The 62,710-nt window shown below is 40.7% G+C and overlaps 1 protein-coding gene and 2 long non-coding RNA genes across 3 annotated transcripts; all 3 read left to right on the forward strand.

The window, feature by feature from the left end:
• Positions 1-14,487: 14,487 nt before the first annotated feature.
• Positions 14,488-19,979, forward strand: LOC140341245 (phospholipase A2 inhibitor CNF-like). Its single transcript, XM_072426811.1, has 5 exons — positions 14,488-14,652; positions 15,231-15,353; positions 16,674-16,820; positions 18,814-18,960; positions 19,498-19,979. Exons 1-5 carry the CDS (start codon positions 14,601-14,603, stop codon positions 19,653-19,655), a joined length of 627 nt encoding a protein of 208 aa, XP_072282912.1. The 5' UTR covers positions 14,488-14,600; the 3' UTR covers positions 19,656-19,979.
• A 4,340-nt stretch (positions 19,980-24,319) lies between these two features.
• LOC140340429 (uncharacterized) lies at positions 24,320-46,953 on the forward strand. Its single transcript, XR_011922645.1, has 3 exons — positions 24,320-24,538; positions 45,632-45,804; positions 46,837-46,953. It is a non-coding gene; the product is annotated as an uncharacterized lncRNA (long non-coding RNA).
• Positions 46,954-51,830: 4,877 nt separating this feature from the next.
• LOC140341514 (uncharacterized) lies at positions 51,831-55,430 on the forward strand. Its single transcript, XR_011922895.1, has 3 exons — positions 51,831-52,021; positions 54,340-54,486; positions 55,023-55,430. It is a non-coding gene; the product is annotated as an uncharacterized lncRNA (long non-coding RNA).
• The last annotated feature ends 7,280 nt before the right edge of the window (positions 55,431-62,710 follow it).

Raw genomic sequence — 62,710 nt, forward strand, 5'->3', positions numbered from 1 at the left:
AGAGGGGGACCATCCAACAGAGGTGAGCATAGGCCCCAGATGCTCAAGGGCAGCCCGCTTCCCAACCAGCTCGTCCCAGACCCTCCTCCTCCAACCCCAGACCCCACACCGCCCAGCATCCCACTGCCCAGTCCCCCACCCAGGCCACCCGACCAAAATCCTCCCCCAGGCCCACTGGACATGGCCCTAAACCCCGACTTCTGGTCGTAGACGGCTCGTGGGCAGGAGGGCCCGTTAGGCTCATCAATGTGTATGCCTCCCCTGAAAAGAATGAGTGGCTGGAACTTTTCCAGACCCTGAGGACCCAATTCGCAACCACCAGGGCAGTAATAATGGGCGGTGATTTCAACTGCCCAATAGAGGAGAACGGGCGCAGCTCTGGCAAAGTTGGACGTTACCTCCCACCTTCTCAATGAGATGGTGGCGTAAGCTTCCTTGAAGGATGTCATAGGCTCAATCGGAAGCGGCGCCACAAACTACTCCTGGTGCCGCCCCGATGGATCCGTCCGCTCAAGAATAGACTTCATCTTTATATCGAGAGAGGTAACGTACAACAGGCACTCCATGGTTCCCTTCTTCTTCTCAGACCACAGGGCCATTCTCTTTCAGGGGGACCTCAGCAAGGGCTTTGGCCCAGGCCCGGGCTCCTGGAAGCTGAACTGCGCCCAGCTGGGGAAGGAGGAACTGATGGAGGAACTGAGGGGTGAGTATGTCAATTGGAGGGAGGACAAGGAGCATTTTGAGAAAGTGAGTGATTGGTGGGAGTTTGTGAAAGTCAAGCTTCTTTCAAGCGAGGGGATGCCAACAGGTGTGTGCTAGGAAGAGAGAATTTAGGAGACTGCAGCGTGAGCTGCAGTCCTTGCAGGACCTCTACCACTGTGGCTGGGACTTTAGGTGAGACCTGAAAGAGACCAAGAAGCGCTTGAAACAGCAGTTTGAGGAGGATGCCAGGCGCATCATCTTCCATTCCAAGGTGGAGCATCTCGAGGAAGGTAAGAAGTGCAACTATTTCTTTTTCAGGCAGCTCCACTCCGGCCACACCCCCCTCACCAAGCTGCGGGACTCGACCAAAACACTCCGGAAAGCTAAGCCAGAGGGGATGGAAGGGGTCAGCGACCCTCTACTCACCAAAAGAAACAGATGACGAAGCTGCGAACCAGTTCCTGTCAGGTATCACCAACACCCTCGATCGTGCAGGTGCAGCGTCCACGGACGCCTCCCTCACTTTAGAGGAGTTAAACTCTTTAAGTAAAATAACACCTTAGTTAGTTTTAAACTGTTTTCTTACTAGTTTAAGGTTATGTCTCAGAAAAGGAATGTAGGTTAGAATTCCAACTTTTTGTTCTAAAATTTAAAATTCGATTTAATTCCAATTAGACATGTAGGAGCATTTCTCAAGTTACAAAAAATAGGTATAGGGGGCAAAACATGTTTAAATAGCAATCAAAGAGTTAATAAGGTATCAGCATATGACTTATTAGTATCCTGATTCTGACAGATACACAAGGTTTATTTTTTCAGTCAAACTAAAGCATTTCTGTATTTGTAGCCATTGCCCTTTGGCAAAACCAGCCACCTGCCCACCTCCAACAGGGACAAGGACAACCATTACAGAGGAGGGTCACATCCCCACAACATGACCCTACACACACTGGTTGCCTCCTATTTGTGCAATGTAAAAAGCTCCCCCAACATGGAATGTGTTTAATCAGTCCAGCAAGAGGGCAACAAGGGGCAGCTGTCCCTTGTTGTCTTCTTGTTGGTTTGGCTGAATGCTTCACCCCAACTGACATTGTCCTCAGCTGCCCCTTAAACTGTACCTATCATCAATGTTTTTTTTTTATAATAAATACAATATAAAAGATAATCTAATTCATCTAATGAAAAAATCAGCTTTTATGTATTTTTTTAAGTGGAAGGGAAGGACTACTCCATTCTCATCTTTAGTGTTCGGCCAATAAAGCCTGAACAGCCTCAGGAGATACATAAGTCACATTTCCCAGAATGTTGCGGGCTCTCTTCGCCATGCACAGAAGGGGCTTTCCTGGATTGTAAAAAAATAAATTGCAGAACTCACTGCACATGCAGTTTTTCTTACATTTCCAGGAAGGCACATCTCCCATTCTCGAACTTGCACAGTGCGAGATTGGGGGACATAAAAAACAAGTCAACGTCAGAAAGATGAAGGAACACAGGATGGCGCAAGGCTGACTGGACTAGGATCACTGAGGGATTGATGATGATGATGTAGAGATGAATTGATGATGTAGAGATATATTGATGATGTAGAGATGAACTTACGGCTAAGGGGTGTATTTCACTTCAGGTTTGTTTACATGACTTTTTCCAAATGGTTGGACTGTATGTGCATATTACCACAGATTTTAGGTGCTACAACCCCAGGAATAACTCAACTCTGGAATATTCAGAAGAATAAAGTGATATATGACAGGAAACAGACATACCATCTTCAAATAAAATGTAACCATGTCCTGCTGGCCAAATTTATTTAAGTATACTTACATGAATGTGCTGCATTATTTGCTTGGGATTTTAGGAAAGCTCTCTGCAAAGAGGCTTTTAATACTGTAAGGAAATATGATTGAAAATACACTTACAAATTTAAATATAATTTGATCTGAATATAAATTGTGGTAATTTTTACCTGAAAATACATACTTTGCCTTGAATATAAATATAGTTGTCACTGTTAACAGCAGTAATCAATACCAATAAAATAACATAATTAAATATATCTATGTTGTGTTGTTTTTTAAAAGAAATATTTAAATGGGAAGAAAATGAAAAACACATTGATCAGTCTGTATATCAAACCCATAATTTTTTAAAGATTAAAGTAGTTTGTACTTTTGACTTGGTTATGAGAAGTCACTTGTTCATTATTGTTGGCCACCACTAGATGGCACTGTGTCCTCACGGAAAGTATGTAACAAACTCATGTCTTTGATGACATGAATTTGATACACACTTTATAAAAAAACATAGCAACACCTCAAGTATAGACAAAGATTCTTTTTCTATTGGCATTTTCACAAAAATATCTGCACAACACCCTGTACATTAAAGTACATATAACATATCTTACATTACATAATTTCAAACAGGGTCTAATCTGTAGTATTGATGTTCGAATTCGGGTTGTCCCTATATTCAACCTGAATATGGCTGTTCGAATTCGGATAGACCCGACACGAACAACACGGGATTCGACAGCAAAAATTCAGGAAAAATAAAGTTTAAAAAAAAAATAAAAATGAATCCTAAATTAATTTATGTGTGTTTTTATTTTAACTTGTTCATTTTTTATTTTTTAGAGGTTATCTGACAATGGCATTATGAATCATAATGTCATTGTGGGATTCCTGGACCGTGGGAACTTTGCGGTCACAGCTAATTGAAAGCACGTGCCTCCAATCAGCTTTAACCGCAGGCAATACGAGGGCAATAGAGGATGAATGGAGATACGTATTTCCATTTATTACCTCTACTGCTCAAGCATCATCAGGATTTCCCTTTCTTCAGCCAATCAGAGAGAGAGCAATCAGCGGAGCTTTACTATGCTGACAACTCCCGCAGCCCTAGAGGAGCTGTGACATGTATTACACATACAGAACTTTTCACAGCTCCTCTAGGGCTGCGGGAGCGATCAGGGGAGCAGAGCTGTCAGCATAGTAAAACTCCGCTGATTGCTCTGCTCCTTGAGAAAAGGGAAAGCCTTATGACAGCAAAGGCATCATCAGGATTTCCTTTTCTTCAGCCAATCAGGGAAGGAGGATTTCCAGGGTTCTGTTCATTGCAACCCTGGAAATCCTCCTGTCATTGGGATAACCTGTAAAAAAAAAAAAGTTAAATTACACGAACACACACATTAATAAAATATTTTAACATTAAAGCCTTGTCCTATGTTTTCCTTATATTTTAACCCTTTTAGAGAATAAGTAAGGGGATTTATGTACCCCTGTACTCATGCCCCAGAGTGGGGCGGTAGAGATCTGGGAGTCTCCTTATTAAAGGGGGCTTCCAGATTCCAAAGTCCTGCTAAAAATGTTTATAAAAGCCCTCATTGTTTTCAATGGAAGCTTTCATAAAAGCTTAAAAAAAAAAAGTTTATCCAGCATTTTAATTTTTTAAATGTTGCAAGCAACGTTTAAGATAACGCTCAAAAACGTGCCTGAAGGAAACGTCCTAGATTAGCCCATGGGAATGCATAGGGAGTTCAAACATGGGCTTTAAAAGCCTCAGGTTAAACGCTGGGGAAACAGTCCGTGTAGACTAAAGCTGCATACACACGTCCAATAATTATCATTAGAAACTACCGATGAACAACCGATGCACAACCGATTGGCCAAAAAAAGTGACCAAGGATGCCGACGAACGAGGATTGTCGTTGGAAATGAGCGACCGCCATAGTAGATCTGATTGGCCGACGATCTTTCACTATCTATTGTGTGTACAGTCGTTCAGTGATCGTGCATGTTTCTGCGGTACACTTTCTCCTTTACATGCCCCTCCCTGCATCGTTCAAACGATTGTATCTAGCGAGTGGACACTGTTGGTGGATTATATATGAACGATCATATTGTTACAGCATGTACAGAATTGTGCACAATATGATTGTTCAAGTATAATCGTGCATAATCGTTGATCGGTCATAATCGTTCATTTTCAAATAATAATTATTGGAAGTGTGTACCTAGCTTTAGCCTAATATTGATGTGACAGGTGCACTTTAATATTCATGTGAAGTACAGGGGTATGTAATAGTGTTATGTATCTTTTTATAATGTATCTTTTTATGTATCCTTTTACAATGTATCTTCTTACAATGTATCTTTTCATGTATCCTTTTATAATGTATCTTTTTTCATCTGTTTGGAGGCTGTAGAAGCTCTACACAGTGCTGAAAAAAACCCGACTTTTTCCTCCCATTGACTTTAAAGGTGTTCGACTTTGACATTCGACCACCAGAATAATTTTGCTACATTCGAGCGAATAGCTGCCGAATCGAATAGTGAGCTATTCGACCAACACTACTAATCCGTCTTCTGAGTTTGTATCTCCAATCTTTTAATAATCACTTAGTTAGGATGGTCGCTTTTCTTCCCATTATCCCTTCTTTCCCAACACAATTTCCTACTCTTTAATTACCCCAGATAACCAACACCACACCATAACTCTTTTGAGGCATGGCCCAAAAGGCTGATTTATTGCCATCTCCCTACCCTCTTTTACGTTATATTTTCAAATTATCACTACAATTTATATTCTACATAATACTCTCAACAATTTAAATCAAATTTAACAATGCTATATAATATAACAATATTATACCAAACAAAGTAGTCATAATATATGTTTATATACACCAAATAGAAGAATACAACTATATAACAACAATATATAACAAATATACCATAATTGTATGTAGTGTTACCAGCTGCTCCGTACTATCACCGGAACAAAACCTTACTTGCAATTACCATAGAACCATAGACCATCAACTTTTCACTAAGGAGACCCTATGCCATGATGACTCTTCCACCTTTTTAACCACACTCCTTATTTTGCCCCCCAGAACCTTAACCACTCGCCTTTTAGTACCTAGCTAACAGCCTCCACCTTTCCGTTTTACCATATCGCAACCCTGTTCTATTGTCCAGACATTTGGAAAATACGGTTGTCACAGATCCCTGCAGGATCAGGGGATCTGTAACCCTTTCAGTGTCACCCACCTTGCAGTCCCCTGCTGCAAGCACCATCGCTGCTTCTGGATCCAACCCTCTGCACACATACTGGTCCAGGTCATGTGATTCTCGTTAAGCTGTTCCCTTCCCTCAGACGAATAGGGTGTTCCGCAGACGCACTCCCTCTGCTGGTAGGCATGTGAACAATACCTGAGGCTATCCCATCACCAGCACTCCCCCTGCTGGTGGGATTGGTGTTTGTGGCTCACATAAACTACACTCATCACATGGCATCCCCAATTTAAGGAAGTGGCCTGGCCACAGGAAGTTGCCTGGACAAGGAGTTCCCTTTGGTTCTACTACCAGGTTTCTACAGCTCCAACCTCTGTGTACTGTTCCTGTGTACTGACTCTGGCTTGCTTCCTGACAAATCCCGTTTGCTGCCTGCCCTGATCTTTGGCTTGCATGACTACTCTTTGTCATCATTCATTCTGTTTCCAGGTGTTGTTTCTGCCTGTCAGCAATCACCTGCCTAGCAATTGCCCACATCTCTACCAACTGAGCTGGTGACATAGAGGGTCCACCGTCCTGCCCCGCAGTACTGAGACAACAGGAGACCATTGTCACATGTAGTACACAACCAGTACTTGTCAGAAATGCCTTCTATCATGCTTAGCTTGCTAAAAAGCTGGGTCCTTTCTCCTTCATATGTGGGCAGTCCAGGTTTGAAGAGATAGCCTGTTGATAGTCTTTGGCTATTTAGCTGGCTCAGACACAGCACTCGTTTTTGGGCAATGTGTCTCCAGGCTTCTGCCAAACCCCCAGCTTCACTGAACTGTTTCCTGCTCAGCTGTTGCCCCATTTCCTTTTTGTCCTTTCCAGCTCTTTGTTGTCCAGCCTTCTGTTGCTTTGCTTGTTCCCTTGTTCAGTTCCTGTTTTGCTGTTCCAGTGACCCCTGCCCCTTCCTGTCTCCTGCATTCTATTGCATCTTCAGTGACCCTATGTCATCATGCCTCCAGTCTCTTCCTGTGTCTCCCACGTCCTGCTGAGTTTTCAGTGACCCTTGTGTCAGCTGTGTCTCTGTTGCTTTTTAGTACTAGACACCTCCCCTGTTTGCTACCTGTCTCCACCCTAGCTATAATTGACCACTCTCTTGCTGACTGATATTGTACTATACACTGTTCTGCCAACCATGGTGTGCCCATGGACCATGACAGTCTGCAGCACAACACCCTTACCTCTAGAGACCCTGGAGAAGACAATGCTGTTACTTAGACTCCATTGGCCCTTGCAAGGGATTGGCCCTGGCCCTTCCAAGGGCTCACACCCCTACCTAGCAGTGCATAGCACCCCCCTTGTGATTCTGTATATTCTAGTGCGACACCTGCATTCATTCAGTGTTTTTGTAGGTCTCCTGGCAGCTTTCCTGACTAGTTTTGGTACCGTTCTCCTAATAGGGAAATTCTATTTTTTTAGTAGTAGTATAATTCAGCATTTCCACTCATCACCAGTCCTGTAGTGTCTTAAAGCAATCATGTCTTGTCTGGATAAACATGAGCATTGGTTCCAGTGGCAATACAAATGAACAAGAACAAACAAAAAGCAAACATCTTTTTTAAAACACCTGGTAAGTTTTTTTTTAAGTATTTATTTTATTTCATACTTGTCTATTGTTTGCCTCTGTTTGAGTGTCCCTCATATAGAAAGAATGGGAAATTCATAATTCTTAGCTTTTTACAAGAACATGAACTATTTGCTTCATAGGTGAAGTGCTATTTGCTATAGATAGTGAAGAGCTGAACAGTACAGCCAGGTTTATGGTTCAAGTGAGATTTGTTCACATGATTTTACCCAGACAGTTGGACTGTTTTTGCAAAATATTAGAGGTTTTAAGTGCATCACCCTGAAATTAAACCTTAACCAGGTGTGAAATATTCAGAAGAATGAAGTGATATATGGCAAGAAATGAAAATATCATAATAAAATTAAAACTAAACCATGTCCTGCTGGACTGTCACGCTTGGGTAGACAAAGCCTCTAGGGGGCGCTATGGCTTGCACAGAAGTGGTGTGAGCTCTGAGAAGGGCCAAGGTGCAAAGTCTAAGCAGCAACCAAGTCTTCTCCAGAGCCTCTAGTGGTGAGAATGTTGCACTGCTGGATACTGCCAGGTTGCAATCATTGGGCACACCAGGGTAAGCAGGATGATACACGATACTAAATCACTAAACATAAGAATTGTCAAGGAAGGCCGGAGTCGAGGCAGGCAGGTCAAAAGCAGGTATCTAGGAGACAGACACCAGTGACACGGTTGTAGGATTTACAGAATGGCAGTGGGGGCCAAATGCCTAAAAGTTGTATTTATAGTTGAACATACTGATATAATGTACAAATAAGTACTTAATGTGCTACACTTTTTATAAGCTCAAAGACGTCATTGAAATAAAGCAAACTAAAAATATCAGTACTATATATTTGAAGACTGAAAACACAATTCTAGAGAGGCCAGTAGCCGTAAGAAATTCGACACAGGGCCTACATTATGTGTGGGAGGCCTAGCCGAGGGGTGTTAAGGATTAATAAAATGTAGTAAGGATAGAAGGGCCTGTGCTAGTGTGGAGCGTGGGATAGGAGTTAAAAGGTAATTGATGGAAGTGAGAGAAAGAAGAAAAAAATTCTGTTAGAACATAGGTAGAGAGGGAATTTCAGGGCCTCTTAGTCCAGCTTAGGAGACAGAGTCTTCTTTGGGTGTAGCCTGGCTGCATGCCAGAGTAGCTGGGTGTGGGGGGGAGTGGATTTGGTTAATCTTTCCCCTCGGTTAGGTTAGCAGGGTTGCAACCTCAGAGGTACAGGCCATCAGTGTGCCTGGGGAGCCTGATCCTGCACATTTTTCAGGAGACTCAGGGGATACCTGGGGGACCCCTTAAGTCCCCTTCTTACTAGAAGCTGGGTTTAGGGGGTCTCAGGCAGGGAGCAGTCTAGGGACAAATCCCCTTTCCATTGCTGAGTTTTGGGGTAAGGACTGCAGCTGTCAGGGTGGGCAGCCCCTGATCCCGTGGGAGAGGGGCCTGCAGGCCTCGGGCCTCTCTTGAAGTATGGGTCCCTTTATATTGTTGGTCCCCTCTGGTCAGCTGTGTTGCACGCAGGGGAAGTGAACGACAGGGGGCGCAGCCCCCTATCTACTGTAGGCAGGCCTGGGTTGTGTAGGCCTTAACTGAAGCCATGGACTCGCGCGAAACTAGTGCCCAGCAGATGGCTTCCAAAGATTCGATTGTCCAGAGCTTGGTGGCGGCAATGGCCTTCACTGTGCCCCAGGCATGGTCCAGACCCAGGAGGGACTTTTTCTATTGTCTAATGGGACAGTGCTTGCAGGATCCCCAGGACCAAAAGTCACGTCACTGGTGACGCAGCCAGGTCACCAGTACATGGAGCTCCCCTTTAGTTAGGGGTGTTCCCTTCTAATATGCGGAGCTGGGCACCAGTAGCGCTGCAGGGTCCCAGGGACCAGTTGGTGGCCTGGGGGGAGGGGTGATGGTGTATGGGGATCAAGTTGGGGGAGGATAGAGGTTAGAACAACATGGGAAAAGGGGGGTTTGGTTGGCGTCAGGCAGGGTAACCTGGTGGGTGGGGGGTCCCTTTGAGTGTGAGGGGGTCCCTTTGAGTGTGGGGGGGCAGGTGTGGTGGGGAGTGCAGCATGGCTTGTAGGTTGTTAGGAGGTTGTGGGCTATTTTATAAGGTGTGCGGCGGGGGTCACATACAAAGGGGGTGGTGGAAGGAAAGGTTAGAAGTGGGGATCTTGAAGTCCAGAGGGAGAAAACTGGAGGGGAGCGGGGGGGTTAGGGGCATGCAATGCAGCTACTGTTAGGCCAAATAGATATGGAGGGGTTGTGTATAGGGACGTTTGCTAGATTACCTTTGGAGCTATTTAATTTTGATTGAGTTCAGAGACAGATTTGTCAGGGGGAGGGGGTGACAGTCAGCAGGCGGGTAGAGACCGACCATGTGAAGGATAGAGGTTGTTAACTTGAAGGAAGGTTTAGGTTCAGGTAGGAGGGCTCATGTGTGGTGGGGCACACTGTCCTGTAGTTTTTTCTTTTTTCAAGTAAGATGGTGGTGGGGGAGGTAAAAATTGGTGAAAAGGGGAATGGTGCTTGGAAGGCAAATTGGGGTTAAGACAAGGCCTTGGTGTCAGTATTGGGTGATGATATGCTATAATTATCCCTAGTGTCAGTACTCAGGACGGTACATACTGTTAATCCTTGGTGTCAGTATTGAGGACGGTAAATACTATTACTCCCTGGTGTCAGTGCTGTGGATGGTATACATTGTTTCTCCTAGGTGTCAGTGCGGCGGGATAAAATTTGCTATTATTCCCTTGTTTCAGTACTGTGGGATGGTATATTCAATTTATCACAGGTGTCAGTGATGGGGAATGGTATTTTTTTAGTTCCCCCTGGTGTGAGTGTTGGGGGATGGAATATACTATTTTGCCCTGGTGTCAGTACAGTGAGATGGTGTTTGATATTACTCCCTGGTTTCAGTGCTGTGGGATGGTATAGTGTAATAATCCTTGGTATCAGTACAGTGGGATGATATTTGCTATTACTCCTGGGTGTTGGTGGGGTACGGTCAGTCAGTTAGCATGGGCAGCTGGTGGTTACTGGGCATGGATGGCAGAATTTGCCTTTGGACTGGGAGGGAATGATTTTGTTTGTGGCGGGGGGATCCTCTTTGGTGGGGTCTCCCCCTCTATGGTGAACAGATGATTATGGCTCCTGAGGCAGTGCTGGGTCCTGTTGGGTGCGGATTTTGCCTTGTGAGACCTGCAGCCTAGTTGTTTGGGTGTAAAACAGAGATCGGCGGACGATGATCGATGGAGGACGACGCTGGATGAGCACAGGGGGACCAGGTAAGTATGGATGTACAAAATCTCGGGCTTAACCATCCTTGCAGTTTTTTTTTGCCCGAGCGAAGGTCGGGCTTAACTGCAAGGTGGTTAATAAAAGCGAGGAATATGGTTGTTGGTAAATAGGTTATATTCAATGTAATATGTTTGCGTTATATAATCCCTATTAAGTAATATTATTAAGAATTGAGTGTTATGATATGTTAAAGTATGCTTGCATATCAAAATTGTAAATGTATTTATTTATTTGGCATTTATTTTTAATTGGATATTTGTTAATTACTTGAATGGTTAATTTATTTATTAATGTTTAGAGTGCTGAATAAGATAAGGGGGTGCTGAAAATGAAGACAAAGAAATTAATTAATGAGGAAACAATCAGTAGCAAAACGTTTCAACAAACAATTAGTTGAACTAGTTGTTGTTGCTTTTGTGGTTCAGTTCCTGTTTATCATTTTTGAATATGCGGTCCTACAAAAAACAATTTGACCTTATACTTTAGTAACAAAAGCATGAATCTGAATAACTGCATGCAAAGAAAAATAGAAAAAACTGATGTTTGAATTGCTTTTTGAAAATGGCAAAGCATGTTTGCTGAGACATGATGGCTTTTGGGCACCAAGGTTTAGGTTCAGCTTCCATTGGCAATATGAAACCTAGAACAAAACTCCTGACATTATTTTTAGCTAGTCTGGGTTATTGCCTAAAGTTATTATTTGTTCCACCATTATTTGGTCTGCCTCAGGAGGAGCCTTACAATAGCCTTTATGACTGCCAATGACAGTTTATATATGTAGTTCTTTAAGGGAACAGAAAAACGTCAAAGAGGTGCACAAGAAATTTAAACAGGTAGGCCACCTTAAACTCATGTCCTGCAAACCACTAAATCACTAGTATCTTTGGTATATATTTTCTTACTTTGGAGGAGATCCTAATTATTTCAGACCAGTAATCATGTTCCAGCTGTTACAATTCAATCGTATGAGTGGGGATCATGTAATGGATCTAGTTGAGTTCACATTGCCGTGGTTTGTGACACAATTCCTGGACATGACCTGTAGTTTCTAGCTCCCTCTGAGTGGAGATCTGCTTGCAATGACTTAAAAAGGGAATGCAGTGAGCTGCATTATATAGTATTTATAGCACATACATATTACACAGCACATTTCGATTCACAGAATTTGGATTCTGAATGTCCTTTAACCCATTTAAGTCAGTTGGAAAATCTGGTGGTGGTTTGTAGTGTTGATGTTCGAATTCGGGTTGTCCCTATATTCGACCCGAATATGGCTGTTAGAATTTGGGTAGACCGGACCCGAAAAACACGGGATTCGACAGCAAAAATTTTTTTTTTCTTAAATTATTTACTTTGTATGTGTTTTTAATTTTAAACGTGTTCTTTTTTATTTTTTACAGGTTATCCGACAATGACATTATGAATCATAATGTCATTGTGGGATTCCTGGACCATGGGAACTTTGCGGTCACAGCTAATTGAAAGATGGTGCCTTCAATTAGCTGTAACCGCAGGCAATACGAGGGCAATAGAGGTTGAATCAGCTAATGCATCATCAGGGTTTCCCTTTCCTCAGCCAATCAGGGAGCAGAGCAATCAGCAGAACTTTACTATGCTGACAGCTCTGCTCCCTTGATCGCTCCACAATCAGTGGAGCAGAGCTGTCAGCATAGTAATGTTCTGCTGATTGCTCTGCTCCCTGAGGAAAGGGAAAGCCTGATGACAGCAAAGGCATCATCAGGATTTCCCTTTCTTCAGCCAATCAGGGGAGCAGAGCTGTCAGCATAGTAAAGTTCTGCTGATTGCTCTGCTCCCTTATTGCTCTGCTCCCTTATTATGAGCTGATTCAACCTCTATCACAGAGATCTAGGGATGAATGGGCACAAGTCTCCCCATTCATCTCTAGTGCTGAATGGCTGAGAAATGTAAAACCTCAGCCAGAGCACTAGGGGTGAATGGAGAGGCTGGAAATCCTCCTGTCATTGGGATAACCTGAAAAAAAAAGTTAAATTACACAAACACACGCATTAATAAAATAATTTTAAATTAAAGCCTTGTCCTATTTTTTACTTATATTTGAACCCTTTCAGGGAATAAGTAAGTGGATTTATGTACCCCTGTACTCATTCCCCAGGGTGGGGCGGTGGAGATCTGGGAGTCTCCTTATTAAAGGGGGCTTCCAGATTCCAAAGTCCTGCTAAAAATGTTTATAAAAGCCCCCATTGTTTTCAATGAAAGCTTTCATAAAAGCTTAAAAACGCTTGAAAAAGCCTCCATTGAGTTCAATGGAAGCGTTTTCCCGCGTTTATCCAGCGTTTTATTTTTTAAATGTTGCAAGCAGCGTTTAAGATAACGCTCAAAAATGTGCCTGATGGAAACGTCCTGGTGTAGATTAGCCCATGGGAATGCAGTCCGTGTAGACTAAAGCTGCATACACACATCCAATAATTATCGCTAGAAACGACCGATGAACAACCGATTGGCCAAAAAAAAGTGACCAAGGACGCCGACTAACGAGGATCGTCGTTGGAAATGAACGACCACCACGGTGGATCTGATTGGTCGACGATCTTTCACTATCTATCGAGTGTACAGCCGTTCAGTGATTGTGCATGTTTCTGCGGTACACTTTCTCCTTTACATGTCCCTCCCTGCATCGTTCAAACGATTGTATTTAGCGTGTGGACACTCTTGGTGGATTATATATAAATGATCATATTGTTACAGCATGTACAGAATTGTGCAGAATATGATTGTTCAAGTATAATCGTGCATAATCGTTGATCGGTCGCAATCGTTCATTTTCTAACAATAATTATTGGAAGTGTGTATCTAGCTTTAGCCTAATATTGATGTGACAGGTGTTCTTTAATATACATGTGAAGTCCAGAGGTATGTAATAGTGTCATGTATCTTTTTATAATGTATCTTTTTACATCTGTTTGGAGGCTGTAGAAGCCCTACACAGTGCTGAAAAAAAAAAACAAATTTTTCCTCCCTTTGACTTTAAAGGTGTTCGACTTTGAAATTCGACTACCTGAATAATTTTGCTACATTCGAGCGAAAAGCTGCCGAATTGAATAGTGAGCTATTCGACCAACACTAGTGGTTTGTTCTTGTCACAAGTGTAAACATTAGTTTGGAAAAAAGGGGGAAATCTTTACAAATGCAGTGGCAGTTCAGTTTTATTTTGATTTTACCCTTTCACTCCTGTGGTGTGAAACTGTGTAGTTGACTTCTCCCGGGCAAACAACAAATCTTGCTGTGGTCCCAGTAACTGTAATCCCCACTAAAGGTAACCAGATATGCACAGGGCTTCAAAAAAACAACCGTGTGACTTGTCACCTTCAGGAACTGCACTGCAATCTACCATTTACTTGGATGGGAGCGGATGGGACTGCAGTTGGGCCTGTGGTAGAACACTAGGGCTCACCATGGGTGACCCTAACACTACAGTCCCTCCCTGGCCTGCAGTAAGCCCTAAATCTCCTCTAAATACAATTGCCAGTCCTGGTCCCCAGAAATCCTAAACAATCTCTAACTGTCCCAACAACAGAAAACTAAGTTTTGATTAAAAATATCAGAGTTTTGTTCTGGGCTAATTTAGCTTTAACATAAATAAGAACAGCAGCAATAATTGGAAACCAGATTACTATCTTATAGCTGAAAGCGACATAAAAAATAAATATTGGATATTTGGACAGCTAGTTTACTTTAGAAGCAAATACTGAGTGTAATTGTGTACTTTCCAGGTATTATTTATGACGCAAGTGTGTGCAAATGACTGGGATACGTCTTTAAATATTACTTTTAAATATAGCACATTTATTTCACATTGTGCTATTTGCTAAATAGGAAAGAAATCTCAGCTCCCCGCAACCATTTACACCAGATAAATACCAAGGCTTGGGGATCGCAGACATCATTGTAGACACTTTGGAAGATCACTACCATTAAGGACATTCCGAAAAACAAAATGAAGACTTTTATCCTCATGCTCATTCTTTTCACCTTCAGTTTTTCATTAGGTAAGAAGATTATGTTTATTAATGTTGCAAATTTCCTAAAAGGACTCATTTATACCTTATCAGTGTCTTGTGGGTCATTACTGTGTGTTGGGTTAGGACAGCACATTCATTATAAATTGGTTTTCAATGCACCCAGTGTCTAGAAAACTGAATCTGAACTTTTTGTATCCATGGCACGCACCAAATTGCAGGATTTTTTTACTGTGTATTGTGGTTCTCTTTAACCTAGGTCTATTTCCTAAAGGAACCATTGTGGTATTGAATCACATGTGCATTCTGAATGTATATTCTTCCTAATAATGAATTTATTTGATAAAACAATTTCTAAAACAAATGCAACAGACAGAAAATGAGTAAGCAAATACAAAGTTAACATACCATTTACCAATAATTTTACTTTCATAAAGTAAAATGAAATGAAAATTCCAACATACTTTGCATTTTTATTTTGTGGGAGATGCTGCAAAAAGTATTGCCTGCATTAGAATGACTGGTCTAATCAGTGAAATATTCTGTACTATAGATACACAGACGTGAGTTTACATATCTAACTACTAATCATATTTTGTATGTTTTAGATGTGGCTTGTGGTGCCATATGTTATAAATGCGAGGGTCGAAATACTGATACATGTACCGGAGAAAAACATCAATGCCCAGAGGGCAGCGTTTGTATGACCGTCTCTCAACTTGATGTATACAGTAAGCATTTTATCTTCTATCGCTTCAATTAAGTGGAAACCTGTACAGGTAGTCCCTGGGTTACATACGACATAGGGACTGTAGGTTTGTTCTTAAGTTGAATTTGTATGTAAGTCAGAACAAGTATATTATTTTAATAAATGCAACTAGGACAGATGTTTGTTTCAACATATTATTAGGCAGCATGGTGTCGGTTACGGTATAAAATCCTTATGTGAGTTAATCACAAACAAAGCAAAAACAAAAAAACTTTTAAGGAGCCCAGACATTCATTAAATTCTGGAGCAACCTGTGCTTTAATATATAAAATAAAAATAAAAACAATTCCAGAGTTTGTTTTGTCATTAAAGGAGTTACAGGAGGGTTACAGAAAGAGCTCATCCCTCTAAAATCACCTATAACCTCCGCTGTGTTTAGCAAAAGATTTCTTCTGTAAGTCATGCAAACCGCCCCCCAGCGTCTGTTCTGCACACAGTGTGCAGGGAAGCCCTAATTCATATCTAGGAGGCATCCGTATGTCCGATGTACCTAACCCGGGGACTACCTGTAGTCCATTTAAGCTGAACTCCAGCTTATAATTATCTTATATAGTAATAAGATCCCCCCTTATCTTATTACTACCTTTCCCCTTTTAACCCTTTCCTAATGACTCTCCTTTCCTCTTTCTCGAGCCCCACCTTGTGTTCCTTCATGCCCCACATGTTAACTTTATTGTCTTTTATTTAAACATTTTCAATCTGTAGACCAATTGATAACTACTATCTGTGTTGCCGTTTGATGATTCACTAAAGCGGACATGAACTAAAATGTTTACCTTACACAAAAGGATAGAGAAAGGGTTTAAAACCCTTTCTTTAAAAAAAAAAAAAGGGGGCAAAGCCCCCTCCCTTTCTGTCTTAATCACTGAATGGGAGCGCAAAGCCTCCAGGGATACACATCATGCATCACAGCAGGCTTCTGGCTTCTCCTTCTGTGCATGTCCGATCTCTAGATGCTTGTTCTTCAATGGAGCATTCTTTGTTTTCCTATCTACCTCACCCAATCTTGTGACTTCGCAAAGAGAGATCAGGTACGTACGAAAAAGGTGTAAAAAAAAAGGAGATGAAGGATGATTCCAAGATGACGTGGGACCCGATCCAGAAAACCTTCAGGGGGATTGACAGATCTGCGAAGGTAAAGGTGAGGGAGTTTTTATTCCCGGTTAATATTTCTCCCCATGAAGAAATATTGAAATGTCAAAGTATTTAACTTCTGTTACAAGTGTGTTTTATTCATGTGCATGCTGAAAACGTTTTAATAAATGGAATTTTTTTTTTGTAGACGGAACCTACCATTCTGTTCAGAGACGTTGCTCTCTTAATTTGCCTTGCAATACTACACAGTATGGTTTTGCCAATGAAAACATTACTTTTGACATTGTAACAACATGCTGTGAAGGAGATCTCTGCAATGACGGGCCATTTCAAAGTGAGTATAGCTGAGTTTGTATCTCCAATCTGCCACAGCCACCACTTTTTGATATAGTCGAAAACATGAAGGCCTTAGGGAGATTTAGGGCACTATAGAACGTGTCACAAAATTTTAGTTGTAATTTTAAACATAAAATTGTATTGCTAAAATATCGAAGATATGTTTATGGTAACAAATGTACGTCCAATCTCACACAGTGTTCAAAGCGTTATGAAAAATAAGTTTCCTCTGGATTCAAACTAACATAAGCAGTTATAAATACTTACCTTACAATTTTACATATTACAAAATGTAAAATAAATATTTTTCCATAAACTTACATGATAACTTTCATATATTAAGACCAGATCAGCTGAAAACTACTATCACAATGTTTTGGCATTTTAGATCCAAGGGGGAGCCAACTTGGAAGTCTGGGTGTCCACAATGTGTGCATAGACGTTTTAAAAGGGTCATGTCATGGGGTCTAAAGGTCTTTCTGTACTGTAGAAATAATTATAAAATATCAGGTAGTTGAGGGGCTCCTCATATTTACGGAAACAGAAGAATCCTTCTTGAAGAGGTTGCAGGGGGAACTTTCACTGATGACTTGACTTAAGGCCGTCATCAATCAGGGCATAGGCAGATCCAACACTCTCATTTAGCTTTCCTGCAACCTCTTCAACTGGAACTTTGAGGTTTTCATTCCTTGAGGTTTTGGATGCAGCTGAATGTCCGAAGCACTCTGCATCCCTCACATTAGTATGGATATTCTCAAACATTTCAATCCATTTATAGACCCCTCTATGAGACCGAACTTTATCCTCATATAGAACATCACAGCCCCAATAAAGAAAAGAAAAGGGGTTGCAATTAGCTGTACTACGACCATTCACTGCCTTTGCCTGTCAAATGTGCAGATGTTTTTTTTTTTAACCCGCACTGCCGTGAGAGTCCTGAAGAAGATACCATGGTGTCAGCCACAGTGGGGGGCATAAAATCCTCAGGTAGTTGTATTTGACAATGGACCTATGTTGTTGATCAAAGAGAGTTGCTGATCTATTTCTGGCAAAACAAACCTCCATATATTTTGCTGTACTAATGAAAGAAGGCATATGGCTTGGGATGGTAAAGAATTAGGAGACACATAGACATGACCCTCTTTTGTGGCCATCCATCTGATGATTTGACTGATCTATTTGAAATTTAAGGTGAATATTTTTTTTAATAATATAAAATCTACTATTTACAAACCTTACAGCATCCTCTTAAAATGATTTGTAAATTGTTCTTCAAAGTCTCAGGCAATAAACATCTCCCCAGTTAACATTATTTTTTATTTATTCTGCTAAGCTTTCCCCATTTTCAAAGAAAATTTATTTAAGCATAATTCAACAATTCCACTCATCATCACTTCTGTAGTGATGTAACGCTATCATGTCTTTTCTAGATAAACATGAATATGGTATGGGGGTTGTGGTGGGTTCCCCTTAAGATTTAAAAGAAATAAAGTATGAAATAATAATGAATAAAGTATGTACATGAATTCGTTTCAAACCCTATTAGAGGTAAGCATTTATGAAACCAGGGAGAAGAGGTGTTTTTTGGCAAACAATATATCATTTAATTTGGTGTGCAAATTAGACAAAGCTAAAAAATTACATTAAATTTTTATAGTGGAAAATCAATCTAGATAACATCAGGTGGTGAGAGGGTAACTAGGTCTCAGATTTGCCAATAGAGCTGAAAGAGCTGCTCTGATCACATAGGCAGGTCAAGCGGACTATATAACCCATGAAGCGTGCTCTCCTTACCAAGACCTAACTAACTAATTTGCACACTGAATTAAATGATATATTGTGTGTCAAAAAACAATACAAAACCAAGAGGATCACGTATCACCTATTCTTCTTGAGTGAAGATTTGCTTCTGATGTCAGTTGTCCATGTCCTTCTTTATCATTACGTTCTGTTTTTTATATGTTACTCTTTTTATGTCCACAATTATAAAGTGCCAGAGATTCCAATTGTCAAGAAGGGATATGAGTGTCCAGCTTGTTCTTCCGTTGATATTAAACTATGCACTGCAAAAAGAAATACAACCTGCAGAAAAGAAAGTGACAAATGTGCTGAATTTGTTGGAGTGTTAAAAAGACCTGGTAAGTTTTTTATGTTTTGTTTTTAATCCTCGCTGTTTTTTTTTATTCTATAATGTCTCCATTATATAAAGGTTGGGAAGTCCATACATTCTAAAGTTTTACAAGAACAGGTTTTGAGGGATAATCTTCTATAGAAAAATAGTAAAGACTGACAGAAAAAGGGAAAGTGATCCATCAAGTCTACCCGTTTTTTTAATAAATGTTTTCCATTTTTGTTTTAACATAGGGCTATGTTTGTCCCAGGCATTTACAGTTGAGTCTGTTCCTAGCATAAACTACTGTAATCTTTAAGTAAATATTACCTTAGTTAGTTGTAAACTAATTTTCCATCATAGTCATGTCCCTGTAAAGGAATGTAAGTAAAAATTCCTGAGTTTTGAATTTGTTAAAATGCCAACTGTCTTACTTGCGTCCACTCAGAATACAAACAGTGAGTAGATTTACACAAGTAGAGAGTGTTAAATTTAATCAGTTTTGTCATTAAGTGTTTATGTTTTACTGGATTGTCCCTTTAATAATTAATATTTTCTTTTGTAGATGGTGTAGAGTTGAACTTTACAGCCCAGGGGTGCGTTTCTCATCATGTTTGTACACATGACTTCAGCCAATTGATTGGGTGGTATGTGCAAAGTACCAAAGATTTTAGCTGCTACGACCCCAAGAAAAACCCAAGTTTGGAATATTCAGAAGAATGACGTGATATATGGCAGGAAAAGGACATACCATCTCAAAATAAAATTTAACCATGTCCTGCAGGCAAAAATAATTTTAGCATACTTGCATGAATGTGCTGCATTATTTAAAAAAAAAAAACTTCTCTGCAAAGAGGCTTTTAATACTCTAAGACTCATAACTGAAAATTCACTTACATATTTAAATACAAATTGATCTGAATATAAAATGTGCTACTATTTCACCTGAAAATACATGCTTTGTCTTGAATATAATCCTAGGCCACAAAATGTATCTCTCACTGCTAATTTTCAAAACAGTAATCAATACCAATAAAAGTAACATGGATAAATATATTTATTATGTGTTTTTTTAAAGAATTATTTAAATGTTAAGAAAATGACATTTTATTTTAAGTAGTTTGTACTGGAGTTGAATTGAGTTATGATGAATCACCTGTGCATTATTGTTGGCCACCACTAGATGGCACTGCATCCTCATGGAAGGTATGTAACAAACTCATGTCTCATGTCTTTATTGACAAGAATTTTAAACACACTGTATAAGAAGGCACAGCACCATCTTATAGTGTGACCCAGGTATAGACGTACATTCTTTTTCTATTGGCATTTTAACAAAAAATATCTGCATAACACTATGCTACAAACATTACTTACAGCTACCATCCCTATGTTCCTCTAGTCCCTTGTGAGAATCACATAAGTAATTATATTCATAATTGAGTGTTTTTGTAGATTGTCTCAACTCAGGTTTCTGGTGGACTACAGGTTTAAATGCCTATTTTGACATTTTTTGGTCAAATCAAGACAGATTCCATATGCAAACTACTGTATGATGCAGTCATTTAGAGTATTGTGAGGTTCCTCCAGAATACAAAATAACTTTAGGCAGAAAAAGCCACGATAAACAAACCTAAACAGTGAAGTATTCAAAATGGCATCACCAAAGTTCACTCTAAACCTCTCAACACCAGCAATCCTCTTTATTAATAACCAGAGACAGGTCTGAAGAAACACCCAAATCTTCCTCCAATTTACCATCAACAAAGTGGAATGGATATTAGAGGCTGTTCCTATTTAATCACATATATCATATTCTTTAGGATAAAAACATAATTTATTCAATTATTGAAAAAGAGGAATACACTTTTTATATTATATATATGATATATATTCGGTCTCAATAAAGATTTGACAGATCATGTAAATTTTAAATAAGTCTCAAAGAGTATATAAATCTGTTCCGCTAAAAATATTCTCTTTTTGGTTACTGTCACACTTTCCTACTTCTTGCTAAAGCGACAGCACCTCTTTCCTGCACATGGTAGGTAGTTATAACCTCAACTGCACCTGCCATTTCAGAATTAATAAGTGTCGCCCCTCCCACTGGCCAATAAAGATATTGCCTTTTTATCTCCCTTGGCTATTTAGCTGTCTCAGACACAGTGCTCAGTGCTTGTGCAACATGTCTCCACTAGTGCCAAGTCCCCTAGTTCTGCTGAGCATTTCCTATACACCTGTCTTTTAATTGAGTTCTTTCCCAGTCCAGCTCCTGCGTTCACCCTTTGTCTCCCAGTCTATTGTTTCCATGCCTGTTCCCTTGTGCTCTTCCAGTGTTCCCCTGTGTCTCCGGTGACCCCTGTGTCTTGGCTTACCCATGTATCAACTGTGCCTTGTGTTTCTTCCTGTGTCTCCTGTTTTCCTCCGTGTCTGCAGTGACATCTGTGTCACTGGTGTATATTTCCTGAATTTCTGATTCTTAACCCATGGCTTTGTTCCTGGCCTCTCTTGCATGCTGCCTGCCTCAACCCTGACCTTCCCTGAATATTCTCCTGTCCAGTGATTTGGTACCATACACAGTTCTGCCCACTCTGATGTTTCCTGGGACTGCAACCTGACAGCAGCCTGCAGAGCAACATTCGCACCACTAGAGGCTCTGTAGAAGACCAGGACATTGTGTTTAGCTAGGGCAGCCAAGGACAGCTGGCTATCACAGTACTTATTCCCAGAAATTCAGAAAGGATTAATTAAGCAATAAAAAAAAATCATACAACACTGCAGAATAAAACATCTTTATTTTTTTTCACAATACATACCTTTTCAGAGCCCAGGGATGTCTAAAGAGAATCTTACGACAATCCATTTAGCGTCAGTGGTTCCTAGTTAAGTGCAGCTAAGGACAGCTGTCAACTTGCAGTGCACACTAAAGGTGTTGGCATGTACTCTACCCAGGTGGTCTTTTGCTTTGGATACTTTCTTCATTGTACATCGGCCAGCAGGGAGCAGCTGTTGTTCTTCCCAGTATTTTTGTGTGTACGTTGTACGTTGTGTGTATGTTGCCGGGCGGCCCGGCAAAATAACTGTATTGAATGCAATACATTGGATTTATATGTGTTAAAGCAGTACATTGTTTTCAAGAACATTTATTTTACAATATATATAATAGTATGAGTATATTATGTATTGTTTTTTAAATTAAAAAAATTAAACATTTTTACATATACATTTTTTAATTTATTAAATTTATTGTTTTTACATGATTTTGTGTTTCAAACTTTATTATACTTATACAATTATACTGTAAAATTAATTTCCAAGAAAAACAATGTACCACTTTTAGACATATAATACTGGAAAGAAATGAACTGCTAGGGAGGTTAAAGAGTTCCTAAACTAAAATGTTTTCCTTACAAAGAATAGAGAAAAATAAAGAAGTACCTTCTTTTTCTTAGGGAGGGGGTTTAAAACCCTTTCTTTTAACCCTGTGGCTCAGGGTAGCTAAAAAAATAAGACTTGCCTGGTCCCAGCCAACATCCTCCAGAGTCCAGCCCATCTGATCCCATCCTCTGGCTGTGTCCTCTTCTTCTGATCAGTCCCACGGCAATTAAACTGGCGTTCCTCTGCATTTTCAGTAACGTCGGAGAATGTGTACATTGGTGAATGTGAGGGGGCGTGGCAGAAATTTCTAAATATTATAAAAAATTTATAAAATATATAAAATAAGTATATTGAAACCAATACAAAGTAATCATTATATTATATATGCTACTGTACTATACTGCTACTGTTTTTTATTTAAAGTTTATTGTTAAATTTCATTTAACAATTAACCCCAATATTTCTTTATGGCCCAGGTGGTCATAAAAAAATATTGAAATTTCAAAGTACTTACCTTCTGTTACAGTTTTTTTTTTCATTTTTGGAATGCTTTTTATTAAATGGAATTTTTTTTGTAGACAAAACCTATCATTCTGTTCAGAAGCGTTGCTCTCTTAACGTGCCTTGCAATACTACACAATATAGTTTTGCCAGTTAAAACATTAATTTTAACATTGTAACAACATGCTGTGAAGGAGATCTCTGCAAAGTCGGAGAATTTCAAAGTGAGTATAGCTGAGTTTGTATTTCCAGTATGTCACATCCACCACTTTTTGATATACTTCAAGGAACTAGAAAGCTTTAAGGAATTTTAAGGCATAAATTATAGAATGTCGCACAGAAATATATTTATTGAATCGCTACAAAATCAAAGATATATTTATAGTACAAATGTACGTCCGATCTCACACAGTATTTGAAACATTTCACAAAATAAGCTTCCTCGGAACTAATGAAACTAGTGTCATGTTTAGAAACAAACATGAACAGTTATAAATACATACCCCACAACTTTACATATTACAAAATGTATATATATATATATTTCTATACACACATTATATCTTCCATATCTTAAAACCAGATCAGCAGAAGACTACTACCACAATTTCATGTCATTATATATCCAAGGGGGAGCCAAGTTGACAGTGCTGAAGTCCAAAATACCTACATAAACTTTTTAGAAGGGTCATGTCATGGGGTCCAAAGATCTTTCTGTACTGTAGAAATAATTAAAAAAAATATCAGGTAGTGGAGGTGTTACTTATATTTACAAAAACAGACATGGAGTGGGTGGGGGGATGGTCAGACCCAGAGCCCACCAAAGACTTCTTTGAAAAAAAAAGAGTGGGCATGTGTGCTCAACCCAAAAACAAGGGGGGGGGGGGGGGGCGGTCAACTAATATTTTAACTAGAACTCACTGCTTTTGAAAAGGTGTGCAGTCTGGTTGAGCAGATATTCTGTTTTAGGAAAAGTAGTATATATGAATATTAGCAAAAAACATAAATGTAGTATTAGAGCAACGGGGGGGGGGGGGGATGGCATTCCCACTCGTGCCCACCCAACTACACCCCAAACTAGAACCACTCACTGCAACCACTCACTAAAATCAAAGGTGAATCTTTTTTTTAATTATATAAAATTTACCATTTACAACTCTCATGCAATAAACCTTCTCCCAGTTAACATAATTTTTTATTTATTCTGCTAAGTTTTCCAAATTTTCAAAGAAAACTCAACAAAGCATAATTCAGCAATTCCACTAATCATCGCTTCTGTGTGAGATTGAGAAACAGCACTCACTGTTCAATGTCTGTGTGTAATTTAATATAGGGCTGTCATTCTGCATTTCAGCCACAAGATGCCGCTGTTTCTTAACACAGCTAAACAGGTTGCCAGTATTTGTATACTGATAGAAGGTGTGGTTGTACTGAGAAAGAAGAAGACAGGCAACAGGAAGCAGGAGAGCAGACATCTTGCAAGGACTGTGAAAAAGAATCCGCTCGCATCCAAGTGTCAGCGTTCTAGAGTCTCAGGAGCTGTGGCTGAGGGAGGCTGACCACCGTCTAAGGCAGATCCTGTCCAGAGGAAAAGGATTGTTTTCCAGAAAGGCTGAAAGGAGCTGAGGAACGGAGCGCTGTCTGTCTTGCAGGACCTCATGTTTGCTGAAGAGACTTGTTGTTGTTGTTCAGTTTAAAGACATCATTAGATCCAGAACAAGACCCGGGTCAGTAAAATTGTGCATGCACCGTATTATAGTATTGGCCTGAAATACCAGAGACTGAGATTAGACCTGCAGTAGCTAGTAAGGGTCTATGTGTGTGGCAGGTCATAAGAACCAATTTTGAAAGAAGGCGCTGTGCTGTATCGACAGACTCTCAGACTCTGGGCTGAGTGTATGTAATGTAATTTTCTTTGGCTTAATATTTGGAATTTTGTTAATTGTTATATTAATCAGTAAAGTACGTTCTATTTTACATAAGCTGCTGCCTTCCCTGTTTGTGACTTCGCTGTATCCTAGAAAGCCCCCGGTACACGGCTTACATCTGTAGTGATTTAAAGCAATCCTGTCTTTTCTGGACAAACATGAATATGGTATGGGAGTTGTGGTGGGTTCCACTTACGACCTAAAATAAATAAAGTATGTTAATTAGTGGCAATACCTAAATTATGAGAGGTACAGGATTTTGTTTGAAAACTTGTTAGAGGTAAGAATATTATGAAACCAGAGAAAAGAGGTGTTTTTATACAAACAATATAGTTAATTTGGTGTGTGCAAATTATCTGGACAAAGCTCAGTAATTACATTAGAGGTGTCGCAGTATAAAATCAATCCATATAACATCAGGTGGTGGGAGAGTACCAGGATTTCAGTTTTTGACACATTTAGATAATTGGCTTCTTCAGGAAATATAAGACTGAGGAATGGTGTGCCCACAGGAATGGCAGGCATTTTTATTATTGCCAACTGCCAGACCGTCCACCTCTGCCTCAGGCCCAGCAAGACCAACCTCAGCTGCATCTGCAGGAGCAGAGGCCAGCAGAGGATGCCTGAACGCCCACAGGGTTCCAACCCTGGAACCCTGAATGAAGCAGACGGTCATCATCCAGAGTTCCAGACATGACTGCGGAGGTCTTTGGGAAGATGATGATCGACCAAGGGTTCACCATGGCCGAGACCCTCTCCATCCAAGCCTTCGTGTGGTGTATTTTCTACATCACCTCGGTCTCGTTACAGGTATGTAGAAGATACTGGGAGAAAGTGAAGGCATCAGAACCCGGATCCCCTTTCGGCAACTTTGTTGCCAATTCCCCCATACAACGGAAGGAAAGGCGGGTCACGGTGTCAATGCGAAGTCCTCACATACCAGGCCAAGACATCGCCACATACCTCAAGAGATTTTGCACCATGCTGAGGGACCCGACCCGAATTCTGAACGCCACTGGCTTCTGGACTGGTAAGTGGACCCTCACCTGCAAACTCAGGAGAGTCGCCACCACGTGGGACCTCCTGCACTTGCCACAGTGCATGGCCCATCTCGGCCCATGTCCCGGAATCCTCCACTATGAGGACATGCCATGGACCTGCAGAAGGTGCGGAGCAGCAGATCACATAAGGAAGGATTGCCCCGCAGTGTTTTGCAGACTCTGCCGTGCCACAGGGCACCAGTCCAAGGATTGCCCGAGGACTAAGATCTGTAACCTCTGCGGGGGGAGAGACCACCTCTACCGGGAATGCCCCAAGAGGACACGTTCCTATACGGGGGTGCTCAGAGGCACAGGACACGGAGGCAAAAACACTGGACGTGACAACAGAGGGGGACCATCCACCAGAGGTGAACATAGGTCCCCAGGGGCAGCCCGCTTCCCCACCAGATCCTCCCAGACCCTCCTCCTTTAACCCCAGACTCCACACCGCCCAGGCCCCCACCTAGGCCAAAATCCTCCACCGGGCCCACTGGACCTGGCCCTAAACCCCAACCCACCCCCAGGACCTGCCCCACCCACAGCCCAGGTCACCACCCCACCCACAGCCCAGGTCTCCACCCCACCCACAGCCCAGGTCTCCATCCCACCCACAGCCCAGGTCTCCATCCCACCCACAACCCAGGCCACCACCCCACCCACAACCCAAGCCCAACCACCCTCCCCACCAACCCAGCTCCCCCCCCCAGCTCCCACCCCCCAACCCCAGGACGCAACCCCCCAGGCCAACCAGGAGCCCCAGGCTCCCCCCCAACCCATGGACTCACGGTCCGCCCCCACCGGCACAGACACTCAAGCTCCTTCACCACCCTTTCCAGAATCCACTCCCCAACCCTGGCCCACAGAGCCACCCCCACCACCCAAAACCCCAGCCCCCCTACCACCAATCCACCCCCTCCCCCCAACCTATTTTTAGAAGAGGCCTTCCCCTCTGCCCCCCCACTGAGATGGACACCTCTGGTGCCCTCACGAGGGGGAAGGGGAAACACCCCCAGAGCCCTGCTGTGGACCCTGAAGAGGCAGGCAAAGGGTGAGACACCTCCCTCCCTGTTCAGTTTACCGAGGACCTTGCTGACGTCGTCCAGTATCTGGACAGCATACCCCACAATCCCCAGTCTCTTCCAACCCCCCCACAGAGGAGGAAAACGTGATCTGGGAGATGATCGAGGAAGAGGGAACTGTCCCCTTCTTGGTGTAAATTGTTTAGTCTCTGACTGAAGTGTCACTTTTCTCCAAACTATCATGGCTATAATGTCAATCTTTTTCATCAATGTGAGGAGCATAAGAGACCCCATCAGAAGGCAGACTGTACTCAGCTTCGTGGACATCCAACTGGGTGACATTGTCATGTTACAGGAATGTGCTCTTCCCCCCCAAGAGATACAGTCATCTTTGCTCCCAGTGGACCCAGGGTCCCTCTTACTGGTCTGGTGGTGGCGATTGCAAGTCAGCAGGCATAGCCATTCTGATCAGGGGTGGGCGTTTTACGCTTGACGCTGTCCACGATCTTGTCTGTGGCTGACTTCTGGTCATAGACGGCTCGTGGGCAGGAGAGCCCATTAGGCTCATCAGTGTGTACACCTCCCCTGAAAAGAATGAGCAACTGGAACTTTTCCAGACCCTGACGACTCAATTTGCAACCCCCGGGGCAGTAAAAATGGGCGGTGATTTCAACTGCCCAATAGAGGAGGACGGGCACAGCTCCGACATCATGGCAAAGTTGGTCGTTACCTCCCGCCTTCTCAAAGAGATGGTGGTGGAAGCTTCCTTGAAGGACATCGTAGGCTCCATCAGAAGTGGCGCAACAAACTACTCCTGGTGCTGCCCCGATGGATCTGTCGGCTCAAGGATAGACTTTATCTTTACATCGAGGTAACGTACAACAGGCACTCCATGATTCCCTTCTTCTTCTCAGGACACAGGGCCATTCTCTTTCAGGGGGACCTCGGCAAGGGCTTCGGCCCGGGTCCAGGCTCCTGGAAGCTGAACTGCACCCTGCTGGAAAAGGAAGAACTGATGGAGGAACTGAGGGGTGAGTATATCAACTGGAGGGAGGACAAGTGTAAGGAACTTACCCGTCCTGCGAGCCCGCGGTGTCCCTGGGGTTCCCAGCCACAGAGGGAGACGCCGCTGTAGCAGGCAGCATGGCCGAGGCTGCTGCTCTGTTTGCAGCTTGTCTGTCTCTGCAGGCGGAGGGATCCGTCCTGGCCAAACTACTGTTCAGCCAGGCAGCAGCCCTTGCATCCCTTTAGATGTGGTTAATGATATTCCTGCTCTCAGCACTCCTTTGCAAGTGCAAAGTAGTGCACGTCCTAGGGGTGCTGTGGGAAGAGGTGCGCATGTTACTATGCGTCCCTCTTGTACCCCCCGAGGGCTGCCTCACCCCGGGGCGGGAGCTAGTTAATTTGAATTCCCTGCGGCCAATTAGCCGCAGGGGATTTACTTGGTCTCCTATCAGACTGTGCCAGGTGGTGCAAGGTCATTGGTCATCCTGGCCATTTAAGGAGAGCCTGTCCTGTACACCATTGTCCGATATAGCCTCTGTTAACACAGTGTGCTTGGGTGTGTCTTTATGTGGTTTAAAGTTTATCTGTTTGTCATTACCTTAGTGACCTGGTCTGAAACTCACCTTGCTTGAACTCTGCCAGCCCTGACCTCGGATTGTTACTGACCATTCTGCTTGCTGCCTCCCCTGACCTCGGATTGTTCTTGACCTGCATTTGCCTTATACTCCTGTACTTCGCTTTATTGGACTTAACCCTTGCTGTGCTGTATGATTTTGAATAAAGCCTGATTTAAGGGTATCTGGAATTGGTCGTGGTTTGTGTGCCCAGGTGCATTACAACAAGGAGCATTTCGAGAAAGTTAGTGATTGGTGGGAGTTCGTTAAAGTCAAGCTCCGCAGCTTCTTTCAAGTGAGTGGACGCCAACAGGTGTGTGCTAGGAAGAGAGAACTCAAGAGACTGCAGTATGAGCTCGATCCCTCGATCCTGCCGGTGCAGCATCCACAGACGCCCCCCTCACTTTGAAGGAGCTGTTCTCTGCCGTCAAATCTTTTAGGCGTGGTAGGACCCCGGGCTGCGACAGTCTCCCAGCGGCGCTCTATGTAGCACTGTGGGATCTCGTAGGCCCGGACCTGCTCGAGCTGTACGAGGAGTTGGTGGTGGAGGGCAGAATACCGCCATCGCCGAGGGAGGGCATGATCACGATCTTGTAAAAGCGGAAGGGCGAGAAATGCAACCTCAAAAACTGGTGTCCCATCTCTCTTTTCAATGTGGACTACAAGATCCTTGCCAAGGTACTGGCCAACCGACTAAAGCAAGTTATCGGACAGATCATCCACCCGGACCAGACATGCAGAATCCCAGGGCAAAGGATTGCGGACAGCCTCGCCCTGGTTAGAGACACGGTCCACTACATCCAGGACCCCAACATCCACGCCGCCCTGGTCAGTCTGGACCAGGAGAAGTCCTTCGACCATGTCTCACACGGGCTCATGCTTAGAGCCCTTCGTAACTATGGCCTCGGTGAAATGTTCTGTTCATATGTTAACCTGATATGCCTTGACATCCACAGTACAGTGCTGGTGAACGGCTGGAAGACTGACCCCTTCCCGGTCCTCTCTGGGATCAGACAAGGCTGCCCTCTATTGTCACTATTCCTTTTTGTCTGTTGTATATTTGCCGAATGCATCAGACGGAACCCAGAGATCAGAGGGATCACCGCACCAGGACCAGACAGAAGGGAAGCGAAGTGCTCGGTCTACATGGACGACATGACGGTGTTCTTTGAGGACAAGTGTTCCATCGACGTGCACGTCCAGATCTGCAAAGACTTTGGCTGAGGTTCGGGGGCTAAAGTCAACTGCGGGAAGTCAGAAGCCATACTCTTCGGGAATTGGTACCTGCCTTCCCCTGCTCCCATCCCCTTCAACATCCAACCGGACTTCATCAAGATCCTCGGCTTCTGGTTCGGGAAGAAAGGAGCAGCCCTGAAGTTTTGGGAAGAGAGGCTGTCAAAGATGAAACAGAAATTCGGCCTCTGGAGCCTCAGAGATCTCACCATTGAAGGGAAGACACGATGCAATACAGTGAGAAGGACACTAGTGGATCGGTCTTTGACCTCTGCAGGGAACGCCATGTCAAGATTCTTCCTCCTCCCACTCTGGAGGAGCATAGGATGGGACAGCTCCGTGCCGTACAACTGGGACACCCCTTGGTTCTACTTGGACACCTTCAAATTCATCAAGGAGAACGAGCTGCAGGGTGTCAGGCCCGACCTGTGGAACCCGAAGACCTTCTACAAACAAATCCGTGGAAAGGACTCAATGAAACCTGTTCTGGGTAGGAATGCAGCCACCTGCGAAAAAATCTGGATCAATATTAGGTCCAAAAGACTTACCAACAGGCACAGGGACTTGGCCTGGATGGCGTTCCAAGGAGGACTACCCTTGAGAACTTCATGCAAACCTACAGGAACTTATGTAGGTACAGAAACTGCCCATTCTGCGTCATCGAAGAGGAGACAGCTTTGCACGTCTTCTGGCAGTGTCCCTACGCCCATGCCGTGTTGAAGACCATGGAACAGGAACCGAGCCAATTTGTCACGAGAAAGGCCATCACATACTGCGCTATGCTATATGTTCTGTTACACGGCAAATTCACGGGAGAAGAAGTCGAAGGAGCTTGGAGGGTTTTGAACTGTGTTAAGGAAGCTATCTGGTGTGCTAGGAAGCGCCTTATCATCCGGAGGGAGAGGATGTCCATCGAGGACTGCCGCAGACTGGCCCCTAGTCTGCTCAGAGACTAAAATCTGATGGACTTTCCAGGAGAGGAAGAGGACATCTGAAGAAGGCCCCCCTCCCCTCCACCCCCCAAGTTTTCTTTGTAAAAATTGTTTATGAACTCCAATAAAGCTTCAGGCCTGTGAGTTTCTCCCTATCCACATCCCCACCCAAAGCACAGCCGTACTCAGATGTGTGAAATGTGTGATTTTAGTTTTGTGAGAGCTCAAATAAAGCTTTGGGCCTTGGATGAGCTCTTAGGGATGGTTTTAGATGAAGTATTTTGTGTAGAGTAACAAAGGTGTAGAGTAACAATCTGTCAGGGTTGTTAGTGGTATAATGCCGCAGTGTGGAGGGATGAATGTTTTTTTTTGCGAGGGTGTTGTGGAGGATCGTAATGTAGTGTTATGCGCTGCGTTGCAGTTCCATGCATGTCTGAACCCTGATTGTATTGTTTTCGAATTGTGTGATTAATAAAATACTTTATTCAATCAAAATTTTTTATAGCACCATCATATTATGCAGCACTGTACAAGGTCCATAGTCATTTTACTAGCTATCCCTCAAAGGGGCTCACAATCTAATGTCCCTACTAGTATTGATGTTCGAATTTGGGTTGTCCCTATATTGGACCCGAATATGGCTGTTTGAATTCGGATAGACCCGACCCGAAAAACACAGGATTCGACAGCAAAAATTTGGGAAAATAAAAGTTAAAAAAAAAATTAATCTTAAATTCATTTATTTGTATGTGTTTTTATTTTAACTTGTTCTTTTTTTATTTTTTTACAAGTTATCCTACAATGAGATTATGAATCATAATGTCATTGTGGGATTCGCGGACTGTGGGAACTTTGCGGTTACAGCTAATTGAAAGCACCTGCCTTCAATTAGCTGTAACCGCAAGCAATACCAGGGCAATAGAGGTTGAATGGAGATACGTATCTCCATTCATTACCTCTACTGCTCTGTGGTTGGCTGAGAAATAGGAAACCCTGATGACAGCTCAAGCATCATCAGGATTTCCCTTTCCTCAGCCAATCAGGGAGCAGAGCAATCAGCGGAGCTTTACTATGCTGACAGTTCTGCTCCCCTGATCGATCCCGCAGCCCTAGAGGAGCTGTGACATGTATTACACATACAGAACATGTCGCAGCTCCTCTAGGGCTGCAGGAGCGATCAGGGGAGCAGAGCTGTCAGCATAATAAAGCTCCGCTGATTGCTCTGCTCCCTGAGGAAAGGGAAAGCCTGATGACAGCAAATGCATCATCAGGATTTCCCTTTCCTCAGCCAATCAGGGGAGCAGAGCTGTCAGCATAGTAAAGTTCTGCTGATTGCTCTGCTCCCTTATTGGCTGAGGAAAGGGAAATCCTGATGATGCTTGAGCTGTCATCAGGATTTCCTACTTCTCAGCCAATCACAGAGCACTGGAGATGAATGGGCACAAGTCTCCCCATTCACCTCTAGTGCTGAATGGCTGAGAAATGTAAAACCTCAGCCAGAGCACTAGGGGTGAATGGAGAGGCTTGTCCTCATTTAACCCCTAGTGCCCTGAAATCCCTCACTGTCAGGAGGATTTCCAGGTTCATTGCAACCCTGGAAATCCTCCTGTCATTGGGATAACCTGAAAAAAAAAGTTAAACTACACAAACACACACATTAATAAAATAATTTTAAATTAAAGCCTTCTCCTATTTTTTACTTATATTTGAACCCTTTCAGGGAATAAGTAAGTGGATTTATGTACCCCTGTACTCATTCCCCAGGGTGGGGCGGTGGAGATCTGGGAGTCTCCTTATTAAAGGGGGTTCCAGATTCCAAAGTCCTGCTAAAAATATTTATATAAGCCCCCATTGTTTTCAATGAAAGCTTTCATAAAAGCTTAAAAACGCTTGAAAAAGCCTCCATTGAGTTCAATGGAAGCGTTTTCCCGCGTTTATCCAGCGTTTTATTTTTTAAATGTTGCAAGCAGCGTTTGAGATAATGCTCAAAAACGTGCCTGAAGGAAACGTCCTGGTGTAGATTAGCCCATGGGAATGCAGTCCGTGTAGACTAAAGCTGCATACACACGTCCAATAATTATCGCTAGAAACGACCGACAAACGACCGATGAACAACCGATTGGCCAAAAAAAAGTGACCAAGGACGCCGACGAACAAGGATTGATGTTTGAAATGAACGACCGCCATGGTGGATCTGATTGGTCGACGATCTTTCACTATCTATCGTGTACGGTCATTCAGTGATTGTGCATGTTTCTGCGGTACACTTTCTCCTTTACATGTCCCTCCCTGCATCGTTCAAGGGATTGTATCTAGCATGTGGACACTGTTGGTGGATTATATATGAATGATTATATTGTTACAGCATGTACAGAATTGTGCACAATATGATTGTTCAAGTATAATCGTGCATAATCGTTGATCGGTCGTAATCGTTCATTTTCTAACAATAATTATTGGAAGTGTGTACCTAGCTTTAGCCTAATATTGATGTGACAGGTGCAATCTTCATGTGAAGTACACACATGAAAAAAAATTTTTCCTCCCATTGACTTTAATGGTGTTTGACTTTGGCATTCGACCTCCCGAATTTTTTTATAGCTGCCGAACACTAGTCCCTACCATTGTCATATGTCAATAATACTGTCTACGGTCATTTTTTGAGAGGTTGCCCAATAACCTAACTGCATGTCTTTGGAATTATTCATTTGCTAGCAGGGGATTTTTGCTTTAGTTGAAGGGATGAAGTTTATGTAGCTGGCTCCACTTATGAGAACACAAGGTGAGGTAGAGTGGAAGTTGTCTGCCTTAGTTGGGTGAAGGGGTATATGAATATTCCCAAAGCTTTAAGGCTGCAAACCTGTAGTCGTTTTGGGGTTTAAGTCTTGGTAAGGACCTTAAATAGCTGCTCACTGAAGCTCCAGCCCCTGAAGCTGGGTCTCCTTACCAAGACCTCACCCCCCAAAATGGACAACTAATTTGCACACTGAATTAAATTATATATTATTTGCCAAAAAAGAACAAAGCACGTCTTCTGGAGTAAAGATTTGCTTAGGATGTCTGTTGTCCACATCCTTCTTTATCATGATGCTCTATTTAGGATATATGATGTGTTACTGAGTAATTGAGTCCACAATTATATAGTGCCAGAAATTCCAACTGACAAGAAGGGGTACGAGTATCCAGCTTGTTCTTCGGTTGATACTAAACTATGTACTTTAAAAACATATACAACCTGCAGAAAAGAAAGTGACAAATGTGTTAAATTTGTTGGATGTTGAAAAAAAACCTTTTTTTGTTTTGTTTTTTTGTTTTGTTTTAATCCTCACAGTATTTTTTTCTGCTTGAGTGTCTCCACTATAGAATAGATGAGATATCCATTAATTCTAACTTTTTACAAAAACAGAGAACATAGAAAAATAGAAAAGAGTGATGACAGAAATAGTCTGTCTTTTTTATTATTATTTATTTGTAGCATTTTTGGCTGACTATAGAGCTATTTTTGTCCCAGTTGAGTCTGTTCCCAGCATCATCTATGATGTTTTCCTACTAATTAAAGGTAATCCCAGTAATTACTAAGGAATGTAGCTTAGAATTCCAACTTTTTGTTCTAAAATTTAAAATTAGATTTCATTCCAAATAGACATGTAGGAGCTTTTCTAAAGTAACAAAAAAATAGGTATGGGGCAAAATGTGTTTAAACTGCAATCAAAGAGTTAATAGGGTATCAGCATATCACTTATTAGTATCCCGATTCTGACAGATACACAAGGTTTATTTTTTCAGTCCAACTAAAGCATATCTGTAATTATAGCCCCTTGCCCTTTGGCAAAACCAGCAACCTGCCCACCTCCAACAGGGACAAGGACAACCATTACAGAGGAGGGTCACATCCCCACAACATGACCCTACAAACTGGTTGCTCCCTATTGGTGCAATGTAAAAAGCTCCTCCAACATGGATTATGTTAGTCAGTCCAGCAAGAGGGCAACCAGGGGCAGCTGTTCCTGGTTGTCTTCTTACTGGTTTGGCTGAACGCTTCATCCCAACTGACATTGTCCTCAGCTTCCCCTTAAACTGTACCTATCATCAATGTTGTTTTGTTTTTTTATAATAAATACAAAATAAAAGATCATCTAACTCATCATCTAATGAAAAAATCAGCTTTTATGTATTTTATTAAGTGTAAGGGAAGGACTACTCCATTCTCATCTTTAGTGTTGGGGCAATAAAGACTGAACAGCCTCATGAGATACATAAGTCACATTTCCCAGAAGGTTGCGGGCTGTCCCTTCTGCACATGCCTGCTCATCACCATGCACAGAAGGTGCTTTCCTGGAATATAAAAAAATAAATTGCCGATCTCACTGCACATGCAGTTTTTCTTACATTTCCAGGAAGCCACATCTCCCATTCTCGCACATGCATAGTGCAAGATCGGGTGACATAAAAAAAAAGTCAACGTCAGAAAGATGAAGGAACACAGGATGATGCAAGGCTGACTGGACTAGGATCGCTGAGGGATTGACAGATTTCAACCTATATTCAGTTATGTCATATTTTTATTTTCCTGCAACTGTGCAGTGAGGACCAATCTGCTGTAGGCTCACCAAGAAACTTGATTCTGGAAACATTGAATACATTACTGTGCTCTTTTAAGGCCATTGGGATCTGGCTAATGGTCACCAAAATAGTTATAGAAGCTCCATGTAGGTAGTGATCATTTAAAAGCAGTGTATAATCTCATAAACCAATGAGAAGGAGGTAGATTTCAAACTCACTGCCCCCACCTCCCCCAAATATATGTAGCCCCATCGAATCTATAAAATACAGAGGTTCATTTGTAACAGTACTCATTTGTTAACACCACTTTACCATGCTAACAACTAGGTGGTGGTGCCCAGTGTTCTTTCTGTTTATGAGAAAACAGAGAGATATGTAATTAGGGGCCAAGCATTCATATCACTTTGGAAGGTCACAAAACAAAACCCTCCACCTCCAACAATTTTTTTTAAATATTTTACTACAGTTTCCCCAAAGAGCACATTTGTAGAGATGTGACCATACCAATAGGTTTTTAAATAAAACCCACATGCGTCCTCCCAATATCATGTAATTAGTTGTTCATGTTTTACTGAATTGTCCCTTTATTATTGGAAATTTTCTTTAATAGATGATGTAGATGTGATGTAGATGACTTCTCTCAAATAGTTGGACTGTATGTGCATAATACCACAGATTTCAGGTGCTACGACCCCAGGAATAACTCAAATCTGGACTATTCAGAAGAATGAAGTAATATATGGCAGGAAATGGACATACCATCTTCAAATAAAATTTAACCATGTCCTGCTGGCCAAACTTATTTAAGTATACTTACATGAATGTGCTGCGTTATTTGCATGGGATTGTAGGAAAGCTCTTTGCAAAGAGGATTTTAATAGTGTAAGGAAATATGATTGAAAATACACTTACATGTTTAAATATAATTTGTTCTGAAAATAAATTGTGGCAATTTTTACCTGAAAATACATACTTTGCCTTGAATATAAATATAGTTGTCACTATTAACAGCAGTAATCAATACCAATAAAATAACATAAATAAATATGTCTATGTTGTATTGTTTCTTTTTAAGAAATATTTAAATAGGAAGAAAAAAAAAACACATTGATCACTCTGTATATCAAACCCCTAGTTTTTTTAAAGAATAATGTAGTTTGTACTTTTGAGTTGGTTATGAGAAGTTACGTGCATTATTGTTGGCCACCACTAGATGTCACTGTGTTATCATGGAAAGTATGTAACAAACTCATATCTTTGGTGACATGAATTTGATACACACTTTATAAAAAGGCACAGCAACATCCCAGGTATAGATAGAGATTCTTTTTCTATTGGTATTTTTACAAAAATATCTGCACAACACACTGTACATTAAAATACAAATAACATATCTTACATTACATATCTTCCAAACAGGGTCTCACCTGTCTTCTGAGTTTGTATCTCCAATCTTTTAATATTCAGGTAGCTAGGATGGTCGCTTTTCTTCCCATTATCCCTTCTTTCCCAACACCATTCCCTACCCTGCACCTTCCCCAAATAACCAACACCACACCATAACCTTTTTTTGGGGAATGGCCCAAAAGGCTACTTTATTGCCATCTCCCTACCCTCTTTTACTTTATATTTTCAAATTATCCCGACAATTTACATTTTCCTAAATACTCTCAACAATTTTTAATCAAATTTAACAATGGTATATGACATAACAATATTATAAAAACAGAAATAGTCATAATATATGTTTATATAAACTAAATATAACATATATTATTTTATGTTACACTTTATTACAATATATAACAAATATACCATAATTGTAATTTATACTGGTTGTAGGTCTTCAAGGGCAACGATTCACCTACCAATGTATTTTTTTTTTTTTTTTTTTGAAGGGGGTGGATGTGGTCTGCACCACTCATATGTTATTGTTACCAGCTGCTCTGTACTACCACTGGCATAGGAACAAAACTTTACTTGCAGTTCTCTTTTACCACTACCAGAACCATAGACCATCCATTCATTAAGGAGACGCTATGCCATGATGACTCTTCCACCATTTTAACCACACTCCTAATTTTGCCCCCAAAAACCTTAACTGCTTGCCTGTTAGTGCCTCGCTAACAGCCTCCACCCTTACGTTTTTCCATATTGCAACCCTATTCTATTGTCCAGACATTTGGAAAATACGGGTATCACAGATCCCTGCAGGATCAGGGGATCTGTGATCCCTTCAGTGTCACCCACCTTGCAGTCCCCTCTTGCAAGCACCATCTCTGCTTCTGGATCCAACCCTCTGCATACTTCCTGGTCCAGGTCATGTGATTCTCGTTAAGCTGTTCCCTTGCCTCAGAGGAATAGGGTGTTCCGCAGATGCACTCCCTCTGCTGGCAGGCATGTGAACAATACCTGAGGCTATCCCATCACCAGCACTCCCCCTGCTGGTGGGGTTAGTGTTTTTGGCTTACATAAACTATACTCATCACATGGCATCCCCTTTTTAAGGAAGTTGCCTGGCCACAGGAAGTTGCCCGGAGAAGGAGTTTCCTGTGGTTCTACTACCAGGTTTCTACAGCTCCAGTCTCTGTGTACTGTTCCTGTGTACTGACTCTGGCTTGTTTCCTGATGACTCTTGTTTGCTGTCTGTCCTGACCATTAGCTTGCTTCCTGACAAATCCCGTTTGCTGCCTGCCCTGATCTTTGGCTTGCCTGACTACTCTTTTTCATCATTCATTGTGACACTACGTCCTGTTTCTGCCTGTCAACAATCACCAGCCTCGGCATGCACGGGGGCCAAATACTGGCAACTGCCCACAGCGCAACATCCTCACCTCTAGAAACTCTGCTGAAGACTGGGCAGCTGCTTAGACTCTGCGCCCTGTGCACATCTCTGCCAACTGAGCTGGTGACACAGAGGGTCCACCGTCCTGCCCTGCGTCCTGCTGAGTTTTCAGTGACCCCCGTGTCACCTGTGTCTCTTTGTTGCTTTTTGGTACTAGACCCCTAGATTTGTTTCTGACCTCGCCTGTTTGCTACCTGTCTCCACCCTAGCTCTAATTGACCACTCTCTTGCTGGCTGATATTGCACTATACACTGTTCTGCCAATCATGGAGTATTCTCTTTTTTTTAGCTGTAGTACAATTCAGCAATTCCACTCATTCCCAGTCCTGTAGTGTCTTAAAACAATCATGTCTTGTCTGGATAAACATGAGCATTGGTACAAGTGGCAATACAAATGAACAAGAACAAACAAAAAAGTCCAAATCTTATTTGTAAAACACCTGGTAATTTTTTAACCTATTTATTTTATTTACTTGTCTATTCTTTTCTATTTCAGTGTCCCCCATATAGAAAGAATGAGAAATTCATAATTCTTAGTTTATACAAGAACATGAACTATTTTCTTTATAGATGATGTAGAGCAGAACTGTACAGTGTAAAATATTAGAGATTTTAAGTTAATATTAGAGATTTCTCCCTGAAATTAAACCTTAAACAGGTGTGAAATATTTAGAAGAATGAAGTGATATATGGCAAGAAATGAAAATTAAAACGAAACCATGTCCTGCTGGATTTAAGCCTCTAGGGGGGCGCTAGGGCTTGCACAAAAGTGGTGTGAGCTCTGGGAAGAGTCAAGGTACAAAGTCTAAGAACCAACCAAGTCTTCTCCAGAGGCTCTAGTGGTGAGGATTTTGCACTGCTGGATACTGCCAGGTTGCGGACCTTGGGCACAACAGGGTGGGCAGGGTGATGCAAGGCACTAAATCGCTAAGAATAAGAATTGTCAAGGAAGGCTGGGGTCAAGGCAGGCAGCAAGTCAGGTCACATGCCATGGGTCAAATAGCAGGGATCCAGGAGACAGACACCAGTGACTCGGTTGTACGGTTTAAAGAATGGCAGTGGGGGCCAAATGCTTAAAAGTTGTATTTATAGTTGAACATACTGATATAATCTACAAATATTTACTTATTTTGCTACACCTTTATAAGCTCAAAGAGGACTACCATTGGTACAAAAAGTATACTTTTGCATGCAGTGACTTGTATATTACTGAGAGGTCATTGAAATAAAGCAAACTGAAAATATCAGTACTATATATTCCAAGATTGAAAACACAGTTTTAGAGAGGCCAGTAGTCGTAAGAAAATAGGCAAAGGGCCTACATGAAGGGTGGGAGGCCTTGCCCAGGGGTGTTAAAGGTTAATAAAATGAAGTAAGGATAGAGAGGGCTGCGCTAGTGTGAAGCATGGGGTAGTAGGAGATTAGGAATAGGATGAGTTAAAAGGTGCTTGATGGAAGTGAGAGGTCCTCTTTTGGAAGAAAAAGTTTCTGTTAGAACATAGGTAGGGATCGGGAATTCCAGGGCCTCTTAGCCCAGCTTAGAAGGCAGAGTCTTCATCGGGTGAAGCCTGGCTGCATGCCAGAGTAGCTGGGTGTGGGGGGGGTGGATTTTGTGAATCTTCCCCCTCGCGTAGGTTAGCAGGATTGCAGCCTCGGAGGCACAGACCTTCGGTGTGCCTGGAGAGCCTGATCACCCCCCTTTTTTTCAGGGGGGTAGCCAGGGGGTAGCCCCTTCTAGCTAGCAGCTGGGTTGAGGGAATCAGAGAGCAGTCTAGGGACAAATCCCCTGTCCATTGCTGAGCTTTGGAGTAGGGGCTGCAGCTGTCAGGGTGGGCAGCCCCTAATGCCCTGGGAGAGAGACATGCAGGCCTGGGGCCTCTTTTGAAGGAGCAGTTACTTAATATTGTTGGCCCACTCTGGCTGAATGCTTTGCACATGAGGATGTGACCAACAGGGGGCACAGCCCCCGATCTACTGTAAGCAGGCCTGGGTTGCGTAGGCCTTACCTGAAACCGTGGACTCACATGATACGAGTGCCCTGCAGATGGCTTTCAAAGATTCTATGGTCCAGAGCTATGTGGTGACGATGGCCTCCGCAATCCCCCGGCACTTTTTTCTGTTGTCTAATGGGATATTGCTTGCAGGATCCCCAGGACTGGACGTGACATCACAGGTGACGCGGGCAGGTCACCGATACTCGGAGCTCCCCTTTAGATAGGGGAGCTCCCTTTTATTATGTGGAGCACCAGTAGCCGTACAGGGTGTATGGGGATACGTTAGGTGGAGGATAGAGGTTGGAAGAACATGGGAAAGGAGGGGTTTGGTTTGGTGTCAGGCAGGGCAACCTGGTGAGTGGAGTGTCCCTTTGAGTGTGGGGGGGCAGGTGTGGTAGGGAGTGCACCCGGGCATGTAGGATGTTAGGAGGTTGTGGGCTATTTTGTAAGGTGTGCAGCGGGGGTCACATGCAAAGGGGATGGTGGAAGGAAATGTTAGAAGTGGGGAACTTGAAGTCCAAAGGGAGAAAACTGTGGGGGAGCGGGGGTTAGGGACATGCAATGCAGCTACTGTTAGGCCTGTTGTCCATGGAGATGTTTTTTCTCCTAGGTGTCAGTACAGTGGGACGGTATTTATTAATACCCCTGGTGTCGGTACAGCAGGATGGTATTTGCTATCACTCCCTGTTGTCAGTACTGTGGCATGGTATGCATTGGTTTTCCCAGGGTCAGTACTGGTGGAAGGTTTGCTTTAATTCACCTTGATATCAGTGCTGTTGATGGTATTTGCTATTACTCCCTGCTGTCAGTGCTGTGGGATGGTGTACTCCATTTCTCCCAGGTGTCATTGTGGTAGGATGGTATTTGCTATCACTCCCTGGTGCCAGTACTGTGGGATGGAATGCATTAATTCTCCCAGGGTCAATACGGGGGGAGGGTATGCTCTATTACTCCCTGGTGTCATTGCTGTTGATGGTAATTGCTTTTGCTCCCTGGTGTCAATGCTGTGAGATGTGGGAGGGTAAGCACTATTTCTCCTGGGTGTCAATACAGTGGTAGGGTATATTCTATTACTCCTTGGTGTCAATGGTATGGGACGGTTTACACTATTTCTCCCAGGTGTCAGTACAGTGGGATGGTGTACTCTATTACTCCCTCGTGTCAAGGCTGTGGGCTGGTATACACTGTTTTTTCTCAGGTCTCGGTATGTCTTTTACTCCCTGGTGTCAGTACTGTGGCATAGTAAAGGCTCTCCCTTGTGTTCTCCCTTGTGTTGGTACAGTGGAATGGTATAGTCCATTAGTCCCTATGTCAGTGGTGTTAGATGACATGTTCAATTACGGTACTTTCTGGTCTCAGTGGTGTTGGAGAGTATATTCTATTTTTTCCTGATGTAAGTACTTTGGGATGGCTGAGTTGGGTCCTCCCTATCATTAGGGGTTGGCTGGTATACTATATTACTTGATGGTGTCTGTACAGGGGGGGGGTATGGTCTAATTACCTTCGGTTTTCAGTATGGTGTGAGGGTATATGTTATTACTCTAACTAACACTGACAGTGTTAGTACACTGGTGTCAGGATGGTAGGGATTGGTTTGCACTATATAATCTTGGTTAAGTAATAATAATAATAACGGAGTGTTATTTTTTGTTAATGTATGCTTGCATATCAAAAGTGTAAATGTATTTATTTATTTGGCATTTATTTATTTTTGGATATTTGTTAATTACTTGAATGGTTAATTTATTTAATGTTGTTTAAATAAACGGGTGCTTGTCAGCCAATTTGAATCCAAGATTGGTGTCTGGGTATTTAATGGTGGAGGAGTGGTCGGTAAGCAGGTGGGGGGTCAGGGGGAGGAGGAGGTTCTGATGGTGGTGGTCAAAGAAAGTCCGAGCTACCCTTGTCATAATGTTTGACTGCTAGTCTCAAGAGATTTGGAGAGGGATTACGAAACTTCACCCAGTGATAGAGTGCTGAAAAAGAAGAAAAAGTAAGTAATTATTGTGGAAACAATCAGTATCAAAACGTTTTACCAAACAATCAATTGCACCAGTTGTTTGACTTTTTTACCACTGCTTTTATGGTTCAGTTCCTGTTTATCATTTCTAAATATGCGGTCCTACAAAAAACAATTTGACTTTATACTTTACTCACAAAAGCATAAATCTGAATAACTGCATGCAAAGAAAAATAGAAAAAAATTATGTTTGAACTGTTTTTTGAAAATGGCAAAGCACGTTATGTAATGAAGCACAAGTGTACTTGAAGAGGGTTCAGCTGCCATTGGCAATATGAAACCTAGTACAAAAATCCTGACATTATTTTTAGCTAGTCTGGGTTATTGCCTAAAGTTATCATTTGTTCCACCATTATCCACCTGGGCGTTACACTGATGTCTAGATTTCTGTACCAAAAGCGGTACACTGTTTTTCATGAAATTTTTTTTTTAAATTGTAGACCTGTAATTTACAGAAATATGTCCGAACAGGGTTCTAGTAGATATCATGAACATAAAAAAAGTTTGAAACACACAATCATGTAAAAAAAAAATACTTTTAATAAAATTAAATAAAAAACACAAAAATCAGCTTAAACAAGAATACATAAATAAATCAAAAATACTGAAAATGCAATAATTCGGTATACTGTATAGCAATATATGTTTCTAAAACACCTCCCTAGTGTGGTAAATTTTAAAACAGAGTTCAACATCACATACCTATAGACAAAAACACATAAATATATTTTGTATTATTTTGTATTTGATTGGATACAGGACTTTGTATTGAATCCAATACAAAATATTTGAATTTCCCGCTACAACGCCCATTGACCGGAGCATGCAGTGACATCATCAGAAATCGCCGAGGGACGCGTACGTGAACGCTGGGTATTCTAATTCTTACCAAACTTCTGTACTTCCATGCAAAATGTGGTAATTTTTTGGCATAGAAATTTATTTTAAATTGTAGGCTATAATTCACTGAATTACTCAATAATTACTTAATTTTACCGAATTACCGCATAACTCACCGAAATATGACCAAAATTTAAAAAATTTAATAATAAAACGTTTTTTTATAAAACATAAAAAGAAATTTAAAAAGATCTTTAAAAAAATAGTGTATAATGTAATGTACCTGTACAGTAGCTTATATAATATACATATAATACAATTTTATATATATATATATATATATATATATATATATATATATATATATAATATATAAAGATTTCTTTGTATTGGACTCAATACAGCTTTTTTGTATTGAGTTCAATGCAAAGTTAATTGATTTTCCACCCCGCCTCCCGCCCACACCGACGCATGCAGCGACGTCACCGGGAAACCCCGGAGATCATTTCTGCACACAGCGGAAGAAGAAAGAAGAGGGCAGACGTGTCCGGAGGAGCTGCGAGGACCGGGTAAGTATTTTTTTCAGTTGTAATCCGTTTGTCATACAATGTTGTATGACAATCGGATTGCAATATAACGTTGTTTACATTTATAGCCACTTTGACTTTAGTTCGGGGTAAATGATAGTAGCAAGTTCGCTTACCCAAAACCAAGGTTGGGTTAAATGGCCAGGTGGTTAATTCGGTCTGCCTCAGGAGTAGCCTTAAAATAGCCTTTATGACTGCCAATGACAGTTTATATATGTAGTTCTTTTAGGGAACAGAAAAATGTCAAAGAGGTGCACAAGAAATTTAAACAGGTAGGCCACCTTAAACTCATGTCCTGGCAAACCACTTGATCACTAGTATCTTTGGTATATATTTTTTTAATTTGGAGGAGATCCTAATTATTTCAGACCAGTAATCATGTTCCGACTGCTACAATTCAACCGTATGAGCGGGGACCATGTAATGGATGTAGTTGAGTTCACATTGCCGTGGTTTGTGACACAATTCCTGGACATGACCTGTAGTTTCTAGTTCCCTCTGAGTGGAGATCTGCTTGCAATGACTTAAAAAAGAGAATGCAGTGAGCTGCATTATACAGTATTTATAGCACAGACATATTACACAGCACATTTCGATTCACAGAGTTTGGATTCTGAATGTTCCCCCCACAACATCCTTTTCTGCCCAAGACATTGCCACCTACTTCAGAGATAAAATAGACAAAATCAGACATGATGTCTCTGCCCACCGCAACCTCTTCTCTACAATCGACTCCCTCCTAAACCCCACACCTGCTCCCCCCACAACATCCTTCTCTGCCCAAGACATTGCCCCCTACTTCAGAGAAAAAATAGACAAAATCAGACATGATGTCTCTGCCCCCCGAGCCACTCCAACCATACCCACCCCTTCCACCTGTAAATCTCTAAACCCATGTTTTCAAACTTGCCTACCCGGCTTCTTCTGTCATTTGAAACCATCACTACTTCCCACACTACATATCTCACATCCTTTGTGTGTGAAATTCCCCCACCTACTAGATTTTGAGCTCTTCGGGGCAGGGTCCTCTCCTCCTCCTGTATCACTGTCTGTATTAGTCTGTCATTTGCAATCCCTATTTAATGTACAGCGCTACGTAATATGTTGGCGCTAAATAAATCCTGTTTAATAATAATAATAATAATAATAATAATAATGTCCTTTAACCCATTTGGGTCAGTTGGAAAATCTGATGGTGGTTTGTTCTGGTCACAAGTATAAGCATTAGTTTAGAAAAAAGTAGGAAATCTTAACACTGGTTGGGGGGCATTTTACTGGTTTAATGAGCAGTATGGAAAAGGTGCAAACCCTGTGATGATACCAACAAATTATTAGTCAACATTCATTTTAGAACTGCAAAATCTACAAATGCAGTGGCAGTTCAGTTTTATTTTGATGACTGCTGTTTAACGCATTCCTTGGCACTTATGACCCTTTCACTCCTGTGGTGTGAAACTGTGTAGTTGACTTCTCCCGGGCAAACAACAAATCTTGCTGTGGTCCCATAAACTGTAAACCCCACTAAAGGTTACCAGATCTGCACAGGGCTTCAAAAAAACAACCATGTGATTTGTCACCTTCAGGAACTGCCCTGCAATCTACCATTTACTTGGATGGGAGTGAATGGAACTGCAGTTGGGCCTGTGGTAGAACACTAGGGCTCACCATGGGTGACCCTAACACTACAGTCCCTCCCTGGCCTGCAGTAAGCCCTAAATCTCCTCTAAATACAATTGTCAGTCCTGGTCCCCAGAAATCCTAAACAATCTCTAACTGTCCCAGCAACAGAATACTAAGTTTTGATTAATAATATCAGATTTTTGTTCTGGGCTAATTTAGCTTTAACATAAATGAGAACAGCAGCAATAATTGGAAACCAGATTACTCTCTTATAGCGACATAAAAAATGTCATAAAAAAAGCAACATAAAAAAATAAATATTGGATAAAATTAAAAATCTAAAATTTACAAATGACGAATGAATAATTGTTCATGGCTAATGGGTGGAGAGACAGCTAAATGGTTTTACCTCTAGGGCTGAACTAATACACACAGCGCTAGTTTACTTTAAAAGAAAATACTGAGTGTAATTGTGTACTTTCCAGGTATTATGTATTGTGTGCAAATGACTGGGATAGGTCTGTAAATATTACTTTTAAATATAGCACATTTATTTCTCATTGTTCTATTTGCTAAATAGGAAAGAAATCTCAGCTCCCTGCAACCATTTACACCAGATAAATACCAAGGCTTGGGGATCGCAGACATCATTGTAGACACTTTGGAAGATCACTACCATTAAGGACATTGAGAAAAACAAAATGAAGACTTTTATCCTCATGCTCATTCTTTTCACCTTCAGTTTTTCGATAGGTAGGAAGATTATGTTTATTAATGTTGCAAATTTCCTAAAAGGACTCGTTTATACCTTATCAGTGTCTTGTGGTTCATTACTGTGTGTTGGGTTAGGATAGCACATTCATTATAAATTGGTTTTCAATGCACCCAGTGTCAAGAAAACTGAATCTGAACTTTTTGTATCCATGGCACACACCAAATTGCAGGCTTTTTTTACTGTGTATTGTGGTTCTCTGTAACCTAGGTCTATTTCCTAAAGGAACCATTGTGGTATTGAATCACATGTGCATTCTGAATGTATACTCTTCCTAATAATGAATTTATTTGATAAAACAATTTCTAAAACAAATGCACAAAACAGAAAATGAGTAAGCAAATACAAAGTTACCATACCATTTACCAATAATTTTACTTTCAATAGGTTTGATTGACTGAACAAGTCCTGAAAAAAAAACCTTTTACTTTGTAAAAATTTGTTCTAGAGAGATGGGGAATGACTGGAAGTTTTATACTACACAAAGGCAGATTTTATTTATGGATCCAAATTACAACCAATAAAACAATTGGATCTGAAGTAAATATGGCAAAGAGAATTTAACAATCAACCAATTGCAAACACATCAATTAGTTTCAACTAACTATAGATTAGTATTATGAGTATTATAAAAAAAATCATGCATATGCAAGCAGTGTGTTGGGGCTTCCAACTGATTAAATGACAGTTGGGATATGAATTGGATTGGTTGGTGAAGCAATAATAAGATATAAGAATAAAAAAGATTTCGCTGGACATACAGCTTTAGCCCCAGCATTGCCCTCTGTGCTCCATGAATTTTATGTAACTGTAGATGACACAAGAAGCATATTAAAAAAAAAAGCAATACTGGGAAAATTCCAACATACTTTGCATTTTTATTTTGTGGGAGATGCTGCAAAACGTATTACCTGCATTAGAATGACTGGTCTAATCAATGAAATATTCTGTACTATAGATACACAGACGTGAGTTTACATGACTAACTACTAATCATATTTTGTATGTCTTAGATGTGGCTTGTGGTGTCATGTGTTATAAATGCGAGGGTCGAAATACTGATACATGTACCGGAGAAAAACATCAATGCCCAGAGGGCAGCGTTTGTATGACCGTCTCTCAACTTGATGTATACAGTAAGCATTTTATCTTCTATCCTTCAATTAATTGAAAAACTGTACAGGTAGTCCCTGGGTACATATGAGATAGGGACTGTAGGTTTGTTCTTAAGTTGAATTTCTATGTAAATCAGAACAAGTATATTATTTTATTAAATGCAACTAGGACAGATGTTTGTTTCAACATATTTTTAGACAGCATGGTGTCAGTTACGGTATAAAATCCTTAATGTGAGTTAATCAAAAACAAAGCAAAAATGAAAAAACTTTTATAGAGCCTAGACATTCATTAAATTCTGGAGCAAGCTGTGCTTTGATATGAAAAAAAAAAAGAGTTTTGTTTTGTCATTAAGAAGGTACAAGAGGCTACATAAAGAGCTCACTCCTATAAGATCACCTACAACCTCAGCTGTGTTTAGCAAAAGATTTCTTCTGCAAGTCATGCAAACCGCCCTCCCCCCTCCAGCTACCGTTCTGCACACAATGTGCAGGGAAGCCATAATTCGTATCTAGGAGGTGTCCGTATGTCAGATGTACGTAACCCGGGGACTACCTGTGGTCCATTTAAGCTGAACTCCAGGCACAAGAAAAGTATTCTTCAAAAAACTGTAGTCCAAAAACCATTGCTATCCATATTCTTTTGAGTGCTTAACTTGCACTTCTAAGAAAATAGAAAAGCCCCCATGTACTCAATGGCCCTGATTCATCAAGAAGGTCGCTCGGGCATCGGAAGGTCACTCACGCATAGGAATTCGCGATCCGAAATCGGAAGCCATCGCGCAATTCAGCAACTGGATGAGCTCGCGACCGGAGCTGCTCATCCCCGGCAGCTTTACAATGGCGAGCTGGCATTAAAAGTTACCCTGTTCCCCTAAAAAAGCATTCTTTCTAATGGCACACATATTATACCCTTAGCCCTAAAAAAAAATGTTTGTGCTGTTCAAATGTTTAAAACATCTGTATGCGATAAGAAAAAGCATATTTTAAAATGACTTATTTCTTTTCTGTTAGGCAAGAGTTAACCTAGTTCAACTCCTCTACATAGGCGCCTATGTAAAAGCTTACGATGTCTGATCGGAGGAGCCGCCCGCGGGTAAATCCCGCGACTATCTTGCGACTGACTGCGCGCAAAGCCATCGGACAAGATTTTCCCTAATCTATGTTGCAGCATTTGATACTTTGCTTACCATTTAGCATAATAGCTTCTTTTTTTATTTGTTTTTACTTTGAATGTTTAAATGTCTATTTTGCAATTTTGAAGTTAATTTTAATGCTATGGTATTGTGTTTGTGGCCGAATTGTTTGATTGCCAAATTCTGCCTTTTTTTTAACACTTTTCAATGTTTGTCCTGCATAAATATTTTCTTTTTTCCACCCTTGATAGGGCAAAATTGCATATTGGTTTGGTAAGTATTTTTTGCATGCAATATTTGTTGGGCCATTTTTGAACAATTTTGGCTTTACATGGAAGTGTGGATTTACACACGTTTTGTTTGTTCTTTTTGTTTTTTTTTTTGTCATTTAGTGTAAAGTGTGTCTGTGTGTGTGTGTGTGTGTGTGTGAATTTTTCTTTTGATGTATTTTTATATCTTATTGGGAACTTTTAGCAAATGTTTCTTTTGAATAAGGTTGTTTCTAAGATGTTGTTGTTTGTTTTTTGGGGGGTTTGTTGTTATGTGATCTCCTTTCCAATCTACCAGGACACAGTTTAAAAAGACAATTGTGATTGTTTTTAACCTGTTCCTTCCTCTAAAATATTTTTAAGGCTAAAAACAGCACAATTGTCTTATTAAAACTCAGTTGTTTGATGCGCATAGTTCTGGGCCAAACGGTCAGTTGTTTAATGCGCATAGTTCTGTACCAAACTTCAGTTGTTTGATGCACATAGTTCTGCGCCAAACTTCATCCGCATGTAGCTCATAGTTGTGCACCACAGCGGACCCACTATGTGCGCTTGAACTGTTTTCAGTTAAAAAATGCACTGCACTTTTGCATAGTCCTCATAAACCCCGCTAGCGTTCTAATTCTGTCATTTTTTGATGCAAAAAGTGATCCTATTTTTTTTTGCGTAGAAATTTTTGTTTATATTGTGAGCCTGTAATTCTTAGAATTAACTCCGGGTAAAATAATTATATTTATTTATTATATTATAATCATAAATTATAATATAATACATAATTAAAATGCATAATTATAAAAAATAATGAAACAGACCACAACAGTGTAATTTATCAAAAAAAAAATTTTTATCAAAAAATTCTAACTGAAATTTTCCAAACAAGGGTGCAATATTATTGATAAATAAGAAGATAAATTAAATGCAGATTTTAGAAAAAAAAAATTTACATTTTTAGTAGACATCCCGGGTGTGGTAGATTTTAAAGCAGGGTGCTGCACAAAGTCCAACATCACAGTCAGGACGGTAGAACCTGGTTTCTTAGCGTTTCTTCCTTCCTCTGTCATCGGTCTTTGAGCCGCAAACCACGCACATCCTTGTAGGTGCCGCCTTTTTCTGGGTTGGTGGGATGTATTCAACGAAGTGACGACCCGTCAGGCGTTCTGGGTTGACAATAGTGGAAGCACAACGTCCAGGTCTATTCATAGCTACTGATGGTGTTTGGTGGTTCTTGACTATGGATTCGGAAACTTGCAAAATGAAGTCTGAATGATTCACAGGCCTCTGAACCTGGACCTGGACCTCCTTCCATCACCATCAGGTGTGTTAGAATGAGTATGCAACTCAGCTGGACACTAAGTGACAACCAGTTTGTACAGCAAGTGGAAGTGTGTTTGTATACAATAGTGCTAATATCAGGTAGCACAGCACAATGACAACAAACCGATAACACAACTACAAATGAACACAGGAGTTGTGTGGGGGCAAATCAACATGAGTGCAAATGTCAGACTATAAAAAAACACAAACAAAAAAAAAGAAATAAAATCATGACAATTTATTCAGAAAAGGAATATGCACATAGTACATTCAAATACCAATATGTAACAAAGGCAACAGGGGGGTTTAGTAGGATTTTGTGGAAGTAGGAGGTGTGGAAAACCATGCAGAAACCATGCAGACATTTGTACTCAATACTTGTAGAAAAAATGACACATTGCTGAAGAATTGCTAAACTACCGAAACTGGCATTACAAACCAGGCACAAAAACATTGCAGCAACAGATGAAACTAACAATAATGAGGATTACAAAGTCACATCACCGCATAACATCCAAACACTTCATGACAACCCCCACCCCCGCATACCAGTCCAGGTAAATAATAATAATGAAGTTGCATAAGTATTTATATGCATTTAATTGTATTTTGACATAAATACACAAGTGAAATCACTGTTTTTTTAAACCACCTTTGACAATAATCCTTTTTTCAATTATGTGATTTCTATCAAGACAAACTACAATGACATTTTAATTAGATCACAAATGCTTGGTGAGAATTTTTTACAATTCATACTATTGTGAAATGACATAATATGAAGTGCTTACTAGTATATATACAGCTTGATCTCAATTAGTTTGCCGGTGTTGCAAACCAAACCAAAAAGTATAAAAACAGTGCAACAAATGTAACAATAAATAAATTTTTTGTGAATAAGTACAATGTAACCTAAAAAAGTACCACTTACCCAAAAGAAGATGAAGCATTAAAGCTTCTAATTGACCTGTAATGGACTGTAGATACGCACAGAACAGAGAGAAGGTGTGCGCTAATTAATTGCTATGATCTCACCATTGACAGCTTAACAGATCCTCCTTAATCGCGCAGCTGAAATCTAATAGCCTTAATTGGCGAACTCATTATTATCAAGGCAGGAATCCGGCTGGAAGTGAAGGCGTGTGTACGAGCACACTCGGTTCTGGACCGCGGGAAACCGGCTCGGTTGAAGCACGACAGTGCGTGCGTCCAGCGTACGCGCATTACATTGATGAATCAGGGCCCATGTATCTGATGTGGTTATTGATCTTAATATCCAATGTTCACTTGAAGAAACCTTTTATCACACAAAGAACAATAAAGTTGGGTCTTAATGGTTGCATTTCCCAAAATGTGTACTAAATTTATAGTTATATGATTTTTTTATATATAATATACTGGTATTCTGATTGTTTTTTGGTTTTCTATACCCTTTTGATGTTCTTCTTCTTGTCCTTTTTTTTCAGGATACCCCCCCTTATCTTATTACTGTATATACTCCTTTCCCCTTTTAACCCTTTCCTGATGACTCTCCTTTCCTCTTTCTCGAGTCCCACCTAGTGTTCCTTCATGCCCCACATGTTAACTTTATTGTCTTTTATTTAAACATTTTCAATCTGTAGACCGTTTGATAACTACTATCTGTGTTGACGTTTGATGATTCATTAAAGCAGACATGAACTAAAATGTTTACCTTACACCTTAAAGAATAGAGAAAGGGTTTAAAACCCTTTCTTTTAAAAAAAAAAGGGCAAAGCCCTTGCCCTTTCTGTCTTGATCACTAAATGGGAGCGCAAAGCCTCCAGGGATACGCATCATGCATTACAGCAGGCTTCTGGCTGCTTCTTCTGTGCATGCCCGATCTCCAGATGCTTGTTCTTCAATGGAGCATTCTTTGTTTTCCTATCTACCTCACCCAATATTGTGACTTCGCAGAGAGAGATCAGGTACGTACGGAAAAGGCAAAAGAAAGGAAATATTTTAAAGGAGGAAGCACTGGATGATTCCAAGACGACGTGGGACCCGATCCAGAAAAACCTTCAGGGGCATTGACAGATCTGAGAAGGTAAAGGTGAGTGGGTTTTTTATTCCCAGGTAATTTTTCTCCACTTTTATTAAAGAAATATTGAAATGTCAAAGTACTTAACTTATGTTACAGGTGTTTTTTAATCATTTTCATGCTGAAAACGTTTTAATAAATGGAATTTTTTTTTGTAGACGAAACCTACCATTCTGTTCAGAAACGTTGCTCACTTAACGTGCCTTGCAATACTACACAGTATACTTTTGCCAGTGAAAACATTAATTGTAACATTGTAACAACATGCTGTGAAGGGAATCTCTGCAATGATGGGCCATTTCAAAGTGAGTATAGCTGAGTTTATATCTCCAATCTGCCACAGCCACAACTTTTTTATAGTCCAAAAAACATGAAGGCCTTAGGACAGGGGTCTGCAACCTGCGGCTCCGGAGCCGCATGAAGCTCTTCAGCCTCCTTGTTGTGGCTCCCTTCGGCTGCCGCGGGGAGATCTCTGATGGGGGATCCCCTTCCTTCCAAGACACTGCGGAGGAGGGGGATTCCATATCCGGTGTTCTAATGAAAAAAATCTACCAGTGAAATAAATAACAGGTAAAATTAAAAAAATATTAAAACTTTTAAAAGTTTATAAACTGTGTTATGTTTTGCGGCTCCAGACTGTTTTTCTTTAGTGGAAGAGGAGGCAAAATGGCTCTTTTGATAGTAAAGGTTGCTGCCCCCTGCCTTAGGGAATTTTAAGGCACTATAGAAAGTGTCACACAATTTTTTTTGGAATTTTAAACATAAAATTGTATTGCTAAAAAATCAAAGATATATTTATGGTAACAAATGTACGTCCAATCTTACACAGTGTTCAAAGCGTTTTGCAAAATAAGCTTCCTCTGGACTAATGAAACTGGAGTCATGTTTAGACTTTTCAAACTAACATAGGCAGTTAAATACATACCTTACAATTTTACATATTAGAAAATGTAAAATATATATTTTTCCATAAACTTACATGATAACTTTCATATATTAAGACTAGATCAGCTGAAGACTACTACCACAATGTTTTGGCATTATAGATCCAAGGGGGAGCCAACTTGGCAGTCTGGGTGTCCACAATGTCTGCATAGACATTTTAAAAGGGCCATGTCATGGGGTCTATAGGTCTTTCTGTACTGTAGACAGAATTATAAAATATCAGGTAGTGGAGGTGCTCCTCATATTTACGGAAAGAGAAGAATCCTTATTGAAGAGGTTGCAGGGGGAACTTGCACTGATGACTTGACTTAAGGTCATCATCAATCAGGGCATAGGCAGATCCAACACTCTCATTAACGTTCCTGCAACCTCTTCAACTGGAACTTTGATTTTCATTCCGCGAGGTTTTGGATGCAGCTGAACGTCCGAAGCGCTCTGCATCCCTCACATTAGTATGGATATTCTCAAACATTTCAATCCATTTATAGACCCCTCCATGAGACTGAACTTTATCCTGATATAGAACATCACAGCCCCAATAAAGAAAAGAAAAGGGGTTGCAATTAGCTGTACTACGACCATTCACTGCCTTTGCCTGTCAAATGTGCAGATGTTTTTTTTTTAACCCGCACTGCTGTGAGAGTCCCCAAGAAGATAGGATGGTGTCAGCCACAGTGGGGGGCATAAAATCCTCAGGTAGTTGAATTTGACAATGGATCTATGTTGCTGAACAAAGAGGCTGGGTCTATTTCTGGCAAAACAAACCTCCATATATTTTGCTGTACTGTTGAAAGAAGGCATATGGCTTGGGATGGTAAAGGATTAGGAGACACATAGACATGACCCTCTTTAGTGGCCATCCATAATGATCTTTTTGAAATTTAAGGTGAATAATTTTTTTTAATAATATAAAATCTACTATTTACAAACCTTACAGCATCCTCTTAAAATGATTTGTGAATTGTTCCTCGAAGTCTCATGCAATAAACATCTCCCCAGTTAACGTTATTTTTAATTTATTCTGCTGAGCTTTCACCATTTTCAAAGAAAATTTTTTTGAGCATAATTCAACAATTCCACTCATCATCACTTCTGTAGTGATGTAAAGCTATCATGTCTTTTCTAGATAAACATGAATATGGTATGGGGGTTGTGGTGGGTTCCCCTTAAGACTTAAATAAAGTATGAAATAATAATGAATAAAGTATGTACATGAATTAGTTTCGAACCCTATTAGAGGTAAGCATTTATGAAACCTGGGAGAAGAGGTGTTTTTTGGCAAACAATATATCATTTAATTTGGTGTGCAAATTAGACAAAGCTAAAAAATTACATTAAATTTTTATAGTGGAAAATCAATCTAGATAACATCAGGTGGTGAGAGGGTAACTAGGTCTCAGATTCGCCAATAGAGCTTAAAGCGCTGCTCTGATCACATAGGCAGGTCAAGCGGCCTATTTAACCCATGAAGCGTGCTCTCCTTACCAAGACCTAACTAACTAATTTACACACTGAATTCAATGATATATTGTGTGTCAAGAAACAATACAAAACCAAGAGGATCACGTATCACCCATTCCGAGTGAAGATTTGCTTCTGATGTCAGTTGTCCATGTCCTTCTTTATCATTACGTTCTGTTTCTTATATGTTACTCTTTTTTTGTCCACAATTATAAAGTGCCAGAAATTCCAATTGTCAAGAAGGGATATGAGTGTCCAGCTTGTTCTTCCGTTGATATTAAACTATGCACTGCAAAAAAAATTACAACCTGCAGAAATGAAAGTGACAAATGTGCTGAATTTGTTGGAGTGTTAAAAAGACCTGGTAAGTTTTTTATGTTTTGTTTTTAATCCTCGCTGTTTTTTTTATTCTATAATGTCTCCATTATAGAAAGGATGGGAAGTCCATACATTCTAAAAATTTACAAGAACAGGTTTTGAGGGATAATCTTCTATAGAAAAATAGTAAAGACTGACAGAAAAAGGGCAAGCGATCCATCAAGTCTACCTGTTTTTTTAATAAATGTTTTCCATTTTTGTCTTAACATAGGGCTATGTTTGTCCCAGGCATTTACAGTTGAGTCTGTTCCTAGCATAAACTACTGTAATCTTTAAGTAAATAATACCTTAGTTAGTTGTAAACTAATTTTCCATCATAGTCATGTCCCTGTAAAGGAATGTAAGTCAAAATTCCTGAGTTTTGAATTTGTTAAAATTCCAACTGCCTTACTTGCGTCCACTCAGAATACAAACAGTGAGTAGATTTACACAAGTAGAGAGTGTTAAATTTAATCAGTTTTGTCATTAAGTGTTTATGTTTTACTGGATTGTCCCTTTAATAATTAATATTTTCTTTTATAGATGGTGTAGAGCTGAACTTTACAGCCCAGGGGTGTGTTTCTCATCATGTTTGTACACATGACTTCAGCCAATTGATTGGGTGGTATGTGCAAAGTACTAAAGATTTTAGGTGCTACCACCCCAAGAAAAACCCAAGTTTGGAATATTCAGAAGAATGAAGTGATATATGGCAGGAAAAGGACATACCATCTCAAAATAAAATTTAACCGTGTCCTGCAGGCAAAAATAATTTTAGCATACTTGCATGAATGTGCTGCATTATTTGCTTGGGTTTTCAAAAAAAACATCTCTGCAAAGAGCCTTTTAATACTCTAAGAAACATAACTGAAAATACATTTACATGTTTAAATACAAATTGATCTGAATATAAATTGTGCTACTATTTCACCTGAAAATATATGCTTTGTCTTGAATATAATCCTAGGCCACAAAATGTATCTCTCAATGCTAATTTTCAAAACAGTAAAAAGTAACATGAATAAATATATTTATTATGTGTTTTTTTAAAGAATTATTTAAATGTTAAGAAATGACATTTTTTATTTTAAGTAGTTTGTACTTGAGTTGGTTATGATGAATCACCTGTGCGTTATTGTTGGCCACCACTAGATGGCACTGCATCCTCATGGAAGTTATGTAACAAACTCATGTCTCATGTCTTTATTGACAAGAATTTTAAACACACTGTATAAGAAGGCACAGCACCATCTTATAGTGTGACCCAGGTATAGACGTACATTCTTTTTCTATTGGCATTTTAACAAAAAATATCTGCATAACACTATGCTAGTAAACTCCCTTCTGGAAATCACATAGGTAATTATATTCATGATTGAGTGTTTTTGTAGATTGTCTCAACTCAGGTTTCTGGTGGACTACAGGTTTAAATGCTTCTTGTGCAAATTGTGACATTTTTGGTCAAATCAAGACAATTTTCATATGCATACTACTGTATGATACTGTATTATGCAGTCATATACAGTATTGTGAGATTCCTCCAGAATACAAAATAACTTTAGGTTGAAAAAGCCACGACTAAACAAACCTAAACAGTGAACTATTAATAATGGTATCACCAAAGTTCACTCTAAACCTCTCAACACCAGCAATCCTATTTATTAATGAGAGAAAGGTCGGAAGAAACACCCAAATGTTATTCCAAAATACCATCTACACGGTTGAATGGATATTAGGGGTTGTTCCTATTTAATCACATATATCATATTCTTTAGGAAAAAAACATAATATATTCAGTTATTGAAAAAGAGGAATATACTTTTTTTATTACATATATGATTTATATTCGGTCTCAATAAAGATTTGACATGCCTGGCAGAATCTGCTTCTGTGGGAATTTTGAGACTGACATCATATTTCAAAAACATATAATCTGTATGTTAGAAACAGTAACATTGTTAACTACCACATAAACTTTTGATGGTCTAAGATTGGGCTAGACCAATATTGCTGATGTCTGTAGGCAAAGATAGATCATGTAAGTTTTAAAAAAGTCTCAAAGAGTATATAAATCTGTTCTGCTAAAAGTATTCTCTTTCTGTCGGTTTCTGTCACACTTTCATCCTTCTTGCTAAAGCGACAGCACCTCTTTGCTGTACATGTAGGTAGTTATAACCTCAGCTGCACCTGCCGTTTCAGATTTAATAAGTATCGTCCCTCCCATCGACCAATCAAGAAATTGCCGTCTTATCTCCCTTGGCTATTTAGCTGTCTCAGACACAGTGCTCAGTGTTTCTGCAACATGTCTCCACTAGTGCCAAGTCCCCTAGTTCTGCTGAGCATTTGCTATACATCTGTCTTTTAATTGAGTTCTTTCCCAGTTCAGCTCCTGCGTTCACCCCTTGTCTCCTAGTCTGTTGTTTCCCTGCCTGTTCCCTTGTGCTGTTCCAGTGTTCCCTTGTGTCTGTGGTGACCCCTGTGCCTCTTGTGTTCCCCTGTGTCTGTGGTGACCCCTGTGCTTCCTGTGTCTCATGTTATCCCCTGTGTCTCTGCTTACCCCTGTATCACCTGTGCCTTCCGGTAGCTGACAACTGACTGTTCACAATGAGCAAAGTTTCTCGTGATACCCTCCATGAAGCTGTGAGGGAGGTCCTCCTGGGGGATCTAGAAGTAGTACAGGCAGAATATGTGAGAAAACTTGTAGAAACTTTAGATCAAATTGAAAAAGATGTTGCTCGTGCCTCTCCTTTCTCTCCACAGGAACCTACGCATCCTTTCCAGCCGGGAGATGTAGTGATAGTCCAGCGCCTGGCAAAAGGACGAAAACAGACTGAGTTCCCACATATATGTTTAATTGAAGTGGCCACTCCACAGAGCATAATAACACAGCTGTGGTACAGCAGACTTCAGTATCCCAAATTCACATTACCTTCCCCCATATATTACTATTAATATAGTGATATATTGGGGAATGTCATATCTGGAAGCCAAGGGAATTGATAAGCATCATGGTAAGCACCTTTAATGTCACAGCAGCCCATAATTGTTTTAGATTTGATTGGGTGTGCCCCAACCTCCATTGGATGAATGGCTCTCCAGGAAATAATGTTGGATACGCTAATGTCAAAGCATACTTGCAATATACATATAATAGCACTAGAAAGTATAATGGTACAGGCATGAAGGCACCACTACGTAATGTCAGTAATAATATGAGCTGTAATGCCACCCATCCGGTGCCTGGAGTGAATGCGTGTAAGCCGTGTACTGGGGGCTTTCTAGGATACAGCGAAGTCACAAACAGGGAAGGCAACACGGACACCAGCTTGTGTAAAACAGAATGTACTTTACTGAGTAATATAAACATGAAGAAAATTCCAAATATAAAGACAAAGAAAATTACATTACATACACTCAGCCCAGAGGACAGCACAGCGCCCTCTTTCAAAATTGTTTTTTATGACCTGCCACACACATAGACCCTAACTTACTAGCTACTGCAGTTCTAATCTCAGTCTCTGGTAGTTCAGGCACCAATACTATAATTGCGGTGCATGCACGATTTTACTGACCCGGGTCTTGTTCTGGATCCAATGATGTCTTTAAACTGAACAACAACAACAAGTCTGTTCAGCAAACATGAGGTCCTGCAAGACAGACAGCGCTCCGTTCCTCAGCTCCTTTCAGCCTTTCTGGAAAACAATCCTTTTCCTCTGGACAGGATCTGCCTTGGACGGTGGTCAGCCTCACTCAGCCACAGCTCCTGAGACTCTTGGACGCACTGACACTTGGATGCGAGCGGATTCTGTTTCACTCACAGTCCTTGCAAGATGTCTGCTTCCTGTCTTCTCAGAACAACCACACCTCCTATCAATATACAAATACTGGCATGTTGTTTAGCTGTGTTAAGAAACAGCGGCATCTTCTGTCTGAAATTCAGAACGACAGTCCTATATTTATTTACACACAAACATTGAACAGTGAGTGCTGTTTCCCAATCTCACATGCGGATAATGCACTACCTATTGGGTGGTTCCTATCCCGTGGTAATATTACTTTCAATTATATCCCTGGTAATGTTAATGGAGGTCCTTGTGCCTTTTCTCGACTTACAGTAGCACTCCCAAGAGAGAAACCTACAAGGGATAATAGGAGAGGGAAAAGATCAATTGCCAAACAGTTGTCTCCTGATTGTACCTCTGGGTTGCCTCTATTAAGTGCTTCTGAGTATATCAGCCTAGGAGCATCTATTGTAGGAGTCCCAGGTTTGGCTATATATAATACCCGTACTATAAATTCTATTGCATGTGATTTAGCTAAATCTCTGAATCATACCTCCACTGCTCGAGCAGTGTCAGAGAACAGATTTGCTGTAGATCATCTATTGTTTAAGCATAATCTAGGATGACAGAGTTTTAGGGGTATATGTTGTTTCAACCTATCAAATCATTCAAAGTCCATCGAGGAAGAAATACAGGCATTACAAGAAATTGTGCAAGGTATTAAACAAGATGTGGGATCATCTACATGGTGGGATTGGTTTCTGAACTGGTTACCTGATATTAGCTGGTTCAAAACGCTCTTTATGTAAGAAATTTTTATAATCGTTTGTCTAATCCTGCTGTGTTGCTGTATTCAATGCATTTCCTCATTATTGCAAGCATTGCAGACATTCTGCCCTAGAACAATCGACGTTGGACATGAGTAAATTGGGTATCTACAGATGAATCATAAGAGGTAAAGTCATAATCATGACTTAGGAGGAGATTTAAAGGACCTGAGACCCTCCATTTTGTTTCTCATTCTAGTTTTTAGTTATAAGAGATAGATGTATTCCTTGGTTTTTTAGTCTATATGTGTAGAAATCTGATGTTCTGCCAAATGAGTGTCCTTGTTAATTCTGCTAAACTCAGATATTGTCGACTGTTTATGAATAACAGAATGTTTTGTACGTGTCTGAAATTATGTAGCTAACCAGTTTCGTTTTAGAGTATTATAGTGTTTCGTTTAAGTTTCGTTTAAGTTTCGTTTAAGTATAATAGTGTTTTTCCACTGTAGTAAAACGAGCATGCGCTGTGATATTTTGTTATGGTATATAAACTAGATGTTTAATATTAAGGATTAATGAAGCCCTAAAAAGAATTCATACAACACTGCAGAATAAAACAGCATTCTTTTTTTAATAATACATACCTTTTCAGAGCCCAGTGATGTCTAAAAAGAATCTCATGACAATCCATCTAGTGTCAGTGGTTCCCAGTTAAGTGCAGCTAAGGACAGCTGTCAACTTGCAGTGCACATCAAAGGAGATGGCATGTACTCTACCCAGTGGACTTTTGCTTTGGATACTTTCTTCATTGTACATCGGCCAGCAGGGAGCAGCTGTTGTTCTTCATAGTATTTTTGTGTGCATGTTGTACATCGTGTGTATGTTGCCGGCGGCCCGGCATAATAACTGTATTGAATGCAATACATTGGATTTATATGTGTAAAAGCAGTACATTGTTTTCAAGAACAATTATTTTACAGTATATATCAGGGGTCAGCAACCTTTACTATCAAAAGAGCCATTTTGCCTCCTCTTCCACTAGAGAAAAATAGTCTGGAGCCGCAAAACATAACACAGTTTATAAACTTTTAAAAGTTTTAATATTTTTTTAATTTTACCTGTTAAAACAAGTGTGCATGTGTGGAGTTTTTAGGAGGTGTTAGCCACAGGTGTCCCCCACTTGCACCTCTAATTTTGTTCACCTGTACCCCCTTCCTGTTCTAGAGAAATTGGGGTTCAGGTGCCTCCAGCAATGTGTAACGGTAGATTTTTTTGATGGGCAGAGTTCTTTATGTTCTGATGATAGCCTAACAATTAAATTTTAGGGGGTGTTAGTCACAGGTGTCCCCCACTTGCACCTACATTTTTGGTTTTGTACATCTCCCCATTCCAGAGGAATTGGGGTTCAAAGGAGGGGGATGTCATTGTACACACCCATTTGTACACGCCCCATGGTATTTATTTCACTGGTAGATTTTTTTCATTAGAACACCGGATATGGAATCCCCCTCCCCCGCAGTGTCTTGGAAGGAAGGGGATCCCCCATCAGAGATCTCCCCGCGGCAGCCGAAGGGAGCCACAACAAGGAGGCTGAAGAGCTGCATGCGGCTCCGGAGCCGCAGGTTGCAGACCCCTGGTATATATAATAGTATGAGAATATAATGTACTGTTTTTTTAATTTAAAAAAATTAAACATTTTTTTAAATATATAATTTTTTTAATTTATTAAATGTATTGTTTTTACATGATTTTGTGTTTCAAACTTTATTATACTTATACAATTTTTTATACTGTAAAATAAATTTTCAAGAAAAACAATGTACCACTTTTAGACATATAAAACTGGAAAGAAATGAACCACTAGGGAGGTTAAAGCATACCGAAACTAGAATGTTTACCTTACAAAGAATAGAGAAAAATAAAGAAGTACCTTCTTTTTCTTGGGGAGGGGGTTTAAAACCCTTTCTTTTAGCCCTGTGGCTATGGGTAGCTAAAAAAATAATGAATAAAGACTTGTCTGGTCCCAGCCAGCATCCTCCAGTGTCCAGCCCATCCGATCCCATCCTCTGGCTGTGCCCTCTTCCTCTGATCGGTCCCACAGCGATTACACTGGCGTTCCTCAGCATTATTATTATTATTAAACAGGATTTATATAGCGCCAACATATTACGCATTTTCAGTAATATCGGAGGATGCGCGCGTTGGTGCATGTGAGGGGGCGTGGCAGAAATTTCAAAATATTTTGTATTGGATTCAATACAAAATAAGTATATTGAAACCAATACAAAGTAATCATTATATTATATATGCTACTGTACTGTACTGCTACTGTTTTTTATTTAAAGTTTATTGTTAAATTTAATTTATTATTTTGACATGATTTGTACTGCTTCTCTTACTGCTGCCACCTGCCCACTGCCCAGTACCCAGCTCTAGATGCCATACTAGACTCAAGCTCAACAGGGTCATCTTGCCCCATTGATTCCGCCAATCCGGTTCCCTTTCATGTGGTTTCGCTACATAGTTGGTACGAATTGGAATCTCATTGATCCATTCATGTCTCTGATAGCTACAGCTTCGACACTGTCCATATGGGGGATGGCCTTCCTTGCTCCATCTCAGGGCCCAACGCCTCCTCCTCATGCTGTAACTGATGCCGCCTGCACAGTTCCCAACTCTGGATGCCAGTTACCAATGCGGTCCCCGCTCCGTCTTAGAGCCTCTTCCTGCTCTTCCTATACTTCCGATGAGCAAGCTGATTTGAGTGGGTGGCATTTTTTAACCCTGGAGATCTTATTGAACCGTAAGTGGAAGTGCATGTCAATCACATACAGTGGGTGCAAATCTGCCAGTGTGGCCCTGTCCAAATTCCCTTCAATGATGTCCCAGCTCACATTAGGAATTTGGTACTCTAGAACGTCACCAGCTTTGAATCCAACAGACATGGACGTGTTTCATGTCACCAGACATTTGTGGCTCAGCACCTAAGTGAGCCGAATAAACAGGTGGTCCAGGTTGGTTTTTCATACTGGCTCGAAAAGGCCGCTACTTCCTTGTACTGTATTGGTGCAGTCCTGAAAACGACTGTACTCAGTTTGAGTGTTTCACCGATAGATAGATAGATAGATAGATAGATAGATAGATAGATAGATAGATAGATAGATACATACATACATACATACATAGATACATACATACGTGTGTTACACACACGTAGCCAGAGTCAGGGTACCCCTCTCTGAATGCATGCACAGTATAACACTTGTACTGAAAGACAGACACACAGACGCAGTGTATACGGCTGTATATAGTTTGTATACTGTGCTGCATATTACAAGCGTCACCACTGAAGGAAAGTGCTGCATACAACACACACACTGCACTTGCATTTTTGGTGTCAACCCCCCTCCCCAATAAAAATATACACTTACTATACATTTACATTGTGATGACATTTTTGATTTATAAAAACACTAGGCCATTATATGCAACAGAGGCGCTCAGTCTGTTAACCTACTGAGGTCTGTTAACCTTTTTTTCTTTCTTCGATCTTCAGCCCGCAGAGACGTTCTCTGGGGATTACCGGTAAAGTCGGTGCAGGCAGAAGGAACAGCGGGAAATTCAAATAATTTTTTATTGGATTCAATGCAAAATAGCTGTATTGAGTCCAATAAAAAAAAAA

Source organism: Pyxicephalus adspersus, chromosome 11 (genome assembly GCF_032062135.1).
Source record: "Pyxicephalus adspersus chromosome 11, UCB_Pads_2.0, whole genome shotgun sequence".
NCBI classification, from domain to species: domain Eukaryota; kingdom Metazoa; phylum Chordata; class Amphibia; order Anura; family Pyxicephalidae; genus Pyxicephalus; species Pyxicephalus adspersus.

Bases quoted from the DNA above. Each gene is read 5' to 3' on its own strand.
- LOC140341245 (XM_072426811.1), top strand. From the start codon at position 14,601: ATGAAGACTTTTATCCTCATGCTCATTCTTTTCACCTTCAGTTTTTCA. The intron at 16,821-18,813 runs GTGAGTATAGCT...ACAATTATAAAG, and splicing joins CAATGACGGGCCATTTCAAA to TGCCAGAGATTCCAATTGTC. The intron at 18,961-19,497 runs GTAAGTTTTTTA...TTTCTTTTGTAG, and splicing joins TGGAGTGTTAAAAAGACCTG to ATGGTGTAGAGTTGAACTTT.